Here is a 72,089-nt window from a genome sequence, read left to right on the forward strand (position 1 = left end):
AAAGGAACCCATATATATATATATATATATATATAGAGAGAGAGATATATATATATATATATATATATATATATATATATATATATTTTTTTTTTGAGCTGGTCCCTGTGATCTGAGTATTAGACTCATGGTAAATAGGTGTGGCTATATTGTTTGTCTCTAAATCATAAATTTAGTTTTATACATGCAAAGAATAGCCACTTTCCTTTGTTCCCACCATTTTTACTGGGGTATCCCTTTTAGCAGCACTTATATCAGGACATCTCTCCCCTGCATCCCAAGTTTGAAGATCAGCATACTTTTTGAATTTGTACCTCTGAATTCAAACCACAACATCCTTTATATCTTTCATATATGTAGAAACACACACAGACACACAAACACACACATTGACACATTCCATAATCTGAGCAGTTGTGGTGCATAGAAAACATTTCTGACTCAGTTCAGCATTTATAGATTAAAAATCAGTTGGAAACACACACACAAAAAGAATACATATACTCATAACATTTGTGCTTTCCTTAGGAATTTCGTAAGTGAAAATCCTTAGAAGAACATATTATAATCAAATTTCATAAGAACTCACCGCAGCTGTACTCTGTAAGTTCATGTTGTATCTGCTGTACTTTGAACACTGGTACATGCATTTCGTCTACAGTATATTTATAAACTTTTAATGTTATCTCTTTGCACTTACATGGAGCACACCATGCAGAACAGATGTATATTTTTTTCTGGATTGTCACAGTGCTCTGATGAGTGTCAAAATAAATATGAGCTTTCTTAAATTTTTTTTGCAGCAGGTCTTGGTTTTATTAAATAAAGTAGCTCCTATAGGGTAAGCAGGTCCTTTTATATAATTGATAGAGACATAATTTATGGTAAGATATCTGTAAAGTAGTTTCAAAATTCAAGAACCTGGATGTAATCACACCTTTGTTGGCTTGTTTTAGGATATATGAATATTTATTTAGAGCATTTTGGCTTGATTACAAATTTTATGCAGTACATACATTATATATATATATATATATATATATATATATATATATATATATATATATATATATATATATATATATATATCTATATATATATATATATATATATATATATATATATATATATATATATACACGTGTGTGTGTGTGTGTGTGTGTGTGTGTGTGTGTGTGTGTGTGTGTGTGTGTGTGTGTGTGTATTTATATACATGGATCTACTTAAGTCTGTAGAATGATCACATAATTGAAACTAAAAGTAATGGGATGAGAAGATTGTAATTGCACAGGAATGAACATTTACAATGCTGAAAGTCATAACAATGAAAAAACAGCTACTCCATTTAAACACATAACTTCAACACAAAAATGTACTTTTTTAAGTTTTTGCAGGGGAGCAAGCCCCCCCTGCACCCCCAAACTCCCTGCAAATTATGCATATCAACTCTGAGATCACACCTACAGCGGAGAAAAGGGTGAATTTCCTGATGCTCACGTTGCCGTGATGTCCATTCAGAAGGTCGCCATGGTGCATGACATCCGCAGCTCATTTTTCATTATTATCACTTTTGGCGTTGTAAACGTTCATTCTTGTGTGATTACAATCATCTTGCTCCCTTCTTTTTAGCTTAGGTTTTGTGATCATTCGATAGACTGAAGTAGTAGTATATGAATTTGGTAGCAAAGTTAAACCAGCACATTCCTTGCCTTTAGAATAAACTTGGTCTGCACATACACCAGCTAGTCTTGATCATTAAATCTGAGGCTGTAAATTCATATAAGCAATATGTACAAAAAACATCTTCCTAATATACTCTGACATGCTCTCAGTACTAAAGGATGTAATTACTAAGCTTCTCAATGAACTTTGATGTCAGCATAGTCTGGATGTATGACACTATGACATCCTTCACTAACTGAACTTCTGAATCTATGATTCCTTGCATCAACTGCTTCTACAAGTGATGTCTTATAAAAGCTTGCAGTTCTTCCACTTTCCAGTGGTAAGATACAATATGTAAAAGGGTCCTTGGATGAAATTATATTTACATGTCATACTACTGCTCTGCCAATGACATTCTCTTCAATCAACTAAGTACTTTTTATAAACACTCCACTTTAAATACCCATAGGCATGGCGTGTATGTCAAATTCCACTTTATTGCTTTTCCTAATATGTAGTTATGGAACTTTTGGCATCCAATGATTATTGGTAGCATCGCTTCTTCAGTTGTTCATATTGTGTCTCTATATCAGTCAGTGCCTTTGATAAATAAGCAATGTATAACTTGTTATAACAAAACTACTTTTAAAATATGTTGGGTTGTGTATAACATCGTGTCATGGTACTTTAAATTGGGTCTATATCAGATAGTCGACGTCTTATAACTTTGAACACGTAATGTTTGAACCATTATGTTTGAAGTTACAAAACTTCGACTATGTATAAAAAAAACAAAACAATGGAAAGCAAAATAAACTGTTTTAAGCAGAGGGGCAAGACCCCCTGCACCCCCCCTACTTAAATCTACCCCATTGAACAAAATGGAAACCTCCTCTTATAGAGATTTACATTCAAATGCTCGAACTTTTACAAATTCAAACTTATGGTCTCGACCATATGAGGTTCGAACTTGTAAAAGTTTGACTACGTGATAGGAACCCTTTAAATTTGGTGCTATGGGAACTGAACCATTTAGCAATTCCAAACTTTTTTCTTGATATGCTGACCAGTGCCATACTTCATCTCTTTCAGCAGCTTTCACAATGACATTAACTGTCTGACAAGTATGGAAACTTTGACTGGTATGGTGCCATTCCATGAATTACACAGATGTGATTTGTCAGTAAGCCTTTGTATAGTAACAATTACATGACGCTTGTCAGCATCTGATCTGACTATAGGCCCTTCACAGTGAATATTTGATCGATCTAATTCAGAGAAGTGACAAACATTTTGAATTTGCCTTTGTTTAGTTTAAAACTCTTGTGACCTCATCCTATCCAGTAACATCATTAGGCACTTATCATTCTCATGCTTCAGACGTTTAGACAATAAATGGCATGAATAATAATAACTACCCATGCTATCCCCTCACTCATATTTGATAATGCTTCTTGACACATCTCTGGGACTAATGAAGTCCCAAAAGGCAGACCTGAAAATATGTATCAAACTAAGGGTACACTGATATATAAAATCTTGAACTCATTTATATAACAATGTGATCTGTGAAGATCCCTACATTACATAAAGAACTGAAAATACTCTGATATTAAACATAGCTGCAACCGCTTTTTCAATAGTTTAAAATGGGTAATATTCCCACTTGATACATTTATTAATATCTTGTGGACAAATGCAAGTTTTGATTTTGTCCTGCTTGACATTATCCTATACTAGCAACCCATTCTGTTGGTTCAGTCTGTTTGACTGTTACTCTTAGTGACTTCATATGCTTTTACTCTTCTAGTCTCAAGGGCAATATATACTCCAGGAGGAGCCTAAATCAAAGGAACTGCCAAGGAAACATTATATTCAACCTGCAAAAAACAAGCCTTTGAAGAGATCAACAGATCTTCTCAGACTATCATCTGTATTCTGCAGTTGTATTTTCTGACATGCATCGTAGCATCTGTATTTATAATGAAGTTTTAAACACAAGCACATTTTACTGTGTCTCTTTACTACAGTGAGCTATTTACCAGTAGAACTATGAATGTGTACTCTTTTGATGAGTTCTGTACTCTACAGACAGCATTTGACTGCTGGATTTCTGAATTAACTTCAGCATTTGCAGAGGTCATCAGTGCAAAAGCTCTGCAAGTCTGTGCAAGTGTTTTCTTCAAATGCATTTATGGAATTTTTGGAACTGCCACTCAGCTTGCCTGCACATGTCTTCAGTATCATAAGACAGTACAGTCTCTCTGGATATTACATTTTTATCATTCAGTCAAGCCAAAATCTGGATTGCACGAATGCTCTTTTTTCATGCCAGAGGTCAATTAGGCATTGCTTCCTAAATTATTTGGTTATTTACTGAAATTTGCAAAGTGATTGGCTGAGACCACAGCTTGTAAAATTAATTTTTGTACACACAGTTCAAACAGACCTGCTCATTACCTTTGCCTTTGTCTTCAGATTTTGACAAGAATATGGTAGTAACTTGAATGGTGACTTATATAACTTGTACATTAAATGCAATATTTTATAACCAGATTCAGCCACTGCATTACATTTTGCACTACTGGCAAGTTTAGATAAACTGCTTCACCTTTAATTCACGTTTTCAGATGAAAATCTGTGGTTGTGCCTGTCTCTGTACTATCAACCCTTCTGTGTTTCCCATCACTCCCATAATACTTTAGTGTCATTACAGCACATGTTAAGCTCAGGATGTCTAGTATATTCCCCCACCCTGAGCCCTGTGATGATGCTGGTGCCATTATGCTACTTTAAAGAGTTATCACTGGTGGTCTAGTGATTCCCCCCAGCCTCCCATTGCCCTTATGGATGTGTGGGCTGTTATGGCATTTCCCTTCATCCCTGATGGTCTAGTGGTTGCCCACATTATCCACTCCCCATAATAACTTCAGTGTCATCATGGGACATAAAGCATTCCCCAGTTGGTACTTCCTCCCAACCCCTGATCCATGTAGTAATCCACCATGGTGCTTAAAACATTTCCTGGTGTCAAGTAGTTCCCCTTTCCCCATTTCCTGTAGTAACATTAGTGTCATCATGGCATTTAAACTTTCTCTGGCCAGTGCATCCTGTTGATGAATTTCTTGAGGTAGTTCTGGGGAAAGACCACATGGCTAACATGCATATGCCGCTCTTCTGGAATGCGTAATTAACATTCCGCATGACAGTGGAGCAATCTCTTTATGGTGCTGTTTGTCTTCATGTTGGAGGACCATGCAGCACCATGTAAGTCTACTTCCTGAACTGAAGAAAGATACTGGGATGTATATAACTCCATGTACAAGTTGCCTTTCCTACATAAATTTAAATTCCAAGAAGCATGACAAATGGTTCTGGACATCAAACTGGATTTCAAGCACCTGTCTCAGATGCAAAAGAAAATTTGGTAATGTTACACATGTTGGGACACCATGAGGACAATCTGTTTTGGAAGTGGAAATGTTATTTCATTTCACTGATGCCTTTAAGGATTGGGCCTGACCCCCTACAGCTGGTGGAACCTATGGACAGGGATCAGGGGAGACAGGAATTAGGTATGTCACCTGTAAAATGACACATCTTGAAAGAAGCCCTTTGACCTGTGGCACAGACAGCAGGGGTTTTATTATGAAATGCAACAGTCTTTCTATAAATTGTTATGTATGCTTTAAGCTTGCTTCACTAATGTGACATCTTTTTGAGTGTGTAAAATATTACTACATTCTGAATTGTGCATGCTTCTTTTCTATTTGATCCTGCAGAGCTATGCCCAGGTAAAAAATAAATGTTGCTATTGTGCATATGTTTCGTATCTAGGCATGTTTTTACCTTCATTTTATTGTCAATAATACATAACTCTGGGTTTTGTGCTTGCATGCATAGGCAAAGACTGTTACTGCTAGATGTTGTTTGACAGTTGTTTAGACATGTTACGTGTAAATCTATAATGTGTAGCTGCAGAAACATGGTTTCAGTGCAATAGCAGCACTACTTCTTTTATGGGTTTAGCACTAATGGTACCATCTGACTCTTGATTTGCTAGGGAGGAGTATCAGTGTTCATCAACAATAACATCACTTCACATCAAATAACTCACAGTTCAAACCTGGAGCTCATGAAGATCCAAATCACACATAAAAAGTGCATCTAATATTTTATTGCTAGTTACACATCCCCATCAATGTTACCAGAGATAGTGGAAATTATCACCACTGGGGTTAAATATCAAACCAAACACCTTCTTGCTAGGGGAACATCAATTACGCGTATATTGACTGGCACACAGATCTCTAAACATGGATATGCTCAGCGTTTTCTAGACTTTCTTAATTCCAATACACTGAAGCACATTTTAAATTACCCACTTGAGGCTTGTAGAAGACCAGTGGAGGATTCCTAACAATCTCCCACGAATATACCCAACTGATAGGGCTATCAGCTTTTACTCACACCTAAACTGTTGCATAAAACATTCAACGCCTGTCTTCCCTACATACAATTCAGGAATAAACCTCCCTGTTGGAACTCCCACACTAATAAATGACATGACAAAAGAATGAAAGCAATGAAAAGTTGTAAGAAATCCCAGTCGCCTACCCCAGGATCACACTGAAACATGCCCGGAAAGAAGAGTAACAGCGCCATCAAGAATCATAAAGCAGAGTGCAAGCAGATTTTTCTTTACTTATGTTAGGGAATAAAAAAAATAACATGCAGCATTGGACTGAGTTCATCCACAGTAATATCACTCATACCAAGGGGATAGCCAATATATTACTAGACAGATTTAGTGCTAACTGTAACCCACCTTCCATCATTGCCTTACTATCCCTGAAAATTTAACATCCTCTGAAATCAGATTAAAACAAGTCTTGCAATCTTTGGCAACTATTACAAATATGTCTGTGGAACCAGACAGCATATCAGACTGTTTTCTCATTAATGCAAAACATACACTGTCTGTGTCGTAGAGGTGGGGAGGGTGGATGAGTTTAAGTACTTGGGATCAATAGTTCAGAGTAATGGTGAGTGTGGAAGAGAGGTAAAGAAGAGAGTACAGGCAGGATGGAGTGGGTGGAGAAGAGTGTCAGAAGTGATTTGTGACAGACGAGTACCAGTAAGTGTGAAAGGGAAGGTCTACAAGTGGGTAGTGAGACCAGCTATGTTATATGGGTTGGAGACAGTGGCATTGACAAAAAGGCAGGAGTCCGAGCTTGACGTGGCAGAGTTGAAGATGTTAAGATTTGCACTGGGTGTGACGAGGATGGACAGGATTAGGAATAAGTATATTAGAGGATCAAACCAGGTTGGAAGGTTTGGAGACAAAGCCAGACAGGCAAGATTACGTTGGTTTGGACATGTGCTGAGGAGGGATGCAGAGTATATTGGGAAAAAGATGCTAAGGATGAAGCTGCCAGGTAACAGGAAAAGAGGGAGGCCTAAGATAAGGTTAATGGATGTGGTGAGAGAGGACATGCAGGTGGTTGGTGTGACAGAGCAAGATGCAGATTACAGGAAGAAATGGAAACAGTTGATCTGTTGTGGTGACCCCTAACAGGAGCAGCCAAAAGAAGAAGAAGACACTGTCTGAGCCTCTGCTTAAGTTGTTCAATCTCAACCTATCCTCTGCATTTTGGCCTGAGGCTTGTGAATAGCCCATCTTTAGTCCCATTAATTTTAGGTTCATCTGCCTTATATGCAAAGCCATAGAATGTATCATATCAGAACTTATTCATCAAGGCACAGTCAATTTAATTGATCTAGACCTGAATCAGTCTGGTTTTATGAATGGAAGGTTCTGTATTCTGAAACTAGTAAATGTCTTTGAAAATGTTACAGAGGCTTTGGACAGTGTTATATCTGTCCAGACTGCTTATCTTGTTCTGACCAAGGTTTTGGATACTATAGTTTGATGGTATTATTGAAAAAATAGACAAGTGTAATCCAACCCCATTCATTGCATGCTGGATTGCAAACTGGGCAATAAATAGGTCCAAAGTTGTTAAAGATGCTGTCAGCCTACCTGAGTACAAAATTATAACCAGTGGGTGTTGCCCAGTGATATATCCTATTTGGCATTTCATTTTTAGACATCCAAGGCAAAAGCCCAGATGTGTACTTGAGCAAATTTGCTGATGACTGCAAGCTGAACAGTGCTATCCACCCATCTATTGATACTAAACAGCTCCAGCAAGGGCTGAAATATTCACAAACTCAGTGTACTGAAAAAAGTATGTTGTAGTAGTATTTGGCAAAAAAAAAAAAAAACTAAAAAAAGTTGCTCCGTTCTCATAGAGCAGTACTTTTCTTCACACCAATATACTAACAAGATACCTAGGTAATCATTTAAACAAATCTCTCCCTCATTCATTATACAATTATTATTTTTCTAAGTTAGCCAGGAAATCATCTTATCTGGCCAGTTAATTGCCAAATAAATAACTTCAAAAAAAAAAAAGAAATAATCTAACCACTGTGCTCTTCCCTTATCAGGCAGCTCACATCCAAGCATATCATTCAACTGGAAAGGCTCCAAAGATTTCCAGTCAAGAAAATAAAAAGGTGTTAAATCCTTCAATTTTTTTGATAGAATAGCATGACTCTCCTTATTTGCAGTGGCCTAACAGCTTCTCTGAGGTGACCCGTGTTTCACTTTTGAGCCATGAAGGATACCATATTATTTGACCTATTTCTTCATACTAAAAAGCTCACTTAGACTCTACCCTACACTGCTGTGAAGGAAAGGTTAGTTTGTTTTTACTTTCTTGTAATTTATATTGCTTCATTGCCTTCTTCTGTTTTGTATATTGTGGTATATTTTCTTTGCACTGTGTTTTAATTGTATTCTGTTTTCAATTGCATAAGCTACGAAAATGACCAGAGCTATGCCTCTTGTGAGTCACACAGAAATTAAATTTCCCCATCCTCCCACCCTAGTGTTGTTGTGATTTTAAACATACCTGCTCACCCCTTATGTTAATTTGACCACATATTTCCTTTCCTGTCCTCTTTCTTGGTTATTGTCAGTAAGGACAATTTTGTCAAATCACTTCCCTTCAGTTATATAAATTTATTGACCATCCCACTGTATTCTACAGAGCCAGAATACTATGTGTCCTCCCCTTTCCAACCTATCTTGTTCTTTTAGATTAGAGGGTGTCCCCTTAGATTGTAAAGCTTAAATTACCCCTATTTCATATCTAATTCTTAGGGTACTAGCTCATTTTGTGCATGTTACTTTTAAAATCTGCAACACCTATTGGTGAGACATCTTTCAACAGAGAAAAAAAGAGTTCTGGGTAAGAGTGTGAAGTTTAGAGATACTATCAAAAATAGGAGATGAGAGTAGAATCATCAACTTACTAAATAAGAGAAGAATGGCAGCAGGAGGTATGGAGGTCATTGGTGAACATTCTGAATATAAGAGGTCCAATGATTGAGCCCTGGGCAACACCTGTGTGGATGAGTAGGAAGGAGGAAGAGGAGGAATACCATCTGACAGACTGCATTCTTTTTGAGAGATAGCTAGAAAACCAATTATGGGAGGAGCTTGAGAGATTAAGGTTGGCTAGCTTGGATAAGAGTACAGAATGGGATACTATGTCGAATGCTTTAGATAGGTCTAAGAATAGGCATGAGACAAGTTGTTAATTATCAAGGGCTTCAGCAACTATATGACTGAAAGATAAAAGAGCAGTAGTGGTAGTATGGTTTGGATGAAACCATGTTGGGTGGGTGTCAATTGATTGCTTAGGATAAGAAAATCAAGAAGCTGATTATGCATGCATTTTCTAAGATTTTTGAGAGGGGGGAAGAGTATGGGTCTAAAGTTAGATGAATGAGTGGATTTGCCTCCTTTGTGTAGGGGTGTTACATATGAACATTTCCAAATGTCAGGAACAGTGGCTTCATAAACTGATCAATTGATGAGTATGAAAAATGGGTAGGCTATAGAGCTGGTTGCAAGTTTGAGAAAGAGGAGGACAATTTGTCAACAGAGGGCAAACATGGTTTAAGTTTAAGGAGGAAATATTTAATGTATGTGGTGGGTATAGATTTGGGAAAAAAGATGGTTTGATTGGAGGTTGTTTGTGGATAGAGTCAATAAGGTAATGGTTGAGGAGGGAGGCAGTGTTTTGTGGCGAATAGTTGGGGTAAAGATTACTTATTTGAGGGGCTCCAGGGTGGAGGATAGCTTTGATAGTTCTCCAGAAGATTTTGGGATTAGAGTGGTGGCTGGTTTGGGCATTATGGCAGAACTTTTTATTGTCATTGAGGATATGTTTTTTGTTTGGTTTCTAAGTTTCTTAAATAATTGATGGTGAGTAGGGGATTTGGATTTTTGCAGGTGTTCTGGTCAGAATCTCTCTGATGCATAAGGGAACAAGTGTCTTTAATGAGCCAGTTAGCATAATTAGATTGAATTCTGATTTTCCGAAGAGATGTTAACATGTTTAGAATGTCTAAGAAGATGCTGTTGAATTTAAGCGCAACATCATTAAGGGGAAGACTATGTAGGCAGGACCAGCTTATTGAGGAGAGTATTTTGTTAAATGTAGTGGGGTTGAGGCTAGAGAGTTTATGAAAATCTTTGTAAAGATGAGGTCTGTGAAGATTGTCTTAGAGTGTAGGTAGGTAGGTGGTCATTCAGGATGTCAGAAAATGTAGTGTGTTTGTGACAGAGATGTGGGTTGTTAGTCAGTATCCAGGTGAGGGTAGTGCCAGAGTTGGTGTGCTTGTTTAGGTAGGTTGGGGTTGTGATGAGCTGGGTGAATCCAAAGAGATTAATACTTTCGGAAGGGGAGTTTGAAGTTAATGGTATCCAGTCAATATTTATATCACCTAGTAATACAGTTTCATAAGGTATGTTTTGTGACATCCATGACAGAATGTTTTCAAGAATAGGAATGTTTTTGGTAGGTGGAATATAGATGGAAGCAATAGCTATTTGTTGTGGGTGTTGATATGGCAATCTAGGATTATAATTTCAGCAGGGTGAAAATCAGATGGTGGATTGGATAAGGGGGAGAGGTTAAGTCTTTCTGAGTACAGTATGGCTACACCACAGAGTCTGTAATTTTGGCAGATATTGTAACCTGGAGGTAGAATTTCATTCTTTGACATGTGGGTTTTTAGCCAGGTTTCAGACAAGGTTCATAATTCATTTTATTTCAGCTTTTTCAATTACCGTATCTGATTCCAAACCACTGTGATTAGTGACTGATAACACATGGAATGATTTAAGTCACTTCACCATCTTTGGCTATTCACCTGAATTTATTACTTTGACTATCATGTAAAAGAATGACTCATGCTACTCCTAAGATAGCCTATTCTTCTACATTGCAGTATAGATTGTCATTTTATTGTCCGGGTTGGGGTTAGTGAAAGGGTTTGGAAGTTGGGTTTGGCATAACGGTTAAGGTGTTTGCCTCACAAGCAAAAAGTACAGGGTTTGATTCTCAAGAAGGAAACTGGCTAGTCTTAAAATGGTCCACTGGGGCAGCTAGCCTAGAACTAACCTATGAGCCTAACCTGTTACTGTAATATATTTATTATAATGTACAATTGTGTCCCTTGGGACTACTTCTTTAAGGGCTGCTTAGTTGAGCTCATCATTTAACAAATCATAAAAAAAATGACCAGTCATTAAAACAATTAGGAGGAAAGACATATCTAAAATAGCAGTGAGTTGAAGAGAAAAGCACTAGGTCTGGGGAAGTCAGATTGCTACTGAGCATACATAATGGAGTGAAAACATCAGGTAGCTATTGAACATATATAATGGAGTGAAAACGTCAGGTAGCTATTGAACATATATAATAGAGTGAAAATGTCAGGTAGCTATTGAACATATATAATAGAGTGAAAATGTCAGGTAGCTATTGAACATATATAATGGCATCAAAATGTTAGGTAGCTATTGAACATATATAATAGAGTGAAAATGTCAGGTAACTATTGAACATATATAATAGAGTGAAAATGTCAGGTAGCTATTGAACATATATAATGGAGTGAAAACGTCAGGTAGCTATTGAACATATATAATGGCATCAAAACGTTAGGTAGCTATTGAACATATATAATAGAGTGAAAATGTCAGGTAACTATTGAACATATATAATAGAGTGAAAATGTCAGGTAGCTATTGAACATATATAATGGCATCAAAACGTTAGGTAGCTATTGAACATATATAACAGAGTGAAAATGTCAGGTAACTATTGAACATATATAATAGAGTGAAAACGTCAGGTAGCTATTGAACATATATAGTGGAGTGAAAAGGAAAGGGATGAACAGGAAATATTCCACAAATGGACAATGGAAAGGAGATTAGAGTAGGATGAGTATAGGCTGTATATTTATATTATCTTGTCTAATTCCCTTCTCAAACTGGCATAGTAATTTTCTGCTTTAAACTGTCTGTCTATCTATCTATCTATCTATCTATCTATCTATCTATCTATCTATCTATCTATCTATCTATCTACCTATCAATGCATCTATGTGTATATGCGTATAGAAACAGTTGACTAAGATTTTAATTAACAAAATTTGTCACTTTTAACCACAAGTGATGTTTGTTAAGATTCAGACATTTTGAAGTGAGGAAGACTGACTGCTGCAGTTGAGTGAGAGCTTTGATTGTATTAATACAAGTGAGGCTTTGTTTTAATGCCGATGCTGTAGGAGTGCATGTGTGAGGTGTTTATGCATACAGTTAGAGTTAGGGTTTGGGAAGGGAATAGATTTAATATTTTATGTGATTTTTTTTTGTTATAAGATGTTAGTGTGTGTGCATGAGTGTTTCTAGATTAAAGTTGGAATAAGGGCTAGGTTAAGTGATAACTTTACAGTTTTGGATGCATGTGAAGTTAGTAAGCGAGTTTCTTGTACATCATTACTTTTAGGGAAAGTGTTTTTTGGTTAAACAGTGTATAAGGTTGGGATTAAGGCAGTGGCAGGTTTATGGTTGGTAGAAGTGCAGTGAAGCTGGGCTGAAGTGGACAGCTGCATTGTGAGCAAGGTGCTAGTGGTTGTTATAAAAAATGCAGTTTTTACATTTTTTTTATATTAGCAATTTTGCAAACCAGTCCAGGAAGGTAACTTCAGTTCTGCACTTCAGCAGTTCATGTGTGTTAAGCTGTAGCAAGCTGTTTGCTAGAAATGTAGCAATTGACTTAGTACAGTTTCTAAAAAATGTAGGCATTATTTTTATCTTTATTATTATTTTTCCCTCTTCGGATGAGGTACAGCTCACCACATCATGGACTACGATCAGGTACTAGATAAGTCAGCTGCAGCTTTGAAGTTTAGGATTATCACACTTGAGTAAGGTAGTACTGACGATGGGGGGATAAGGCATAGCAAATAATATCTGGTCCCAACACATTTCTGCCCAAGTGCAGATGCACTGAATCTCCCTCAGCTGATTGCATGGGCTAAACCAGTAGATGAAGCTGAAGCTTTTATCTGTTTCCATATAGGTAGGTATTATCTTTGGTCCAGAGAAGATTTCACTATTTTCAAAGGATTTACTAGCTTGGGTGATGGCATCCACAAGCTTATCAATATCTTTCTGCATCACTGGAAGAGATATAGAAGGGTTCAGGGTTATTTATTACATCCTGCACAATTGCAGAGTCAAATAATTATGAGAACCTTTGATATATATCTCTACATAAGGAAAAAAGACTCAGAGATGTATGCTGTATCCTACTTAAATCAATGTTAGTGGATTATTACAACAGCATTAATTATATAAATTGTTTTTGCAGGTCCGTTTTGTTCCGAAGGAAACTGATATTTACTTGATAATTGGGTTAATATGGCTAACATACATTCAGCAAAAGTAGAGGTTTTCACAATGATGACCTTGTCTCACATCCTGTACACAGGTAGACATGCCAGTCTAAAACCAGGAAAGGATAAAAAAATGAAGGAACTCCGTGAGAGAGTTGAGTGAAGTGTAAGGGAAGTGGGATCAGCAGGGCTAGGTTAACGGCCGAGAAAAAAGGAGGGGGGGGGGGACTGGACTTAGATACAATGTCGAAGTTAATCTAGCCATGCTGCCATATTCACTGACAAGGAGAGTTAATCTCTAACCAATGAGATCCAATTTTAATTTATGGCTGGGGAGCTTATAGAAAGTAGCTAAATAGAGAGAGGAGTGGACACTGATTATCAGTGCCAGATATGGCGTATATGAACCAATATGTAACCTTTTTAATCTAAGCCACTCCTTTGGTTACATTCCTGAAGCCTGGAAAACAGCCACTATAGTGCCATTACACATGTGTGGCCCAACCATGGACCCTAGTAACTGTAGACCTATTAGTTCTACTAGCCTCACATGTAAAGCTATGGAGCATATTATCTCAGACCAAATTGATTTGGACATTAAAAATCTTTTAAGCCTGGAACCTCATCAATTCTGCTTTGTCAATGCAAGGTCCTGCTTCTTTAACTTCATTAATTTCTTTGAAAAAACTAACCAAGGAAATGGACAGCAGTTATAAAATACATACAGCTTATCTGGACCTGGCCAAGGCAAGTGACTTATGCCCCATGCAGACACTATTGAAAGATTTGTATATCTGAATATAAATCCTTATATTATGCAGTAAATAGCTAACTGGTTGTCTGGCAGAACCCATGTGGTTAGATTCACAGAGGGCCCTCTCCTATGTTGTATACCACAGGGTTCAATGTTGGGCTGCACTTGACCTTCACCAGTGATCATGGCTCAATACACAAGGAAAATGATTGAAGTCAATAATTGGCTTAGCATGTGGGGTCATTGTAAGGGGAGCCACTGCATGCTGTTCTTTGTGCAGCGTTGATCATATCAATGGCATGGTGTCAACCTGCTCATATGTCCTGCTCTGCTGACTGATAGCATTCACATCACTGACCAGGTCAGTCCACAATGCTGCCCACTCTTCCCTATTTTTCCTCCACCCTGGACAGCAGGTGTTGATGGTGTTGACGCAACATCTCCAGGATGATTTCCTTTTCAACATCTGTAAAAGGGTCCTAGCATCAGGGATACACATTTTCTGAAAGACAAGAAATGGGAACACATGTCAGGATCACATACATGGGAGTACAGTATGTAGAGATACATCAATAAAGGATGGCTAGAAGTATTAGAAGTATTCACTGCTTGATTACATGTCATATTCAACAGTGTGCAAACATACAAGGGTGTGGATGCAATTAGGATAGTAGCAATAGTAAGCTATTCCTGTTTGTGTCATGATGGATATTGATGTATGATCACACAGCCAACACAGGAGTCCATTGTAGTGTGGCCCCTATGGCTAACCCTCCTTATAATATAAGAAAACAACCATGCCAAATAAATAGCAGTGTAGTATTACAACTGTTATCAAGGGAAATCTCCAGAAGACTGGTGAACCTAATTAACACAAAGCATTCTACCCTTACTGTACTGTAGTTCTGTAGGTGAAACACATGTGGAGATCAATGACATGTCATCAGTATAGTTTTAAGAAAGGCTTAATGATGTAATCCCCATCCCCCTAAGTATATTCAAACATATACATTATGTTGGAGACAAAATGGTTACATATTTGACAGAATACAATACTCCTCTGTTGAAAAGTACAGATATATAAATGTTGTGCCAATGAGTTCACCATGCAAAGTAACTCTCATACACATTGCTTCCCCTAGCTTGATGTTTGCCTTTTTAACATGGTTCTCATTAGTAAGTGATTGCCTCTGAACCAGTCTGTGCTTCTGGAAGGCTAATTGCCGCCTACACAGCTGACGTGCAGTATAATCAGCCAGTTGCATGCAACCACTGGACAAGATATAAAGCCTCAATGTAGATTACAACCCCTTTTTCATATGTTGGGGTGGAAATTACTGAAATAAATATACCACATCATTGCAGAGAGAATGTCTGTAGCAGCTATTATTTACATGCAGATGTGTGTGCTACAGGGTGAAGCTGAAGTTGGTGCTGCAGGCAATAGGCATAGGCAGAGAGGATGAACACTTTGCAGGACAACAAACTTTAACAGTATGTGTGAGGCCTGTGGCAGCCTTGTTGTGCAGTCAGGGCCAGATGGAGGGAATCCATCCCACTGGAAATTAGGTTATGTGTTCAAGGTAAGTATGCTAGCCAAGATGATCAGTAATAGCATACAAATTAAAATGTTTGGTGTGTCCTAATAAATGTAGGGTTTACATTACACAAAGGTGAAGTAGGGGGTTATATTAACTATTATGTCATGCAGTTGGGTAACTGCCACGTCATGTGTTATGTCATGGTAGTCCCCTGTTACGTGTGTGCTTGCAACACTTATGTCTAGCACAACCTCCATATGTATGTGTTACTTATGCAGTTGTGGCCTTCTGTAATATCAGCAGCAAGTCATTGGGGGCTGCAGTCTGATAATACTGGGCCAGAATTTCAGTACACACTGTGAAATGCTCTGGGAATTCAAGATAATGCATGATCTGACATTCTCTGCAGTTTCTAGTGTTGTAATATGAGTAGTTAAGAGTGTCCTATCTGTAGGCCTTTGACTTATATTACTTAGAAGCAGACATTCCATCTCTACTACTTTGTGTGAATAAAAAGGTGATGTTACACACATACATATCACAATTTATAATGCTGATGTCCATATAAATGTATTTTCAAAGCTAGACACAGCTGTAGTTGAACCCAGGACTATGTGTACCAAAATCTAATGTTAACAATGCATTGCCCATACTAAGCTACAGAGTCACTGTTACAGCAGGTACATTTTTGCATGTTGTAGATATCATTCCACAGTTATCTGCTGTTACATACCTCACTTACATCTATTATTATGTATATGGCTTTAGAGTGCTGTATTTGTCTACCAGAGTCCCAGTTAAAATCTTATTTTTCCATTAACATTTTAGCAAGTGTATTTTTACATGTTGTACATATAATTGCAGGGTTACCTGCTATTAGATACCTCACTTACATCTATTATTATTATGCATATGGCTTTATACTGATGTATTTCTGTCCTAGAGTCCCAGTTACAGTACTATTTTTCTATTACACTTTTGGCTGATTTGCACAGCATTGCTTAAATATGCTTAGTGACGGGAACTTGAGCATCAGTATGTTTTGAATAAAACACTTGTGTTAATTAGCAGCTGTGTGGTGTCATGGCTTGATCCATTGTTCTGCAGGTGCAATGATCCTGGGTTTGAAATAGGACCAGGTGTACTTCTTGCACGTGATTAATGTTTTTTTCAACACATATATCAATTTAGTGCTATTTAGCATAGCTAAGTGACACGGCATGCCATGTTGCACAAAAAATCTTTAAAGAAAAAAAAAATAGGAAGATAGGACAGTGGTGAGAAGGGGTGTAAGCAGGGGAAAACCGTAGTGAAAAGCAGGTAAGAATGTGCAGGAAGGGTGTAGGACAGAACTGTATCTATTCATTTCTTGCACAACAACAACTGTGCACTTTAACAGATTTTTTAGCTGAATTTGGACTGCCACCCCCAGAGTAAGGGGTGAGGACAACAGAAGTGTATTGCCATGCCAATTGGACTAAATGAAGTGTGTCAGGTGGACATGTGTGCGAAATGGAGAGCTATGTATGAGTCAATATTTTGGGGGAAGGAGACAGGTGCCTATTTTTTTTTTTTTTTTTTTTTTAAGGTGAGAGTGGAATGTTGGGGAAGGGGCAAAGTTATGTCTGGGGGAGGTAAGATGGAAGGGGAGGAAGCTTTTGCAGACAGACAAGACAGCAGACAGGGTTGGTGTGTGACACAAGATGGGGCTAAACACCTTGGTTAGGGCTGGTGTTGTGGAGTCCCAATCCCATGGATGTCAGACACAGTAGCAGTGTGACTCAAGTCCTCACCCAACGGGACTGTCAACACTGCTCTTTCACTGCTTCTGTGGAGGCAGTGGTCGATGCCGGCCATGGCCAGGGAAACCAAGGTAGGTGGATCACCAAGAACTGGGCTACCTTGTTGCGCTGTAGAAAATAAATGTAAACATAAGGTGAGAATAAACATAACCAAACAGATGTTAGCATTAACATCACAGAACATATTAATGATTAATCAAATGAAAAATGATGGATTATAATACGAAAAGCAACAATAAGTAATTGTAACATTATTTTAACAGCAAACCAATATGAAATTATACATAAGGCCAACTTAAGAGGTTGTTACAGAAATATATCTTAATATGAAATCATAATAAGAAATAACATTAATAAATTAAAGAAGAGAAGGGCTGGGGTGAGAGACAGAAAAATACCATTAATAGCTTTGTAGGTAATTTTACTTCACAGACTACTACTACATACTTCTACATATGTACAGTTTCAGTTGTGAGTACAGTGAATGAACTAATGTATAGATGATGCTGCATGTTACATAGCTCTCAAACTGTTACCATGGGACAGTAAGGACCAAGCTCTAACACATGGTGTTACAGAGGCATAACTACAGGGAACAGGTGTACATGATGTCCTCATGCATTAATATCAATGTGTTCTGATAAGAGATTTGCCAATAACTAGTAAATTATATTCCAAGTAATGCCATTTATGTGCTAATCAAGGACCACACATATAGGACATTACTTATTACATTCCATAAAATCATGACAGTTGAGAGGTATATTGATATACACTAAGTAGACTAGACAGCCGGTGATTTCATAGTTGGCTGCTATGGGATTAGAACCCACAAACTGTGACTATATAGAAAATGTGCACTTAATTTAACAGTTGACTGGTGTCAGATTCAAGCACACATGCAGTGAATACATGAATAATGCAAACTTATTTGAAACGATTACTTATGAAAGCACAATCTTGCTTTAAACTTTATTGATAATGGTCCTTAAAATCTGGCATTTATACACATTGATATCTGCCCCAGAACATCAGCTACCTTACCCGTATACCTTGTTCCTCGACAGGGTGGAAGATACAGCATTCTTTCAGACAAAGTAGCCAAAACATAGGCTTGAACCTTGCTGTGGGTATTGCACTACATTTATTTCAGACAGTTTTTTTTCTGCAGTCTTTATTCATTTACTTTTTACAGTGAACTGGTGTCAGATTTGAACATGCATGCAGTGAATGCAAGAATAGTGTAAACGTATTATTTGAAAACATTACATATAACACCATCCTTTAAAATCTATTGATTACTGTTGATTCAAGTCTGGCATGTACAGCATGGTTAGCTTGTAAGACTTCTAAGAAATAATCCATATACCCTTGCCAGTAATTGAATGCAGCCTGCAGCATATTTCACACAATGAGCAGACCAGGAACATTGACTGTTAATCTGGGTAGACCCCAACATCAACTGATGTTTGGAAGCTATACTGCACAGTAATGCATGTTTACTACCATTTAACTTGCTTTACCATTCTAGGTAGACAGTGACATATTACTAAACATACCTGACCGTAAGACTGTGAACTCCATAAATAATTTATTATAAAAGTATGTTATGCATTAGGTTATTAATTTGATGTTTCCCTACTTACCATACTTATGCCTCATCCTGGCCATGTGCTCTGCATGGGATTGAACATTGTGAGCCCTCTCTTCTGCAGCTGTTGTGAGAGAAGAAAACTATTATGCATAGTAGTTTTGAACAGATTCAGCTTGTACATTTCAAAACTACTGCCAAAGATACTTACATATCTATGGGGTCTGTCCAGCCTGAGCTTCTTGGACACAGATGTCCAGGTTATTCTTTTTTCTATACCTTAGGTTGTCATAATGGTGACAACACTACTCACCTGTGCAGGGATACCAGTAGCACTTGTAAGTTCCCTGGCCAACCAATTCCAGGCTTCAGACTTACATTCTGAGCCCTGGTAAATGCTGTGCAGCAGCTGGGGTTCAAAGTTCTTCACCAGGAGTCCAATAAACACTTTGTATTCCTGCACACTCTACCTCTGTGCCCAAAAGCATGCTCCCTTCAACACCACCAGGCATTTTGACAGCAAAGTGAAGACTCCAATGAATGGTGTGAAATTCTTGACTATTGACCTTTATATAGGCTGCATTCCTGCCCTTACACATCATGCTGTAACTTTCAAAAAAGCACAGCATTGCTTAGCATTGTGTAAACGTGCACAATCATGTTTAAGCAGAGTTTAGCAACACAGAAACAGGAACAGACTATTGACCATGTTTAAGCAGTGCTCAGCAATGTACAAACAAGAATAGACCATTGACCATGTTTAAGCGCTGCTTAGCAATGCACAAACAGAAATAGACCATTGACCTTGTTTAAGCGGTGCTTAGCAATGCAAAAACAGGAATAGACCATTGACCATGTTTAAGCAGTGCTTCGTATCGCACAGCTTTTCTAAATGTAACAATTTTTTATTTTAGATTAAACTGACTTTTCAGTCACATGACACATTTTCACAGCAATAAATATAAAAGATATGGCTGCTCAGGACTGAGACCAGTTACACTGTAGGTTGTCACACAACCTATCTTGCCACTTGGATAGTAGAGGAAACCACTATATCTTCACATATAATACTGTTAGCATTGCTAAGCACCTTGCCAGGCTGTACAAACAAGCAGAAAATAAATACAATTGATTACATCCAATTTCTATTTTTAGATATATAGCAGATGTCTGCTGTGTATGTGTAAGTGCATGGCATCACTAAGCAACATGCCATGCTGTGCAAACAAGCAGAATAAAAAAAATACAACTGATTACATCTGTTTTCTATTTTTAGATATATAGCAAATGTCTGCTGTGTATGTGTAAGTATGGCTCATCATTGCTAAGCACCATGCTGTGCCAAGCAAGCAAGCATAATTAAAAAAAAATAATACAATTGACTACATCCCATTTCTAGTCTTAGATATATAGCAGATTAAAAAAATATTTTATTGTCCTGTGCTTACCATCTGTCCAGAATTATTCTGGACAGACCACACGTACAGGATAGCCTCTACACTATTGCTTGCATAGATTCAATATCTGCGATACTGTGAACTCCCTCTGCATCATGATTAATATGCTTGGCATGCTGCTGGAGGGGAACCATGGCCATGTACATGGGTATTCTAGGTAGGCTGTACACAGAGCCTTCACAGATTTTATTGAATCCTGGGGATTGTCTATTTTTATACTATATGAGACCAAACTAAATTATGTTTGTTTTTGATCAGGTTAGTGATTAGGTTGCTGATAAACAACACCTATCCTTTCAGCAGCCATATCTTCAAAAATCTACTTTTTCCAACTTCAGTATTCTTTTTTTTCACTAAATATTTTTTTTATTATTTCAAATAAGATGTCTTAAACATTACATGAAATAAAGATAAATAACATATTTATAATTCTAAAACATTACTAACTTCAAGCCATTATATAACTATTTACATTGGTGTCTATGCAAATAACATTGAAATTCTATATTATATAAAGTTAGAAACATAAGATGATATATCTTCTTTGATATTTTCAAGTATTTCCAGTACTTTCATCCAAGAGTAATAGTAAGAAGTAGATCTTTTAGTTCTGTTCTTCACTGTTAATATTTCCATGTGAGCAACTGTTGTTGTTAAAGTCTCAAATTCCTTGAGCGTAGGAAGCCTCATTTTTCCAGTGTATAGTTATGATTTTACGTGAAATTGCCAATAGTGACCATAGGATTTTAGTGTCTTTTTGGTACACAGTTTGGAATAGGAGAGTTGAATAAAATTAAAGACTTTGTTAATTGAAAATTATCATTATAAACAGTCTGAAAAAATAATTAATGGATTTCCAGTACATATTGAGACATATACATTCATAAAAACATGCTGCCAATCTGCTTTTATCTTGGTATGGCATCTCCAACATTGATCTTCAATAGAATACATTTTGGCTAACCTATGTGGTGTATAGAAACTTCTGTGTAGATATCTCCAAGTGAATAATTGCCAGTATTTTGATAATGTAGAAAATTTGGAAGATTTTAGAATATTACTTTTTCTTCTTCAACTGGAGGATGGTTGTTTATTAAAGTATAATAATCCCAGTATGATTTTTCATGATAGTTTTTGTTTTTTTAACAATTTTATAGATATTAGACAAATAACCTGTACCCTGATAAGGCTATTTTGTGATAAGAATAAGGTATTCAATGAGTTTTGGAGTTTCATGTCTAACTGAAGGTTGCATTTGTTCTATTTTATTTATAAGAAAATGCCTTAGATTTTGTAAAACAGCCAATTGTCTTTATTTATATTATAATTATAAATTATCTGTTCCTTTGTTAGAATTTTCCCTTTCTCTATAAGTTGATGCCAAAAGAGTAATGTTTCTTCTTTAAGTATATTTATTTTAGATATTTGGAATGTATCTAGAATATTTGGTGTAAAAGCTATAGGGAAAATAAGAAAAATCCAAGAATTAATATTTGGTATTTTGTTTATATATGTTCTGAACACTGAAAGTGTAGAACTTACATAGTTTGATGGCAATTTATTAATATTATTCCTTTTCCTAAAAATAATCTTTTAACATCCATATAAGGGGTGATGGTATTACTGTTAAGTTGTCTTGTATGTGATTATAATTGATTTCTATGTAAATCTGCTCATGGGCTTGTTTCCATATAGGTGTGTATGAATTATTTAACCATAGTGTTATGTTTTTAATAACAGATGAGGTAATATATAAATCAATATCCGTAAATTAATTCCACCATCTTCCCAATCTGGCAAATGTTTATTTAAGGCTATATGGGGTTTATTTGGAAACCATAGAAAATTTAAAATTAGTTTATTGTATCTTTAAATAATATATTTGGGAGGTGGCAATGAAAAATTTTGTATTAAGTATAATATTTTGGGAAATATGATTATTTTAATAAGATATAATCTGTCTGCTGTTGAAAAGATATATTTATTCCAGTAACCAATTGTTTGTTCTATTTTGTCTAGTATTTTATTATAGTTAAATATTAGAGAATCTGTTAATTCATTGAGTAGATTTATTCCCAGATATAATAATTTACTTTCTGTTACTATATATTTGGAAAATCTTTTGTTTATATTATTTTTTTTTACAATTACAGGGCATAATTTTAGTTTTGTTTTCATTAAATTTTAAGCCTGAAATATTTTGAAATTTATTCATGGAGTTAAATAGAGCATTCAAAGACTCATTTGCATCTGAGAGAGTTAATAGTATGTCATCAGCAAAGAGTTGGATTTTAAGGTTTAACATTTTATTAATACAAATGCCCTTTATGTTATTGTTTGATCTGATTTGATTTGCAAAGGGTTCTATGAGTAATGCAAATAACAATGGTGATAAAGGGCAACCTTGTTTAGTTCCCTTTTTATTGTTATAGGGCCTGATCTATATGATCCCAGTTTAACATATGCAGTAGATTTTTCATATAGTATTTGGATAAGATTATTAAAATTAGAAGGAAAGTTATATTCTTTAAAACTAGTGAAAGAAAGTTCCAGTTAACCGAATCAAAAGCTTTATTAATATCTAATGAGATTACATTTAAATTTAGGACTTTATGTTTGCTATAATCTATTAATGTTAGTATTCTTTTAATATTATCTGAAGTATTTCTTCCTTTAATAAAACCTGTTTGATCTTTGTGAATTAAGAAAAGAAGAAAGTGTTTGATCCTATCTGCGTATATAGCCATAAACATCTTGTAGTCTATATTGAGTAATGATATTGGCCTATATGAGGAACACTGTTTCTCATCTTTATCTGGTTTGATAATTGGGGATATCAATGAATATTTCCAAGAGGGTGGTATATTCAAATCTTTATTGGCTATATCATATACTTTTAATAATAAAGATATGGCTTGATTGGGTATTAATTTATACATTTCTGGTAGCATATTGTCTGGGCCAGGTGCTTTATTTGTCTTGAGCTTTTTAATTTGTGATTTTAATTCTGTCATATTGATTGGTTTGTTTATAATGTCTATTTGTTCTTGTGTTAATTTAATATGAATATTGTTTTCTAAGTATTTTTTATATCCTTAGTAGGTGTATCTTGAGTATTTATGGAATTATCAATGTTAAATTGGAGTCTGAATGCTTCTAAAATATCATTTAGTTCCGTAACTCTTTTGTTAGTATTGGGAATAAATATTTCTTTTATTTGCTTAGATTTAATTATTTTTTTGTTCTGTTAGTTAAGTATCTCAGGTGTGCTGAATTAGTAGAGTATGAGTTTATTTTTATCTTTTCTAAGTTAATCATAATCTTATGGTGTAGCAATTCTGTATACTTCTTATTGATTTGTGTAAGTTCTTGAACTTGAGTAGCATTACCCTTTTGTATTTCCAGTTTCAATTTATCTGCTTTGTTTTGTAAGTCTAGCATATCTTTATTCCATAACTTCCTTTTATTTATGTACCAGGATAATATCTTCCCATACGTAACTGCTTTTAATGAATCCCAGACATATATTTCTGAAATATCTTCTGTGTAATTTATTTCTAGAAAGTTTTTGATTGTTTCTTCATAAAATTCTTTGAAATCTCTCAATTTTGTGATGTAGGAAGGTATCCTAGTAATGGGATTTGAATAAAATGGTGTAAGCTCTATCTCAAAGACTATGGCATTATGATCAGATAAAGGACAATTTATGATTTTGACTTTGTCAATTTTGTTATTAGGTCATTGGCAACATATATTCTATCAATTCTAGAGTTAGTTTTATATCTATGAGAATAAAATGTGAAGATTAGTGAGTCTGGTTCTGCAAATTCATTTATATCTTTTTAAATACAATGTATCTATAAATTTTGATAGTGCTTTAGAGATGGGTTGTTTTCTTCTTTTGGATTTAGAATCTGTATCTTTTCATTCATTATACAGTTGAAGTCTCCTGCCAATATCAGGCTACCCTTAGTTAAATGAATTATCTCTTCAAAATGCTGTTTAACTGTTTTAATCCTAGTCCTGGGATCCAATATAGATTTACTAACGTATAGATTCTCTTATTTAACTCTATTGAAACTAGACAAAACATACCTGATGTATCTTGATGAGTAGTAATTATTTTAGGTGTTATAGTTGAGTTGCAGTAGTATAGCTACTCCTCTTTTTTGTTTTGTATTGAGAGTTTATTAGTACTGTGTAATTATTAATATTTAAGTTGTTTATATCTCTATCTAATAAGTGTGTTTCTTGTAAAAGACTATTTGTGGTTTATGTAAGTTTATGTACTTGAATAGGCTTCTCCTTTTATTACTATTATTTAGACCATTAACATTTATGGATAAACATTTCATTTCCTAGTTTTGAGTTTGTTTTATGTGTGAGTTTATGTAAATATTGTTTATTCTTAGTTCCATCTTGGATACAGAATTCAAAAAGTTTTTCTTGTATGATTTTTGCATGTTTCTGAGTGACACCAAAGCGATAGAATAAAAAAAACAAAGAACTTCCAAACTTGTAATTCTTAACCTTAAAAACATTCCCTATTGCTATGAGGTAATATACCTCTTCGTTTGGTTAGTGAATCTAACCAAACAAACTTTCTACCCTCACAAATAATATTTGGATCAGTTTCTCTTATCCTCTTAGTTTTAAATAAAGATAATTGAATAATATATTAAGATAATCTAATCAGCTAAAATATATACATATATTCTTTACTCATCTTATTGTAATTCAATAATACTTACTTCTAAGCAGGTTTCAAAAGGTACAAATATTTAGATTAAGGTAGTATCATTTCAAAATAATTTAGGGTATTAATAAACATCATGTTAAAATCTATAACTGTATATTTCATACATCTGTTGAAAACTATTTACTGACATTACTGTATAATACAGTACCATTGTTGTGCAATTGTTTTAGACTACTCAAGTCGAAACCAGTGTTTAAATTAATATTTGCAAAGTCATATTGGAATAAAAACATGAATAGTTCTGAAACCACATCATATTTCATGTTTAACATAAACTGAAATGCGATACAATGTATAAGTATATTAATATTTCTTTAGTAGACATTAAATATGTTCCTCTGATTGCATTTTCAGCTTTTCAATGACAATTCCCATGGCTGGAGACAACAAGATCACAATTTAGACAGCTCCCTTATCCAAGAGACCACTCATAATGTTGTTACCTGATTGAGTGTCTTGTTGCCAACACTTCCATCAACCCTCAGAGGGACCCTGCACAATGAAAACTGACACAGTACAGAGGTAAAACTGCAGCGCACTTGACCACACCCTCAAAGCAAACATCTATGTATATCACACATCAACTCCCACAGCTTAGACTGACACCCAACCAGTGAGTCTATCTGCTGACAACAAGTGCTGGAGATACAATCCTGACCTACTCAACACCAGTAATTCAATCCTATGACTGAACAAAAGTATACTGGAGAACACATCAAAACAATGGAAGCTGCCAAGATTCAAACCACCATGTACGAAAATATTACAGGCCAAAATTCCCAACCCATTTTGCAGCAAAGAGACAAAACGTATTCAAACCATGGGGTAACACCTTTACCACATCAAAAGGTGTCCAAGAAGCTTGTTTTCCTCCAACATCGGAGGACAGCCACGATGATCCATGCACTGCAAGAGTACCATTTTATCCTGGCAATTGCTTCACGACTGTATATAGAAACATTTAATCCAAATCATTAACTGGCACCACAACAATATTTCTCAGAAAAGCTGTTTTACAGCCAATGACCAGACAGAATGCATCATTGAGAGGATACATTTATCAAATGTCAAGTGCCCCAGCCATAATACAAGTGTCTCCTCAAATCAATCCCCAACGAATCTACTGCCCACCAAACTTGCAGACCAATACTGGCATCCTTTCATGCAGTCACATTGAAACACAAAAATACAGGTCCGCTGATCAGGAACAACCAGGCTCTCAACTGCCAGACAACACACCCGTCTGCAGAAAGGTCCAAGAATCATAGTTGCATTGTCAAGCATCCATGTCCACACTAACAGTAACATGATATACCCGCATACACTAGTATTGTGTCATTCTTGATAATGTAAAAGCCAGGCAATATTATAAGAAGGGTGAAGCCACAGCCAGGCAACATAACAAGAAGAGCACAGCCGCAGTCACCATTCAGATGAGCAAACGGAACAGCATGAGCCATCTAAGGATGGATAGCCCGTTGAGTACCTGCCACAATGCATGCCCATAATGCATGGCAACCCAGTAACAAATTAGGGTGTGGGCTAAGCCTCTCCCCCTTCCACTCAAATCAGATCCAACACAATATGTGTAGAACACAGATGCTTCGACAAAGCCCAAAGCCACATGGGATATAAACATTGTATAATTGACACACCGGGTCAAATCCACTGTTGTTATGTTACTCATTATAGTTGCCTATACAATCATTGCTTCCACTTTCTCCATCTAGTATACCATACCGCCATCTAAATGTTTGATTTGCCAAATGCACATCCAACCTTCTTGTTGCATCCCACCTGCCCACCCGAGGGCATACCTTGGCAGCAAGACATCAGTAATATTCTGCAGGAGCACCAGCGTGGGAAATGGCAACCCTCCCCAAAACAAACCTGTCAGTTGCTTGACATTTACTAGTTTCTTTAGAGAATTTGTAAAACAGCAGTGATTTTATTTGCTGATGATTAATTTCTGCTTTTAAACTCTGCTGTATAAAACATAGTAAGGGATAGCTAAAATGTCTGGAAATCTAAACTGATAGAAAGACAAGCAGATATATGTCCTTATCTATCAAGGTGCTAGAAGACATCAGTAGCCATAAACTGAAAGTGCTTCAAAAATAAATATCTGTGTATATTTATATGAACCTTTTATATTATTTATGTTTCCTTAGAAGGAATTTAGGTTTCTGTATCTTTAAATGTGAACCTAGCTTTTTTCTGACTAGGCGTCAATTAGAAAGAGTCAGGGATGGCGTACACAAGTAAATGCGACAAGCAATAAGTAACTCAAGTTTCTAGTGATGTTTGTGGCTGTTAAATTGTCTCGAGAACCAAGCAGGAAAAGGTATGTGTTTTTTCTATTTGCTTGTCTCAGGTCTTATTTGGTGAGAAACTGATGTAGTGTGCATAAGCACTCTAGTTTACGGAGTAGTGTTCACAACTGTCAAACTTTGCATTTTAAACATACTATGCCTTATTTCTCTACAAAAGAAAAGACAACAGGATATCTAAGCTAGTCACAAGCATCTTTCAACTCCGGATGTCTGGAGCCACAACACACATGACTTATAGCCTCAAAATATCACTTAAAACATATTTTTTCACTGGACTATATCAGTATGTGCATATGGGTCAAAGGCATAACATCTTTTAAGATTATTTAAAGTAGTCTTATGATACATCCTAACTGAAATACTTCATTTCAAAAGCAACACATTTCTGCCCAGCATTAGCGTTTATCCAAACAGGGACACTTTTAACTTATAAAAAGTAATACTATCAGGGATTTAACTGATAATAAGTTATATATCAGCCGTTACTATACCTATTAAGCAATATAACCATATACTGATTAAAATATTATAAGTTAATGAAGATTTTATAAAAAGAAGAGAACAAATAAAAACAACAAAACACAAAGAGAGAAAAATAAATAAATAAATAAATAAATAAACTATTTGGGAACATTATTATGCATTGATTACTCTGATTAAGAATATGAAAATAATAGATGGATAATAATGAAAAATAGAGTAATGTTTAAATTATGCTTAGTATATTGATGTGATTTGAGATAAATGTATTTACATTTATGCTAATTTTGACATTTAAAATATAATTGAAAACAGTACCTGTTTTGGTGTAACTTGAAGACAGTAAGAACTTTTCTTTTGTTGTTAGTATTATTATTTAGATTTTTACAGAATATAACATATGTAAGATTATTTGTCCTTTAGTTTTTTTCTTTTGCTCAACAGTTTTCCAATTATTTACTTCAGCATTTCTCTTCGATGTACTTATTGTCCAGTCCATAGATTCTTCATGTGTTAGGATGTTGTTGTTGGTAAGGTATTTTATTGCTGAATCTACTGTTTCAAAGATTTTTATTCCATTTGGTAGAAAAACTTTCAGTCTTGCTGGAAATAAAAGATGGACTTTCAGTTGCTTTTTCTTCAAGGTTTTTTTTATTGGTAGAAATTCTTTTCTTTTTGAAACCACCTTTGTAGAATAATCATTGTCAAATCTTATTAATGAATCATTGTATTTGATGGGAGAATTTGCCCAAGCATTTCTTAATATAAGATCTTTATCTTGTGTAGAAAAAGTCTCACAATTATAGATCTCGGCTTGTTCTTACCGGAGAAGAAGCATTTCCAGAAGCTGCTAGTGATCTATCGCCCGTTCTATACCATATGAAAGAGCCTCAGGTATTTTTGTTTCATCTGGTATCCAGGTGGTAAGAAAATTTATCATATTGTCCCTTCAGATTTTTCTGGTAGACCATATATTCTAATATTATTTCTTCTTGTTCGGTTTTCCATATCATCAAGCTTTTCTAGTAAATATGTATTCTGTTGAAGTAAGAATTCAGTTTGTTGTTCTTCTATTTGGACTCTAGTGTCAATGTCACTTAATGACTGTTCAATAAGTGATATCTGTCCTTTCTGCTGTGTAAACATTTCTTGAAGCTGTTCCAGTTGTTGTGAGCACTTTTCTTTAAAAGTATCTATTTTATTGTCCATCTTGTCGATTTTTATTGTAAGTTCCTGTATATTTGTAATGAGAGACTGCAGGTCTTTTTGAGAGAAGAGTCTTGTGCTGTATTCCTTAGATGACTCATGCTGTAAAGCTGATATTGGTGCTGATTTTCCAGTAATTAATTTGACAGGAATTATTCAAGTTCTGACAATAAAATTTTTCTTATAGATGCTCAGAGTTATTAGAAATAAGTTAGTAATAAAAATTTCTTCAAATTAAATATTATTTTGTAAAATTCCTGTCAGGAATTGTATTGAGGTAAGAGAGCTGAAATGAAGTGCAGCTATCAGTTCAGCATCCTAGCCACACCCCCCCCAACTTCAGTATTCTTGATATGCTGTAGCTAGGATTGAAACTAACAACCATAAACATTAAGTAATGGAAGAACAATAAAAAAGAAAAGAAAATGCACAAAATAAATATTAAGTAATGTAAGGACATTAAAAAGAAGGAAAACAAACACATGAATGAAATCAAATAAAGTCAGAAGATGAAAAAATCATACTGAAATGGAAATGCATCAAAATAGTAAGTAGTAAACTAAAGTGATATAACTGGAAAAGTTAATAGCTACAATGTGAGATACATTGCATAAAAATGAAATAAGTTACTGCTATAGATAAACTTTAAAATACAGTTATTTAAAACAAACACAGCTAATGAAAGGAAAATCAGCAGCAGTGGTTTAATAAAGTATAGAAACAATCCAGTGCGTAAGTCATATTTTTCTGCTGTCATACAGTGAATTTTCCAAATGAGACTGTTAAAAAGAGAGCGCCATCATCAAAATGCCTTAAAATGTCCATGCCCTAAGGCAGGCAAAATGTCAAAAGGTGAAAAAAAAGGAAGAAAGACATCTCTTCCACATCTGTATAGCCACAAACCAGAGGAAGACTTTCATAAAAGGGAAATAAAATGTCAAAATAACCAGTTGTTAGCTATCATGACCACACAATCCAATGTATCAGAATAAATCCAACTGAGAGCAAATACAAGCAGACAAAGCCAGTCAAAGTCAAAGAAAAGGACTGCAAAATAGCTAAACTGTCTAGCAAATAACACATTTGATTCTTTGAAAATAAATAAATAAATAAATAAATAAATAAATAAATAATCCTCAAAACTTTAAAATTTGCCAAAACCAAAAAAAATTTGCTTGGCCGGTGAACAGACGAACAGATAAACTTTTAAACCCCCATAACTAAATATGCCATCTCTGAGGTCACTGTACATTGGAGAAAAGGGCAAATTCCCGATAACAGGCAAACAAATTTTTTCCCTGTGAAAAAATTTGTGGAAGTGGCCATTCACGGTTTCAGCTTTCGATGTTTACGGGTCGACCATTAGATATTCAAATAGCTGACACTTCGAGGTTTTAATATAGATCCTGTTGTTCTATATGATGTATTTATACTTCAACACTGCTATTAATTTTTACTATCTGATGCAATTAAAAATTTGCTACTTCCAAAATATTGAGCAAAGTAATAGTGCTCCTAAGTCAGAATTTTGGGAATCAGTATAGATTAGTTCTGCTATATACAAATTATAGCCTGTGTATTCATTCAGTCATCTATAACCTGAGTATAGGTTATAATGATTCTGTGTTTCATACTTATTGCAATGTAGTTTAATAAATGTATATTTATCCATTTCTGTATAAATCATTGTTTTCAGATGTAATTTGCTTGTTTACATAGTCATCATCTTCTTTCGGCTGTTCCCGTTAGGGGTTGCCACAGCGGATCACCTGTTTCCATTTCTTCCTGTCCTCTGCATCTTGCTCTGTTACACCAACCACCTGCATGTACTCTCTCACCATATCCATAAACCTTATCTTAGGCCTTCCTCTTTTCCTGTTACCCGGTAGCTTCATCCTTAGCATCTTTTTCCCAATATAGTCAGCATCCCTCCTCAGCACATGTCCAAACCAACATAATCTTGCCTCTCTGACTTTGTCTCCAAACCTTCCAACCTGGGCTGACCCTCTAATATACTTATTCTTAATACTGTCCACCCTCGTCACACCCAGTGCAAATCTTAACATCTTTAACTCTGCCACATCCAGCTCAAACTCCTGCCTTTTTGTCAATGCCACTGTCTCCAACCCATATAACATAGCTGGTCTCACTACCCTCTTGTAGACCTTCCCTTACACTCTTACAGGTACTCGTTTGTCACAAATCACTCCCGACACTCTTCTCCACCCACTCCATCCTGCCTGTACTCTCTTCTTCACCTCTCTTCTACACTCACCGTTACTCTGAACTATTGACCCCAAGTATTTAAACTCATCCACCTTCGCCACCTCTACTTCTTGCATCCTCACCATTCCTCTATCCTCCCTCTCATTCACACACATATATTCTGTCTTAGTCCTTCTGACCTTCATTCCTCTTCTCTCTAGAGCATATCTCCATCTCTCCAGGGTGTCCTCCACCTGTTCCCTACTCTCACTACAGATCACAATGTCATCTGCAAACATCATAGTCCATGGGGACTGCTGTCTGATCTCGTCTGTCAACCTGTCCATCACCATTGCAAATAAGAAAGAGCTCAGAGCTGATCCTTGATGTAACCACACCTCCACCTTAAACGCATCCATCACTCCCACTGCAGACCTCACCGCTGTCACACTACCCTCTGCTGTTTACATAGTGATAGTATTATATTGTATTGTCAGAATACTGGAATCTGATGTCCAGTACTTCATTGAAAATGCATACCTACCAACTAGACTTTCCTAATAAACAATTAAAAAAAAAATAGACAAGCTATATTGAACTTCTATTTACCACCATCTACACCGTTGAAAAACCTAACAAGTAACTAATGTTTAAGAAAGTACTTGTAACCACAGAAAAGACGTTGATAACATGTAACCAAAATATCAGCGTACTCACATCAGACAGAGATTGCTCCTAAACATTAGGCATATGTTTAAGTAGATAAGATAGAAAAAACAGTGTTTTCAAAATTTCCTCTCAGTTGTTGTAAAGTTCTTCCTAACTGTAATATGACTGAAGTGAAAGCAAGAAAAATTGAGATGTAGAAACACACACTTGTTTCTTTCTGCTACTACAGTCATCCAAGTTCAAAACACTTCAGTTTTATTCTCAGAAATATTTTACAGTACAGAATGATTTCTTTAAACTTTAAGACTTACTTTAAAGTCTAAATAGCATGTTTGGGACATAATCATATGCCCCAAATGATTTGCATCAGTTCAGCATGTCTCTATATCTATATCTATATTTATATCTATATCTATAGCTATATCTATATCTGTGTGTCTCTCTCTCTATCTATCTATCTATCTATCTATCTATCTATCTATCTATCTATCTATCTATCTATCTATCCTCCCATAAATGCTTAACAGTGGGTTAAGATACAGTAGTAGCAGATTATGTTTTTGGGTATTCCTAACTTTTGCTCTTAAACATTTCCTTTTAGTTTCTAGGATAACTTTACTGAAGGCTCAAAAACAAATTGTTACACTTCGGTCACTCCATTTCATGCTTCACAGTACCATGAAATATTAACTGGCTGGACAATATGCATCTACTTTAGACAGTTCCATATTTGATTGCTATTTTAGTAATGTTTGGTCCTCTGTTAGAAAAATACATGAGCTCAGGTGCACAACTAACCATCACTAATTGGATTTCCAGCTTCATTACCAGACAATAAAGAGTTCTCATCAGTAAGGCAGTCTGCCCTCAGTCAGGTCTCTACCTTGCCTTTTTCATTATCCTAATTTGAAGAGTTTTCACTAATTGGAGTACATTAAGTGACTTCAGTAATAAATAAGAACAAAATGTCCCTGTCATACAGATTTGCTATTTCAAGAAATTCTTTCTCAAATGCATTGTTTTTTGAACAATAGATCTACAGCGAGACAGTGCAGAAAATTCATCCTACAGGCATTTTGAACAACAGAACTGAACAGCAATAATTTTGCAGCTCCATTGAAAAATTAACCTTTGAAAAGAAACAATGTTAAAAAATCTATGTTTTAGTGAAATCAGTGTCTGCCATACTAAATAGATCAGCAGGTATACCAACATGTATTTATCAGTGATACTAACAAATCAGCAGGTATACCAGCATATGTACATTAGTATTACCAGCTACATGGACATATACTTAGAATGAATTTCAAATACAAATATAAAGTAGTTATAAAAAATGCATGCTGCTGAAAATTAAACTGGGTAGATGAGTGTAAATAAGAAAAAAATTCAGATTTCCTTCACATTTTGTATATAGCCTACAGTCTGTTCCTCAACATAAACCAGCTCATAGTACAGTTACCTGAATATAATAGTCAAAGTGGCATTTGATCATTTGCTGTTGATCTCTCTGTATAAGAATAATATGTTGATCCTCACAGTTTATTAAAACCTCCCAAAAAAGAGTAAGGCAGTTTTTTTTCCTGCAATAGCTATCATCCTCTTAATAATGTACACTTACTTCAGAGTGAGACGTAAATTAACTGGACTGTGTCACCTTCTACATAGAATGGTACTTGAAGAACCTATCAGTATTTCTACTGTGGTATATATGATGACTTACTGTGTAGCTACAAATAAATATTATTTGTGGATCCGTGTGCTCAAGTTTTCACACTGAAACAGTTTTTGCCTACCAATTACATTTCAGTGCCTGCAGTCTTGCGGAACAGAAGTGGATCCTGTTGTATATTTGTAATATAGTCTGCATATTCTATAGGCTATTTCATCCATCCATGCATCCATCCATCCATCCATGCATCCATCCATCCATCCATCCATCAATACATCCATCCATCCATCCATCCATGCATCCATCCATGCATCCATCCATCCATCCATGCATCCATCCATCCATCCATCCATGCATCCATCCATCCATCCATTCGTCCATCCATCCACAACCCCTTTTTCTCATTTTTGCACATTGGGTTATAAAATGACTTACCTCAGAAGAAGGAGTTGGATCCACCTATGGCCCATAACATTATCTAAATAATAAGTAGAGAAGTCAATTTACACATCAGCAATGAAGTCAGCAGTGATTCTACTAGTGAAATGGAAATTAGGACTCTTACTGATTGAACCGACAGCAGTGAGCACCACTGCTTTCATAGGATCAGTTTATCCCTTTCTCTATTTGCACTGAGCATAGCAGTGTGGTGTTATCAGTGTCATTGTGCTCCTTATTTGAGATGGGAATTGTTAACATTTAACTAGGAAAATTGTACTTCAACAAAGTCTAGGGAAATGTTAGTTAAGCACTGTGTCATTCTCTGTAGTAGTAAGATTACCTGAGTCGACACAATAAATTTATGTTTTAAGACATTATATAATTTTCATCAGGCAGCATATTAATTCCCAATGCCACCCCTGTCAATACACAGAGAGCATCTGCCTGGGTAAATAAAAACATGTATACTTACTGTAATATGTTCATTTCACAACTTCCTCTTTTTTACTATGTCATTGCAGTTCTTTAATAGATTTCACCATTCTAGTAATAATATACCATCAGAAATGGCGTGCTATCCTGGTAATCAACTTTCTAGCTGTCTGAATGTATACTAATTAAAATATGACTCTGGAAGCTCCTAACCTTCCTTATTCTGATTATTTACCTTACATACAAAATATAAATATACTTTACCACATTGTTTTTGTCAGCTCTGTTGAATATATTTCAAATGCTTATTTTTAAACAGTTTACATAAAAATCATTGTATTCCTTAAAATGTGTAATGATGAATTAGAAGTCATTCTGTGAACTTACTACAAAAATCCATTACTTGCCACAAGTGTCCATGAGATCCTTCCTGGGGTAGCCATATTTTTAGTAGTTACCTCAGTGTAAACTGTCTGCTTAGTCCCATTATGAGATCCATTTTATTCTAATCAAAAGAGAAGATAAGGTGCATCCAAGAAGGACATTTTTAACTAGAAAATGTCAGGATCATTCTTCTGATAGCAATCGTTTTCCTTTGAAACAAATGTAGTAGCAGAAACTGGGGAAGAACAGTTACTGTACAAATAAAACAGCTATCTCTTTAGACTACAGCAATATCTAAATTTTCTTCGAGCTATAAAATAATTCCTGATAATCACACAATTGACATATTAAACCTGTACCTGCCCCAAATGAATGGCAGAGCTATAGGTATATGAATTCTAAATCATATGACATTTTACTTTGAATGGAGTCTTCATAGCTGCAGTTAAAGTTAATTCTGTAACATTGTATTAGATCCCTCAGCAGATCTGTCATTTAGACGTTAAGAGAGTGAACAATACTTAAATTTGCTGTTTGCTTATTTTAGTAGATACAGGCTTTGCCTCTCCTTTCCTAATGTTCCAGTGCAGATTATTGACCAGTTCCAAACAGCATTGCCATAGGCAAATACTTTTTTCTTGTTGTTGCTGCTTAACTAAAATTATCCATTCCCTTCATTATATAGTATTCATTTGTACACTCCATGTATCCATCTGCAGTATGCTCATACATCTACTCCCAAGTTTGAATTGATACTCACATTCTGCAACAGCTCCAAAACATATGCACTAATCCTGCCTCAGCTTCCCCACAGCTCCGAGATTTGTCCTTTCTTCCCTCTATCCCTTGTCTATCTAAAATGCTTTCTCAGAACTCCATACCCTTCCCAATCTTCTTCACAATCCCCTGCATAAAAAAAATCCTTTTGGAGCTTTTTCTTTTCTTTTTGGAGAAATTTGGAGCTTTTCTCCCCGGGCATCTGCTGAAAAAGGACCTGCATCCAGTCGGAATTTCTCGGTAAACAAATGTAAATAAAAAAATAAAATAAATAATCATTCCTTCATTTTTCTTTTCTCCATTAATTCATTTCTTCCAAGTTCCTCAATTTATTCTTAAACAAGTCTATTATTATTAGACTCACATACACTTAAAATGTTTTCTTGCTTCTGTCAGGATGCTGTTCATGTATATCATTCATGCCTCCCCTTTTCTTGCTTCAAACTTCTATCCACCATTCTGTTAATATTAGACATTTATTTATAATTTCTGACTTGGAACAAAGACAATTTTCAGCAGAGGAATAGGGAGAAATGCTCCAGATGTATGTCTTTGTAATGTGGGAGGCAACTGGAGCACTCAGAAGAAACCCACACAAAGGCAGGGAGAATATGCAGACTCCACACAGAAGGCACCCCAGCTGAGAATTGAACTGGAGAACCTCTTGCTGTGAGGTGACAATGCTACCGCTGCACCACTGTGCCATCCATCTGTATTTCCACCATTTCTTTTAGCTACATGGAAACAGCCCTTAATTTCTTCAAATTTCTTGAAAAATCCTAATTTCCTTTCCTTCTTACAAATAACAAAGAAAACACAGAAAAGACTTAGAGACATAATCTATCAGCATATGTATAATGTAAAAAATAAGAACAAATTAAATGCTTTATCTTATTCATATAATGGAGTTCCCTTCACATAATTTTAAGTTTAGAGTCTTACAAAATGTTAATAATGACAAGAGAGGGAGTAACCTAAACAACTTAATTGAAAGAATTAAATTAAAGTGGATATTAAAGCTGCATGTTCATGTATACCCTGGACTGAGCAACTATGTCTGTATTAAACCTGAGCTGGAAGCTGTTCACTTAAATAAGATGTAATACTAGCCAAAGACTTAATTTGTATATTTTAAGGGTTGGATTTATTTTTTAATGATGTATTTAATTTGTTAATTGGTTGTGCTTTGGATATAAAATATACATGATTTTTTACTGTTTTACTGAAGACTTGAGAAAGCATGGCTTGTTCTATGTGAAAGCACTTGTCTAAATAAACATGTTTTAAGCCGTGGTGGTCATCTGGATTTTTTTGCTACATTGACTTTTCATTTTTGGATGATCTTTGGACTATTGCTGATAATTAGAGCCACATGGCTGACAATACATCCAAATGCAATCTAAATGGGAGAATATTTTAACCAGAGCTTGTGAAAATGAAATTTATAATATTTTCTATACTAATAATAGAGGCTCTTTTCATAACCTTACACAAGATGAGAGACATGCCTCACACTCTCTGCAGAACAATCAAGCCCTGAGTATAAGACCTGCAGATAAAGGAGGGGCTGTTGATGTTTTGAATAGGGGTGAATATGCTTGTTCTATGAAGGAAATGTTGAGTGTTATAGATACATATGCCCCAATAACACATGTTCAGTATCTGAAAATTGTTAAAAATATCAATGAATGTTTGTATGATTTGTCAATGTGCAAATAAATAGATGAGCAGCTATATAGGTTCTTCACAGTTGATCACCATAGGATACCTTACATCAAAGAGTTGCCTGATATACATAAATGTTTGGACAAACCAACATTAAGACCAATTGTAGATGGAGGGAGTTGAGCTACAGAGCCCCTATCATTATATGTGGAGAGTCAATTAGGACCTATAGTAAGGCAGATTCCCACTATTTTGCAAGATACGTCCCATTTTTGGAGAGACCTGAGGGGATTCAATGAAACATCAGGGCTAAATAGTTGCTATATGGTCACCCTTGATGTACAAAGTCTGTTTACTTGCATAGCCAATGAGTATGGGGTTCAGGCAATAAGAAGTGAACTGAAAGAAATGGGGATAAGCGATACGAATGAAATCATGTTGATCTGCACATTATTAAATGTAATATTATCTAATAATATATTCGTATATGATAGTAATATATATTTACAAAAAATGGGGGGTTGCCATGGGCACCCCCCTGTGCAAATTCATATGCAAACATGGTAGATTATTATTGGGAGAAACAGTATTTATTCAACAGTGTGTACAGTAAACATATTAAGATGTATAGACATTTTGTCGATGACACTTTTATGTTGTGGGAAGGGGAGCCATCATTACTGTTTGATTTCATCAAGTACTTGGAGTCTACAATGGACTTCTTGAGATTTACTATATTTTTATCACTTATAGAAATAGACTTCTTAGAAGTCTCTGTGTATAGAAACAGTTTGGATAAAATCAATACTAGGCTCTTTAGAAAAGACTGTTGGAAAAATAGCCTTTTAGTTCATAACAGCATGCATCATAAGCACATTTTCCCAAATATTATCAAAGGGCAATTGATTAGAGTTAGCAATATACGCAATGTGCAAACTGATAAAGAGAAAGAAATTAATTACTTGGAGCAACTATTTCTGGAGAGGGGGTATGACAAAACTGTGTTTCAAACTGTAAAGAATGAAACTGCTGACAGCAGTAAAGGAATTCATTCTATTAGTGTAAAGCCAGCAATGAATGTAACTTTAAAAAGGAATTTTAAGCACAATGAAAAAGTATTTTTTGTTACTAAGTATGCTAGTGATACTAGCAAGGTTTGTAATATAATTAAGAATAACTGGCACTTCCTGACAACTGATAAAGAAACAGAAAATGTTATAGGTAGAGTGCCCAGTTTTGCATGTAAGAACAAGAGCAACTTAAAACAGTTACTTGTAATGATCGGCTAAAGAATACTGTGTCCCCACTGAAGCTTGGAACATATCCTTGCAATAAGTGTAAAATGTGTCAATATGTTTCTTCTGTACAAGTATTTAAACACCCTGTTTTGTCCTTCATAATTCATCCTAGATGCTATGCTACCTGTAGAACAACTAGCTTAATATATATGGCAGAGTGCACTGCATGTGCATGTTTCTATATAGGGGAAAACACAGAAAAGACCTAGAGACAGAATCTATCAGCATATGTATGATGTAAAAAATAAGAAGAGATTAAATGCTTTAGCTAAGCATATAATGGAGTTCCCTTCACATAATTTGAAGTTAAGAGTCCTACAAAATGTTTATAATGATAAGGGGGGGGGGTAACTTAAACAACTTAATTGAAATAATTGAATTAAAGTGGATATTAAAGCTGCAAGCTCATGTATACCCTGGACTGAACAACTATGTCTGCATTAAACCTGAGCTGGAATCTCGCTCACTTAAATAAGATGTAATACTAGCTGAAAACTTAATTGGTGTATTTTAAGGGTTGGATTTATTTTTTAATGATGTATTTAATTAGTTAATTGATAGTGCTTTTGATATAAAATATGCATGAATTGTTACTGTTTTACTGAAGACTTGAGAAAGCGTGGCTTGTTCTACGTGAAAGTTCTTGTCTAAATAAACTCATTTTAAGCCGTGGTGGTCATCTGGATTTTTTTTATACATTTCTTACAAATAAATGATAAATCACATACTCTTTCTTTATATATATTTTTAATCCTATGAAGGGTTTTTGCTCCCCTTTACCTCTTCTTGACTACCTTCCTTTCTCTCCATTCCAAAGTTGTCATCTCTATCTTTGCCCTACTGGAAATCCTCAAGCCACTTATGGCTTACTGCTTGGTATTTGATATCCCTTAACTTTCAGTACTACCCTTACCATTTCCTCCTAAATTGCATTTAATTCTTATAGCCAACTGTTATGCTGGCAAATGTATGAAGGCATAGAAGAGTGCCTGGGTACCATCATTTTATGGCTTTCACATTTCCCTTTGAAGGAAATTTATTTCTTTTTGCCCAAACAGACCATATGTTAAGCTTTTTGAATTTCCTTGCTGCCTTCTGCCATTCCTGTGACTAGCATCAAAAACAGGTTGTATACTTGGCTCCTACTTTTTTTCTGATTTCCCCAGTATCTCTCTTTTTCATCTGTTTTTTTTTTTAAACCAAAGTAGCATTGTCTTGTGTTTATACTTGTATTTTTGTACCTATTCCAGATTTGTAAAGAACTATATAGAGATACCCGCAAAAGAGTTCCTCTAAGTATTCTCTCACTGATTTGGAATCATCAGCACACAGCTTAAATCAGGACTTTGTATCTCATACATTTCATTTCTTTCCATAAACTACTGAACTTTTCATGAAAATGTCTCAATTACTATGCTAAACAGGGAATGAAAAAAGGCATCCTGTCTTTTCCCTTTCTCTGTGTTTGCAGGCTGTGAAAGCCATTGTATTAAGATTTTATCTCTGAAGTCTTTGTAATAGCTGATATATATTTCTTGAATCTGTCACATCATCCTATGTTTCAACACTTCCCCCATAAATGCTCAATTTGTTGACACAGTGGCATGTTTTACATTGAATAACAACACTGACACACTACCATCTACCTATCACACCTGATTCCATATCATGCCCAGCTAATGTCTGCACTATATGCATTTCATAAACCCATTTTCTCTCTTAATTAAATTAAGCATGGTTTCATCTATTCTTTCTGCCAGTACCTTAGCCATAATCTTAAAATCAGTCTTGGTTATGGAGATAGATCTGTAATTTCCTGGATCTCTTATGTCCCCATTATCTCTGAGGCACTACATCCCTAAGCTTTTTCATTGTTGGAAAAAGTCTTACACTGTTCCTTCAGCACTGTATTTCACCATTAACAGTCTTGCCTAATTATCTTGTTATCTATAAAATTCCACAGATATACATCTACCCTATCTCCATCCACTCTATCTTTTTTGTTTACAGTTGAATGATTCATTGCTTTATAATTTTCAAAATAGTTTACTCTCTATTTCATCCTCTCCAATTTTCTCCATCAAAGGGGGGGGGGGGCTTATTTTACATACATTGACAGCATATTTCGTAGCTAAAATTTGATCCAATAGAGATGTCTAGCTCACCAATTGGTTTTGTTAATATTTTAATGTAGAGTTGGGCCCTTAAGTCCTTAGAACAGGTGTTAGTGGTATTATAAGTTTTTACATATAATATTTCAAGCAGAACAGAGTCCTTTATTTTCTTTAAGACCAATCAGAGTTCCTGACACAGGGGTCAATATGAGATGAAGCAGAGAGAAATGGCTTTAAAACATTCTCTTTAACATAATTAGGGTACACCTGAGATTTTCTATGCTAGGAATCAATGTTTTTCTTTTCAAGTAGGGCACTATGTCTGAATAAGTACATTCGTAAGGGGATATGATATTCTAAAAAAGGTGTGAATTCAGGAGCAGAAAAGGACAATAACTTTCTCAGATCACCATTATTTTCTCCTTTCTTTTTTCCTTCTAACACATCTATTTCCGTATTTCTGATTATCATGAAAATATATGCCTCTAATTAGCCATTGCGGATGTACCTGCACATTAACTGGTATCATGACCTTAAAAAATAAATAAATAAGTAAAATACAGCTTGTTATATCATGACTTACACATTGAAAGACACAGAAGGCTGATTATAAGATTCCCCATATTTCAATAACCCACTTACTAGGGTTAACCATAACAGCACAATTTATTTCTGCAGGAAATAATCAAGCTTTCCAATTGTGTAAAACATTGTTGACTGACATTTCAAACTCTGTTCACCTACACAGGACAATCCTTGAGAATCTAATAACAATTTACTACAAATGTCAGTGCTGCCTTGGTTAATCTTGCTAGGCCACAGTCTGAGCAGGACTCATATGTGCATTCCGTTTCCATCAACCTACTCAGCGTGATGGCAGAAATAATATTTCAAGGAGCAAATGGTGCAGCACAGCAATGCCATCAACCACAAGGTTCTCTCATGCATCTTTCTTTGCTCTGCTGGTCAGGACAGATGAGCTAACAAAATATTTTCTCCTTCATAAAGGTATAATCCCTATATGTTTTGTAAACTTTCCTGTTCAGCAATAAATTTAAATTCGTAGCTTAACAAGATATGTTTTCAGTGATCAAGTATAAAGAATAATATAAACAATAATATCTTACATGAAACCCTAAGGTCATAGTCATTAATTCAAAGCACCATGAAGTTGATTAGAGCACCTCCAGGTTTCCATATTTCATTTGTTACTAATGTTGCTTTCATTATTTGGCCATTTAGTCAATTCTGACTCTTCATAACTTCAAGAACTTTAGCATGCCAGGCCTTTCTTCTAGCAACTGTTACTTTAACCACATCATGAAGTAGAGTTTGGCTAGAAAGCACATCACAGGCATGTCAGACTATGAATGTTGACATACTGCAACCTTTTGAACAAATCAACATAAACATATCCATCCTTCTGGCTAACCAACATCAAAACCTTTAACCTTACAGAATTTTAACTGTAGAACAAGCATTCTAGAGCATGAATCTGTTCTTTTTGACCAAATGCCAAAATGTCACTATATATTTTGTATTCTCCTGTTGTTCCTGTCAGATTGTAGCCTAGTAAGGTTAATCAATGCCAAACAACATTCTACAGAATCTTTCCTTTCAACCCTAGCCTCACTGCTCGAACCTGCATAAACATCTTGCTGTTGTAACATATAAATCTTACAGACAGAGTCTCATAAAAGGGCATCCTTTTCCTAACACAAAAGAACATGCGCTAAAAAGAAAAGGCTTTAAGGAATTATGCACCAAACATTTCCCATTGAAATGTTCAAGAAATTCCCCAGTTCAGTATACAAGAAATGAAGTTTTCAAGTGTCCCACATTATCACAGTGATAATAACTTTAAGGTAATACTATGTTTAATGTCATCTTTATCAGCTCCAACATTCAAGAAAGATATAATAAAAACTTGACAAAATATCCACCCTGAAGATGGAAGTATAAATCCACCTGACAACTAAAAGAATAGCATCACCACAAATCATACTAAATTGCCCCAGGGACTCCTCCAAGTGCCCTAGGGACTCCTCCAAGACAGCTTGTCTTATCCAAGTATTCAGAGGAAGCCTCCTACAGTGAACAAAAAACAATCAAACTTCCTGAGACTTATTAAAAAAGAAGAAAAGTTTTTCAAAAGAATGATGGAAATACATTCAGCAACTCTGAGAAAATATTGAAGGAAAGCAGAGCAGAATGCTAGAAATGCTCACTACAAAATACATACATACACAGAAATACATTTTATCTATGTATGTGTGTATGTATATATGTATGTATGTACAAATACACAAACACATGCACATTTCCTGACACCTCCCCAAAGTGCGGGGCTGCACCCTCATACCTCCTACTACTGATAGTCAAACAATGGAGGAAAGGGAGGACTCCATTAATCCCAGTGCCTGCAAATCTCAACCTAAATCCCTACCACAATGTCTTTCATGTGATGAATTGTGAATCAAGTCACAATATGACAAAAAAAAAAAACGTTGACCTATGTCAAGGAAACAGTTCTATGAATATAATGTAATAGAAAAATCAAAACTTTTAGATAGATTTTAAAACACTCTCTTCTTTTTAATAATTGAATATTCCTGCATGTACTGTTATGGATGAGGTACCTCTCCTATGGTATCTGTTAGAAATTGTTATAAAAACAATAACAAAAAATGGAAAAGCCTGTTTTATTTACATTTTTTTTGTGATTATTGCTCTAACAAATATATAGTACATGCCAGAATTCAAAGCTATACATGAAAGCAAACAACTCCATAATAAACTTTAAATTTTGACAGAAATAGGGTCAGATTTTAGTGAAATATTGCAGGTTTTTATAATCTAACATCCTTAGATTCCCCTGAGCAGTAAATGTTTCATAGTTTCTTCAGAAATTACGTTTCTCTTTTTCTTTGCCTCTTTTTCTGTAAACACACACACACACACACACACACACACACACACACATATATATATATATATATATATATATATATATATATATCTGTATATATATATATATATATATATATATATATATATATATATATATGGGTCCACTTTGTAATTTCAAAATACTGAAATCTCGAAATTCAGTATTTCTAAACCACAAAGCCGAAAACCCAACCACAACTCACAAACTCAAAATCACACAACCGTGAAATTCAAAATTCCGTAATTACGCTACACATACAGTACACACATAAACATACACACAACTCCCCCCCACAATCAAACAAACACATCCAACCTACATATAAGCAGGGGGGCAAGCCGCCCTGCACCCCCTCATTCCCCTACTTATATATTCTAACTTTGAGATTGCACAAACAGAAACACAAATGAAACTCACACACACACACACACACACACACACACACACACACACACACACACACACACATCTTACAGTCCCCCAAACACACACATAACAGTCATAACACACACTTGCACACATTAAACCCCTAAGCAACACACTTACACACACAAACTTACCAAAATTTAACCCAAACATCCACAAACTGTACCAAAATATCCATGCTTCAGTATTTTGAATTTCGCGCTTCTGCCGGCTTTGAAAATGTGAGTCTGCGGCTTTGTAAGTTCGAAATACTGCAATTAGAGATTTCAGTATTCCAAATTTACAAAGTGGGCCCATATATATATATATATATATATATATATATATATATATATATATATATATATATATATATATATATATATATATACATATATAGGGTCTATATTGAATTAGCGAATGCTTAGAATAGCGAACTCTAATTCACTGACCCCTTTTAAGCGAAAGCTTACAATCCCGAACACCCGGAACAGCGATTTTTTTTCACAGGGCAAAATATCGCTGGGCCAGTTTTGGGAGTTCACCATTTCCTCCACTGTGGTGTGATCTCAGAGTTGGTATATTTAAGTTAGGGGTGGGGGGTGAAGCTACCCACATTATATAATGTTTTAAGTTATATACATATATACTTCTAATACTTGAATGGCCATATCATCAAATTCGAAATACCCAAATGGCAAATTTTTCCCAGGGCAAATAAACACTTCCCAAAACTTCAACAAAACACTCACCAGAGTAAATAAAACCTGCCTAGGTTTGTAGGTTGGGGCATAAGTTTCCCACACCCTCCAATGTGGGGGTCTTCACCTCTCCATACCCTCCCTAACTATATATAACAACAACAGGATTGCACTACATGTAGAAAAGGGCATGATGGGCAAGTGTATACTTGCCCTGGAAAAAAATTTGCCATTTGGGTATTCCATTTTCATGATTTTCATCTCGCGAAAATTAAACTCGATGTTATGGCCATTCAAGTATTAGAAGGGGAGTCACACACACACACACACACACACACACACACACACACACACACACACACACACACACACACATATATATATATATATATATATATATATATATATATATATATATATATATATATATATACAAAAAAATCATCATAAAACCAGCTTTTCCTATTTTTTTCACAGAGTCGTGGTTGTTACATAAATTTTCACTACCTCACTTAATTTAGTGTCATTTTCTTAGCTTCTTTGAAGTCATGCCTGAAAGTTGCAGGTCTTCACTCACACAATGATCCACCTCTTTGTTGCTGAGTGTCCTCATTTTTCTTGCTTTTTTTAACCCCTTCCAGATATCCTTCATCAAATTATCTTCTACTTTCCTGCAAAAGTGTGCAAAGCACCGTAATATACCCTTTTTAACATTCTCTGCAATTATAGCTACTTTGGCTTCTGCTCTAATGTCATCATTCCTTCATCTGCTCTAGAGAGTGCATCCTACCTCTCATCTCAGGCATTTAATCTGTATCACCTCTACTTTCCACATCTGCTCTGTCTTCATTGTCCCAATTTCTGTACCATACAGAAGTAATGGTTGCACGACTGTTTCTTTGGCATTCTTCTGTCACACTATACTCCTGACACTCCATGCCAATTGGCTGCAGCCTGTCTAACTCTAACTTTGACCTCCTCATTCAGACTTCTCATCTCCTCCAACCACTCCTCCGAGATACCTGAAGCTGCTAACCTTCAACACATGTTGCCTGTCACTTTCACTGTTGTATCTCTCCTCTAACTCCTAACAAGTCATTACTCTAAAGGATGTACATATTGTACATAGTGGCTTCTGCTGAACTACCTTCTTAAGTCATTTATTTTTCTATTGTATATTAACTGTTACTTTGTTTTTATCATTCTCTTTAATTGTATAAATTATTTGACTTTTTCCACTTGATGTGTTTTCACATTCTGGACTAAAATTAAAATTGGTCAAATGAGATTAGGGTTCTTCCGCAGTTTACAGATTTTATAAGTAAATAAATAAAACCTCTTCCATTATTTTTCATTTATTTTCAGTTTTATGTTTCTTCTGATTTTCCGGTTTGCTACCATGACTGAAGTCTTGTCTGTCTTGATTGTAACCCATGTGCCTTCATTTTTGCATTCCTTTCCCCTATCATTAGCTGAGATTCCTGTTTAGGTTACAACAAATTTGTTGTTCTGTTTCCTCCAACCAATTTGGTAAAGTTTTCCATCAATGATTGGGTTGTTTATGTTACATTCTGACTTGAATCAAAGCTGCTCAGCTCCCATTTTAGTTCCAACTATTCTGTGTATTCATTTATCAATCACTCTCTCTCCAGCACTTTCATGCAATGTGACAAGAGTTTGATATCTCTGTATTGCCCACAGTTATGAATACCTCCTTGGTTCTTGTAAACTGGCAGTAGAATACCTATTCTAGATTCATCTGGGATATGTCTTTCTCTCCATACCTCAATGAGTACGCTCAGGAGCCATTAAATAAGACATGCTTTGTAAATAATGCATACAGTTAGTTTAGGTAATGCTACAGCTAGATATGTTACATTATTAGTTGAAGCCAATATATAAAATATAAGTTTAATTTTAAAGACCAAAATTTGTTGCACTAAATTAATATATTCAAAATTGCAATTTCCATATATTTGCTACAATTGTATTTTCATATAAGCATTTGCTTGGCCTTAACAGAAAGTACAATTTAAAATTTCCAAACAAGTACAAAGTATTAATACTATGTTTTGCCCTGATATCCCTATAAGGACATCTCAAACTACCCCTATATGAATAATTAATTTTCACTGACCCCTTTAAGTCTAAAAAGAAAGCTGAGTGGACCAAACTGGCCCCTAATACTAGCCATGGGATTCAGAGAATTTGTGCCAATACACAATAACTGCATGATGCAGGTTGGTCAACTAGCATGACAGAAAAAATTCCATTTCAGAGACATGGTATAACTTCAATGTGAAACACTGCATTACTGGCTCATTACCAAGTCTCTGAATGTAACACATTTCTTTCAGACCCAGCCAATGCACATTATTAGCAAAGGCACCCCCCTTATGTGTTCAGACACCTACACCCACCCACTCACCTACCCACCCCACACATTCACACAAACTCTGCATCCTTTACCTTATGCACTGACAATATAGGCATACATAGACACACACACACACACACACACACACACACACACACACACACACACACACACACACACACGCACATATCAATTCAGCTGTATTCATTTCCCTTCATTGTACCACACACAGTTGGCCACAAACATATAAACACACTGATACACTCCTACCCCTACAGCTTTGTTGGCTTTTCATATATTAGAAGTGTTCCTATAGGAGTGAATAGGTAAGTACACATTTACACCTAAAGTTAACTTTTTCTCAGCTGATCAATTCTCTGAATCATTTGGCTTAGAAAAGTGGCCTCCACATACATTTCCAGAGGAGACTACATGGCTAAGTAGCATTAACCATTTCTTCAGAATAAGAACAGTTTCTGTGCTAAGGTACCCTCACAGAGTAGATGTATTAAGGAGACAAAAACAATATTGACACAAGGTAAAATCCACCATGAGGAGATGATAGAAGATGGCATTATTGATGATGATGATGATGAGACATGTGACAATAGACTGTAAAATTTCAACATTCACAAAAGCAAAGAATGTTTAGGTTAGACCATAACTGGAGAAACATAGTAATGATATGAAGAAGCTTCTGTGAAATTTTCCATGAGGAAAGCAATGATTTTATAAAAGACTCCCATCGTTTCAATGAAATATCTTCTGTTATAGTCCAGTATATAAATAATTCCCATGAAGAGACCAAGAGACATCATTTTAACTTCTGTATTAATGTTGTTTATGGGGATACATAGCAAAAACCTATACCCTTTCACTTGCAATAATTTGTTTTAGATTAAGAGAAAAGACCCAAATTGATAGAATGGTTTTGTATGACCAAAATATGAATATCATGAGCAGTGGACTCATGACGTGTGTAACTACTTGGTGAGTCAGTTTTTCTGTGGCAACTCATTTGTAGTGAGTGAGGTAGCCATTATGTAGTAATATAACTTGATGAAAAAGGGTGGAATTTATTAGCATTACAATGAAGTGTTTCCCAATCCAGATACATTTTTGTCTTGTCTTTTTATAAAGACAGATGATAGCTTTATCATTTATAATTAGAACTTATTGAAGCTACAGTGGCTCAGTTTCTATTGTAATGTTAAGATTATCTTCAAGAGATTGGAGCAAAATAAATTTCAAGATTTTTTTCATAAAATTTTTGACATCTGATGCTAATGATTTAATAAATATTTTTAATAAACAAAGGGAGTTAGCAAGCTAATTGAAACTTTCTCTATAAAGTGTAAAGATTTGGAAGAGATACCAAACTTATTACTGGTTAACCTAATTATTCTAGGAACTCCATAAACCTACTCAATTATTATCCCTCAAGCAGTTTGAAATTAGTTTATTAACTGATTTAATGAGCTTGTTCAGAATGCATAAAAATACAGTTGTTGCAAATAAAATATTCAAGAAAATCTTAAGCCAAGTTATGATTTGCATTTAAGTGTGGGTGCATCATAGTTACCCCAAGTTGCTTTAGCTTATTATATGAATATTTAACATTAACAGCTAGAGTCACATTCAATATCTTGTTTGTAGAAAAATGGCTAATTTGTAATGATTTATTTTACAGAACAAAGCTTTAATACCAACAACAATAACCAGGTGAGATTGGTTTGAATACATTGTGAAAATATAGAATGTCACTGAGACAGATGCCTGGTGTCAGAGGCATGGCCTCAAGCTCAGTGCCAAAATGTGCATTGTCATCCCCTTTGGTAAAAGCTCTGTACCCATGAACTACCACATAAATGGCAATCTACTTAATGCCAAATGTGTGATAAGAGACCTTTGGACCCAGGTGGGCAATAATCTCTCCTTTGATAATCACATCGCCGCAGTAGTCAGGAAATGCTTCTGTGTGGCACAACTTATCACAAAAGGGTTCTCATCCAGGAAAAAGGAGGTCTTTGTTCCCCTCTACTCAACACTCATTGGACCCATTATAGAGTACAATGCTTCTTTTGGAATGTACCTCACAAGACATCTGCAGCAGCTTGAAAGGCCACAGAAGTATCTCACAAGGAGGATTACTGGCCTCAAACAGATGCCCTACACTGGCCATCTCAAAAACTCCAGCTTTACTCTGTAGCCTACTCCAAGGAGATCTCTGTCTAACATATAAAGCTATGTTAAACCCAGAGCTGTTGGACATGCTACACCTAAATAAATCCCAATCCCTCCGAGCTACATGCTCTAGGGACCTAAACCTTGTCATCACAATAAACAGGACATGCTGGAGGGATAGATTCCTGTCCCAGAGACTTCCTATACTCTGGAACAAGCTACCCATCTATGTCAAGCAAAGTTCCTCATTAGCACTCTTCAAGAAAAATCTTGATGAGTGGATTGGAAATAGGAAATACACCCTGGGGATTACTTCTGTGGCTCTGCTTGACAGGAGCACAGGAAATTAACTTTCTTGGGTGGCATAAGCCAGGGGACTTTGTTGGCTAGGTTTACTTAGGCCCATGGGCCGATAGCCTAGTACCTACTTATGAACCTATGAACCTATGAATAAGAGATTAATGTTTATATCTAAGTTAAATAATTGTATCCCAATGATTAAAGCATTCAACAAAATTACAGAAAATAAGTATTTGAGAATAAGAATAATATAGACAGTACCCCTGCTAGATGGTTTGAATACTCATCATTAATTTTCTTTCAGTGTATTTCAATGCTGATTTAATTCCACCTTAGTAGTATCACCAACCTATTTAAAATCCATACGTTCTGACTGAACTTTTTGAAACAATCTGATTTATGACAAAATTAAACAAATTAACCAGTATTAACCAGTATTATTGAGTAGACTTTGAGGGCTAGCTTAATTAGGGATATAAGATGTCAATCATTTACTGAGATGGGGATCTGTGTTTGATTCGATAATAAAAGAATATCTGACTGATGTTTATGTTTATCTTACATGCTGTTGTGCTTACTATAATTATACAGTGTCACTAAGATTTGGGCTATATGCTTGTTGATCTTTTTAAGTAAAAACTGGCCTCAAAACTGTCAGGTTCTATAGTGCTACATGTTATGAGGTACAAAATATATTTTAGATCTTATTCAAGTGTAAATCAGAGTTTTGCTTTATGAATTGATATTTCAGAACTGTATTCAGAGAAAATGTATTGAGCAAACTATCAAACTCATTGAGACTTAACGTGTGAGCCAGAAAAATTATAGATTTCATTGTATTTGCAATAGAATATATTTTATGCATATATTCATACTGTGTGTAGGGAAATTTAACACTTGGCATGGATGAAATATCATTTGAACCAGGATTTAATTTAATAAGCTTTCCAGAAGCCTTGATTGAAAACTGAAGCCTATTCTATTCATGAGGCATGAGATTTAGATTTGAGCAATGACAGATTTGAAGCACATATCAATAAGAATTTGTAGTGAGCACACCTGCAAAATACAAATGTATATGAATCATATTTTGAGATCAAAGCTTTTTTATTTAATTATAAAAATAATTCTTCTATGATGGACATTTGTTTATATATATATATATATATATATATATATATATATATATATATATATATATATATATATATTATGTGTGAAGATCCACTTATATAAAAAATAATGTTTTTATTGTAGATATAAGGGATTCACATACAACAGCAAACAAAATTGTATTTTGCTATTGTGATACAAAGAAATACTTAATGAAACAGCTTATACCAACTTATTCCTTCTGCAGCACACACACAGATTCTGACTCCAGATAAATCCATAGACAAGGCCTGAATGCAATGCTTTGTTTAATTGTCTTAATGAATAATCTGAGAAGGACTTCAATATATTTTAAACAATACCTCTTGGAGAATTCTATGTATAAAAATAACTCAATTCCTAATCACATTCTATGGGAAGAGGAAAAAAAGAAAATCATTACTTTCAGGATAAATAGCACAGTGAAGATAGTTTAGTATTTTTAGCTTGCTATTTTGGCCAGTCACAGTTCAACTTTTTCTTGTCAAAAAGTGAACTAAGACTTATTATTTCAACCCCCTTCCATTATAATATCATGGTTTTTAAAGCTAGATACAACTTGAAGCAGTTGGCCAAAAAATAATTCTATCTTGATGACATGCATAAGGCAAAGTTATAACTGGAGGCCAATGACAAAGTGTTGGCACATTCCACAGAAATTAATTTCACTTAAGTAGCACTTTTTCCTTATTTAAAGAAAAGCACTTCTTAACTGAAATTGTCAATCCACATCTGTTTGTAAAGATTCCAGATTTAAACAAATAGGTACGTATTTATTTTCACATGAATCAATTACAGTTGTGTGTAAGATATGCATTCTTCTTCATATTGCAAAAAAGTGCCAAAATAGTTTTCTCTTACAAGCAACCAAGATGCTATGCAAGTTCCAAGAAATAAAATGCATTTTTGTAATCTCTATGTATTCAGTTAAAGTCTTGATGTCAAATGTTTCTCACATGGGTGAAAACTATGTAGGACAGAATAACAGTAAGCTATATTCATTTCTGGTAACAACAGAGATAATAAGTGGAAACTCCTGATTCTTAACAAATTGCAAACAAATCAAGCAATGCTATCAATACATGAAAAAAACAAATAACTGTCCATGTATAATTGGATACTGTAAACAATTAACTTGGCTAGCTGGAGAAATGCAGTCAAGAACCTCCACCTAATCCTTACCAGTCTAAACAAGCTAACTAAAGTACTTACAGTGCTATAAACAAGACCACTGACCATTCATTAATTAAACACTGCTCGCCTCTGTACAAAAAGAGTAACAATAACTTGAGTGTCTGTGTGAGAAGAAAGACTACATTTGAATGTACAAATTGTACTACCAAGTTGAAATGTGGCCTTTTAAAACTGTTGCACAAGAAGGTGATATTTATAACAAAAGACTGCAGCTGTATTTTTCACTAACAATAAGAATATGATGCAGTTCAGATAACACAACAGACCTGGCACGAAATGTGCTATACTAGCAAATTGTAATATGTAATGTAATGCTTGTATAATCCTCAAATAAAGTGGTAATATTTTGTATAGATACATTTCTCTGTCATGTGAGTCCTAGTGTGACAGACAATAATTAGTAAAGTAGTGCAACAACAAGATAGTGTTTGCATTAAGGTAATGATGATAAAAGCAGAAAAAAAATCATCCTAACCCTACATGTAGCAAAAACTAAAGGGAAGGTAATCTAATAAAAAATATATAAATGATTAACTAACAAACACTATGTGAATGAAATAGTACAATGATTTTCCAATTTTTGTATCTATGTGCATATCTACAGTGCAGTGGAAAAATATTTCCCCTTTCTGATTTCTTATTTTTTTGCATGTTTGTCACACTAATATTTCAGATCATCAAACAAATATAACTTTTAGACAAAGATAAACCAAGTAAACACAAAATGCAGTTTTTAGGTGATGACTTTATTTATTAAGGAAAAAACTATCCAAAACTACATGAAAAAGTAATTGCCCCTAAACCTAATTACTGGTTGTGCCACCCTTAGCAGCAACAACTGCAATCAAGCATTTGGATAACTGGCAATTAGTCTTTCACATGGCTGTTGAGGAATTTTGGCCCACTCTTCTTTGCAGAATTCTTTTAATTCACCCATATTGGAGGGTTTCAGAGCATGAACCGCCTTTTTAAGGTCATGCCACAGCATCTCAATTGGATTCAAGTCCAAACTTTAACTAGGCCACTCCAAAACCATAATTTTGTTTTTTTAAGCCATTCAGAGGTGGACTTGCTGGTATGTTTTGGATTATTGTCCTGCTGCAGAACCCAAACGCACTTCAACTTGAGGTCACAAACTGATGGCCAGACATTCTCCTTCATGATTTCTTGGTAGAGAGCAGAATTCATGGTTCCATCAATCACAGCAAGTCATCCAGGTCCAAAAGCATCAAAGCAGCCCCAGACGATCACACTACCACCATCATGTTTGACTGTTGGCATGACGTTCTTTTTTCTGAAATGCTGTGTTACTTTTATGCCAGATGTAACGGGACGCACACCTCCAAAAAAGTTCAACTTTTGCTTCATCAGTCCACAGAATATTTTCCCAAAAGTCTTGGGGATCATCAAGATGTTTTTTGGCAAAAGTGAGATGATCCTTTGTGTTCTTTTTTGTTTAGCAGTAGTTTTCACCTTGGAACTCTGCCATGCATGCCATTTTTGCCCAGACTCTCTCTTATGGTTGAGTCATGAACACTGACCTTAACAGTGGCAAGTGAGGCCTGCAGTTGTCTAGATGTTGTTCTGGGTTCTTTTGTGACCTCTTGGATGAGTCATCGCTGGGCTCTTGGGGTAATTTTTGCAGGCCGGCCACTCCTGTGAAGGTTAACCACTGTTCCATGTTTTCTCCATTTGTGGATAATGGATCTCTCCATGGTTCACTGGAGTCCCAAAGCTTTAGAAATGGCTTTTTAACCTTTTCCAGACTGATAGATATCAACTACTTTGTTTCTCATCTGTTCCAGAATTTCTTTAGATCTCGGCATGATGTCTTCCTTTTGGGGATCATTTGGCCTACCTCACTTTGTCTGACAGGTTCTATTACAGTAATCTCTGGATTCATCAGGTCTGGCAGTAATCAGGCCTGGGTGTGGTTAGTGAAACTGAACTCAGCTTTTCCAAAAATGTGATTAACCACAGTTACTTAATGATTTAACAAGGGGTGCAATTACGTTTTCACACAGGACCATGTAGGTTTGGATAGTTTTTTTTTTCCTTACTAATTGAAATCATCACTTAAAAGCTACATTTTGTGTTTACTTGGGTTATCTTTGTCTAATATTTAAATTTGTTTGATGATCTGAAACATTTAAGTGTGACAAACATGCAAAGAAATAAGAAATCAGGAAGGGACAATACTTTTTGACTCCACTGTATGTATGCATCTATCTATATCTATCTATATATTTATATATATATATATATATATATACATATATATATATATATGTGTGTGTGTATACAGATATGACATCTTGGACCGCGTGGTCCCAAGTTACAAAGGAAGTGACTGAATTACCCTTGACTACAGCAATAATCATTTGAATATAAAATCAAGGAGGCTAAAGTAAGGTACAATAGTAATATATGACTAATCAAGTCAATCAAGTGAGGAAAACATAGTTGGGGATGTGTGCCACAAACAACATAGACAGCATTAATGTAAGAGTAACCAATCCATTTTTATTAAAAAGATATTGATGACTATCCCCTTTCATTGTAGAGAGATTGTCAGCCATGTTATTAATAGTTTTGTATGTGTACTAACATCTGCAGCAATCAGAACTGATAAGCCAGTCAATCTTATGAAAATCTCAAGGCCATTAGAATAGAAATGTGTTTGCTGTGTTTCACATTTTCTTCCAAATTGATGATATAAACTGTATCCCAAAACTAATATAATATTGTAAACAAAAAAAACTTATGGAAAATATGGTATAGATAATCATTTTGGCATCTCACCTCCTAAATTTCATAATATATAAGAGCAAAAATGAAGGGACATAAGCAGGCAGACAAATATTTGCTATGGTTAAGCACTAAAGATGAGATGTAAATGGCTCACCAAAAGTGCAGCATTAAGGAGCAGTTCGACCTGCTTTTGATTATAACCAGTGCTTACATAGGCATCAAATTATCTAGACAAAAATGAAAATAGAAATCTGGTCAGCAACCACCAGGTAGGATGATATCAGAAAAAGAAAATGTTCGATTATAGGAACTCATGCCAAGCACAGTATAAGTGTTATGTAAAATATTGATTACCCATAAGCAAGTAAATATTTGTAAATTTGTGATATTTGTGAGCAGAAAGCCTATGCTGTTTTTAATATAATGATACACCAAACCATCTTTTGAATTTAATACACCATATTAGTTCTGTTAGCCTTAACCTCTTTCGGTAAGTCAGCCAAAATTTTTATATTGCATCCATGTCATCTAAAGAAATTCTGTTTTATCTTCTAAAAGAACATAGAAGAATCTTCTACAAGCACTCAAATCCCAAGTGCTCAAAGACAACTGTCTGAAAGCCAGGGACTAAAGTGTCTTGAAGCTCATGTCGATGCCTCTCACACTAAACTCAGTTATAAGTTTGGTTAAGCAGCTGTGGAGGGAGTGAGAGGAGGTGAGAGTGACGATTGGGCAGTGGGGTTAGGAGTTGGGAATGGGAGGGAAATATAGTTAGGACGTGATGGGTTTACATTTAGGAAGAGGTGTGGAATTTTAGGGTAAAGGAGCGAAGATTCAGATTAAGAACTCAGTGGAATTCTTAGGGTTATAGTTAGGACTGTGGAAGGGCAATACAGTTTTACAGGACTGAGAATTTAACAAAATAAGTAGTTCCAGGAGATCAGACCAGTGGGAATTCAAATACTTGTTTTTTTGAACAACTGCCACTGAGAAAATATGTCAATATCAACTGGCATCTAAGTGCTTGTAGACATCCCAAACTAAGGAGCTTCTGCTGCATTTAGTAGTTTTACATAAAAAAAGTCTTGGCAGATGGGCTTGGGGTGGGAGTATTTCTAACCTCTGTCTACAACATAAGGTGAATGAGCCTCAGAAGGACCAGTTAGGTGAATGAAAAACTCATGAACAATCTTGTCCGGTTTATCATTAGGATACTCTTTACCTTGTCTACTATTGATAATCTTCTTTTGTTCTAAATTTGTCTTCTATTGAAATAAAGGCCTTTTTCAAAGAGGTAGGAAATGTCTCTAAGTGTTTGAGCTAATGAAGCATTTTGTTTTTGCAGTCTTCTAAATCTGAGACCCTTTTTTCATACTTAGATAAAGGTGAATTTTAATGTTAACAAAACCTGTTTGCAGGCTGCAAACTGAAGCACACAAAGGTACAACTTCTGGGGGGCGGAGCTTAGATGGCAAACAGATAAGCAGCATTTTTAGAGCTCCACAAAACAGTACTAGAAAACAGGGAAAAGTTATTTTCATTAACCAGAAATAGAAAAAAAAATATTAAGAAACATAATAATTACAACTTTACCAAATTTCAAGAAATATTATTGAGTTTTTCCTGTCAAAATATTCTGGAGAACAACACAGCTGTTTGGTAATGGCCAGTTTAAAGAATTCTCACTCAGTAACCACTCTGAAGAAGGAGATACAACTGATGCCTTCCACATTACATGAACTGTCGTTGAAAATGGATAGATTCACTGATAATTTGTAAAGTCTCAAGGAAAACTGCCAAAAGCAAACAGATGTACTAAAAGAAATACTGCAGCAACAACAAAGTAAATTACTTGATATGGAGACATCACTAAATGACATAGATGGAAGACTCAAAGAAGAGGAAAATCAGACAGAATTCTTACTTCACCAAAATAACTGGCTACTTAATAAAGTAGATGATTTAGAGAATAGGGAGAGGAGAACTAATATAAGAATATGTGGCCTTTCAGAAAAAAAACTGAGGGAGAAGACATCATCACCTTTTTGAATTCCTGGCTTCTTGAAGTGCTTGACTTAAAAGAGGGATTATCAAATGGAATAGAAAGAGCTCACAGAGCCATAGGAAAATCTATACCCTCTTCACCTAATGCACCACCAAGATCAATTGTGGTAAAGTTCCTGTACTTCTTGGATAAAGACCTCATTTTAAAAACAGCCTGGAGAAAAAGTCCCATAACATATAAACAGAGTCAGGTCAGATTTGACAATGATTATTCTGCAAAAGTGTTAAAAACAAGGAAAAAAACTTGGCCATTAGTGAAACTTCTCAAACAAAATAAAATAAAAGCACAGATGGTATATCCTGCTAGAATCAGAATTTTCTATTCAAATGACTTGAGAACTTTTAAGAACATTGAAGAAGCTTCTACCTTCATCAAGAATAATTATATTGTCACAATTCCTGAAGAAATGGACTGGGCTGTTTCCACCAACTTGAAAAGATCTTCAGAAAAAAATACTTGGTCTGATGTAAGGAAAAAGAAACAAATAACTGATTCTAAAACTACACAGTCTTCCAAATCTCTCAAAGAATTAATAAAGGTATAGACTTCTGGACTTTACCTGAAAATGTATGTATTTTATCTATTACATTGCCTATTATACTCTTGAGAAATGTATACTTTTTCTTAAACTTATACTTTATGCAACATACTCATCACACGTCTAGTGGTTGTGTCTGATAATGTTAAATGGTTTTATAACTTAGAGTGACTTCTAAAAATATAGTTACATCTCATTCATAGGCAGTGAGGAAAACCAGATTCAAATGTTATCTTTCACTTTAGTATAATTAGTTATATGTAAAGGAAGAACAGAGACAACATATACACAATTTTTTTTTCTCATCTCCCTTTTTATTAATAGTATATTTAGTTCATCTCATTGTTGCATAATAGGAATTGAAAATTTTTAATCATAGTTTCTGTGGCTTACTGACTTCACTACACTTCAAATTCCCATTTTAAAAGTAACATAGATGTCCATATTTTTAAATGTGGAAAAAACAGTTAGAGTCACTATAAACAGAGTTCTGTTACTGGGTTCTGACAATGCTGTTATTTGAAACATTCTTTTTTTTTTTTTGCTCAAATATTTTTTATTAATTTTCAAATAATTCCATTGTATAATAATCTTAATACATTTTCTGAAAAGTGGAGCAATATTATTAACTATATACAATATTTACAAATGGCCTGAAATTTAATTATTATATTGATCAGTCTATTCAAAGTAACATTGTATTAACATGAGATCATTTGTTCCTTTTTCTTTCGTCTTCATTAAGAGTTTCCGTTCACGTTTAGTGTCTCGATGAGTGATAGTATTTTATTCCATGGATTCTTGTTCCAACGTCTTGGTGCTATTCTTAGTTCTTTAACTCTGGTTTCCGACAATGCAGTTTCCTTCAGTATTGACAGAAATTCTTTAAATGATGGTTCCAGATTTGACTTCCATTTTCTAGTAATACATTTTCTAGCATTTGTTAGAATGTTCCAAAGTAAGTAGAGATTGCTGTTATTTAATTCTAGATGTTCATTAACATTTAACAAATATAGAAATTTACTTACTATAAATGTATCTGAAAATATGGTTCGTATAAAGTTGCTGTCATCTTCCCAAAATTGTTTTAACTTTAATGCAGTCATGGAATACATGTATCCAATCTGATTTACAATTTTGCAAACATCTCCAGCATATAACATTATTAGAGGTGTTACATTTTTTTAATCTATTTGGAGTAAAAAAAGATCTATGTATGAATTTCCATGTGTAAATTCTCCAGAATTGCATGTTGGATGTCAATTTAACATAATTTAGTATTTTGGTTTTATTTTCCAAGGATACATTTATTGAATGACCTTTTGTTATTGATTCCAAAATTTTTGATTGATTTTAACTCTATAATTTATTAAAATTTTATATAATTTTGATGTCAAATTTTCCCAAATTTGATTATTATATACTATTTCATATAAATGAGTTATAATTGTAGGTCTATCTCTAAAAGAAGAATTGTTAATTATTCTGCATAGATCTTGTGAGTATTGTAATATACTTTGTAATAATACCCAATCTGATGTAAAGAGATTATAAGTTTTTATTATAATTTCACTATACAAAACCTTATGTTCATTAATGCATTGTTGCCAGCAAATTAATTGTTTCTTTTCCCAAGTAATGAAAACCGTCCTATGCATTTTGTTTGGAAAATTTCTTGTTACATTGAAAGGATATAAAGGTTCTAGCCATAACTTTATATCTGTATTAGAAATTACAAATATTCTAAATGAATTATACATATCATTTAAGTATTTTAGATTAGTAGGATTTGTTAGATTGTATTGAAGGCTAGTGCATAAGATATGCCATGGTTTATTAATATGATTGTCTATCATTAAATTCTTTATAATGGTATTTTCATTTGAATAAATAACAGTGTGGAGAGATTTCCAGTTAGAAGAATAGCACGGATCTATCCAATTTATAATTATTTTAAAAATGGAGGCTCTAATATAAGTTTCAAGATCTGGGAAATTGATTCCACCTAGTTTCCAAGGTCTAGTGTGTTGTGTAAGAGCTATTCTGTTTTTATTAGGATGCCAGAGAAATCTTAATAATAATGTATTTATTTCTTTTAAAAAAATATTTGTCTGGTATTACTGGAATGGTGTGTACTATATATAGTATTTTTGGGAATAATATCATTTTTATTACTTGCAATCTATCTTCAAATGTTATATATAGTTTATTCCATTTTATTATATTTGACTTTATTATGTCTATGATTTCCATATAATTTATGTTTAATATTTTTTCTAATGTACTTAATGTTATACCTAGATAGTTTAAAGTGAGAGTTTGTTTATCAATTATATGATTATCCTCTATTTGAAAATCATTTTTTTATTCAATATCATAAAATTTGATTTCATTTTGTTAAAATGTAGTCCTGAAATTGAATACAATTTTTCAACTTGTATATCTAATTCTTTTAATGAATTCTTAGAAGTTGTTGTGGTAAGAAGTACATCATCTGCAAATAACATTATATTTGAAACATTCTTGTGCACTAGTTTGAGCTTCCCTTGTCTGCTATAAAAGATTTAAGGTGGAAATAGTCAGTTAAGGAATCCTCTGCTTGTCTGTTGTTAAGGTAGCTCTTGTAGGGTAATATCAGTTGCACAAGCAGTATATTTTAAGCTCATTTAACACGGTCTTTGGATTATTAAAATCTACAAACCCTGACTTCTTTTAAATAAATATAAAGAATAAGTGTGAAATCAGTGACAGAGTAGCTGTTTTTCATGTAGGTAACACAAAAAAGAAGAATTTACAGTAACATTGAATAATATCCAATTGAAAAAGTAATAGAAGCATTACAGACTACATTGTTACACTTGAAGTAAACACAGTCCTTTCCTACTTCTGAATTATTCCTACCTAAGCTATAAGATACACTATGCTATGGTGATACAGTAAAATGACATGTCTGATAGTTTTGTAAGCATCTGTTACAGCGTTGCAAGTGTAAATAGGAAAATATGTGTGTGAGATGCACACATCAGCTGCAGTTGTGACATACTTCTGTGCACATAATAAGTACAATTAAGACAGGTTTTAGACTTCATTAAACTAGTAACAGAAATCATCTAATTTCAGAAGCCACAAATGGACTTATTACCTTGTATTTATAACTCCTGCTTATTTGAATATAATTTGCACATTGCTTTATTAGATAACATAGTAAACCCTGTACTGTGCAGTGTTGTTATTTTCCTCTGCTCACACTGCCTAGGCATGTTCAATTGAATTGATTAAGTAGTAACCAAATAAATAATGAATACAGTAGATAGCAAATTACTGATTACTCTCCTCACCCTTTAGTGCTTTCCAATCTTTGGTAAGTAGGGTTCAACTTTCAGTAAAGTGGCAAAGATGCTGGTAATTAGCCACAATTTTTACACCAACATGCAAGTAGTTGTTTAACTGCACTACTAAATTGTGTGGACATGTGTACTTATTTTCTATGATGAACAGTTGATCTATTCCCAGAAAAACGTTAAGCCATGGTTCTATAACTCATAAAATTGGCATCTCAGACAGTCTTGCGAGTGCCTGTTGATGTATTGTGGGAGTTGCCTTTATTACGGGGAAGTACTGGGAAACCTATAGTAAAATTGCACATAAATTAGCATAATAAAGTACTTTAGATGTCATTCATCCTACCAAGAATTGTTTGAATTATACACTTACAGACATAGATTCCTAAGAAATGCAAATCCTAAATGATATTCTGTATGCTACACATCTGGTTAATGCATGGACTTATAACATAAACTACCTTTAATCCTTCAGACATTAGTTGTATAACTGACTATTATGCAGCTAATATTTTTAATGAATATTGACAACTGTTTAAATAATAAGGTTATCAGTTTCTTAGTGAGATGGTTGGTAAAATGAGTTCACCTTGGAATTTCATCGTTATTTCTTTAAAGTAAAGGGCCCATGAGAAAATGTCTTCATGGTCTGCTTTAGCTACTGCTTCAAGTAGTAAAATTAGACAGATTTGTAAATTGTAATTCTTCATGAGAAATCAAAGTAGAACACTAATTAAATAGATATGAGATAGAGAGATTTCTTAAGGCACTGTTCAGCTTAATAAGTTTTGTATTTTTTAGACCGTCATTACTTTTAACAATTTAATAACAGAGAAGGGAGTCTGCCTACTCTTGTATCTTGCTGCATGACACAATCTTTGATAAACACTTTATTATAAAGGTTCTAAGGAACTGTGGCTGTGCAGAACAGCTTTAGTAATGCTCTGTCTTGACTAGTATTTTGTTCAATATTCTGTGATGATATTCTTGTAATATGAAATGATATAACTATGCATTAGTATTAAGAAGTTTATAAATTGCTCACCCACATGGCCACTTATCAGGGCAAATTGCTTCTGTTTCATCATCAATGAGCGATCACTATGGTCTAATGTTGTCTTTCTTCATTTTTTCTTTTAATTTGTCACAACTACATTCATGGGTGGACATAAAATAAACTGAATCTGGTTATGCTTTCATTTGTCTCTATTTGAAAACATGTGAGTGATGCATAGAGATTTATGACATGTATTGTTCAGTCAAACATATTTACATTATCATCTCTAGTGAACACATCTCTAAGGGTTCATTCTATGGACTACACATTTTTTGTAGTATGATTCAAGTGTTCTTAATAGACTTGTCCGTATTTATCTTCACTTATTAATGCATTTCTAAATCTACTTCACTCAGTTATAATATATTTTTAGTATGTAGGAGGGTGTTTATCTGACATAATCATTAGTATATTAGTCATATCAGAATATCGGAGACTGTTAATATGTATATATACTACTCTCAGGCTAAAGAGAACTAATGTTAAGCAACATTTACTGTGCTATAAATGAGATTTTACTTTATGAATGTTTAAGCAGTGCATTATAGGATGATTATATTCTGAAAAAGAAGTCTAATCTAATCTAAAATTAAATTGTATTACCAAATCAATACTCATTTCCATACATTATGTTCATTCATTATTAATAGTTATATAGGGAAAATAATAACTTATATTGTTAAATCACCAGGATAAGAGAAAAGGTGCACTGGAGCTCGAAAGGGGTTAGTTTTTTTTTTTTTGTCTTTCTTTTTTCATGAGGGAAGTTATGGTAGTCAATCTGTTAGATTTCTTCTCATCTAGCAGACTGAAATTGTATTTCACTTCATGTACATTAGAGAGTTTACAAAAATATTTATATACTTGTTATACAAGTGATTTTGGCATTTTTCTTTTTTTTTTATTAGAGTGAACTAAACTCTATTTTAAGTTATTTGACAAAAATTAAAATATTGACTACAATGAGAATTATTAACACAGTAGTTACACATTTTACATTTGGTATGGTATTACAAAACAAATATGATGTAAAGTTAAATACTGAGAATGGACTTGACTATTTTATCTTCAAACACTAACGGTTTAAACAATCCAAGGAAAATATCTAATTTATTAAGATATATGAAATTAAATAAAGTACAAGTAGTATTTCTTCAAGAGACTCACTTCAAAACAAATGATACCCTTAGCTGGAATCCTAATGAATATATGATCTTATCTGACTCTTCATATAAGAAAAAGACTAGGGGAACTTTAATTTTATGGAAAAAAAGTGTCACTATCCCTCAAATCATTTACAAATATGAAGATAAAGAAAGACTCCTATTCATAGTAATAGTAAAGTATAACAATAGACTCTGGACATTAGTAAATATATATTGGTTTCCAGGTATTGGGGTTGGGACAATAAGAAAACACATGGATCTAATAACTAGAGTATATAAAGGAAAGCTGATTTTGGGAGGTGAGACCACAAGCATAATAATTTACGTTTAAGTTCTATAGGGAAGCTACTTAAGAAATGGGAAGAAAGTGTAAATCTAATTGAGACATTTAGTTATAAGGAGAACAATTCATTATTATTTTCACACCGAGACCACAGATTTGGGATACATACAAGAACTGATAAAATCTTCAAATCTCAAGAGCTAAATTCAAAAATAATAACATTTTCCATAATCCCTTGTCCCTTATCAGACCATAATTCATTAATTCTCAAAATACATACAGATTCTAAGAAATTAATGTTTATGTCAAGAATTCCAGCTTACATTACAAAATTAAAACAATTTAATCCTTGGTTAGATTTAGAAGTACAATCATTTTTGGATTTAAACTACACTACTGAAATAAATGTAATTAATCTTTGGGATACCTTGAAAGCCTATCTAAATGGAAAAATTATTTCATTGTATAAAAACAAGCTAAAAGAGTTAGAATCAGAATTATGTAACATCCAAAAACAAATTACAGATCTCACTATTAATTCATCTACTTACACACAAAATAATCATAAAAAGCATTGGAAGACTTAAACAAAAGATATAATGAAATCCTAACTCACAAAACTAATATAGCTGTAGAAAGGTTAAAACTTAGTTCCTATGCAGTATCACCTAAACATATGCATAATTTAGCAATAAGATTAAAAAACATCTGATTGAAAATAATATTACAAGTATTATACATGAAGGAAGGAAATAAAACAAAAAGGTTTCGGATATAAATGATATACTAGATGCATTTAAACATTATTTCTCTGACCATTATAATGATACTTCACATATAACTAATATATCAAACTTAGACCTGAAATTAGTAAAGTTAAAGATAATACCAGAAAAGTTAAAGTTAGACATTCAAAAACAAATATCTCTAAAAGAAATTACTCAAAAAATCAAGAAAAGTAAAACTAATAAAACACTGGGAATTGATGGAATAATTAATGAATTATATAAGATATTTCCATCTTCGGTAATATCATTGTTTCACAAAACTTTGAATGAAATTCTAACATAAAACACAACTCCAATTTCATGGAGATACTCCTTAATTACACCCATTATAAAAGAAAACAAAGACCCTTTACAGTGTAAATCTTATAGGCCAATATCTTTACTTAACAATGATTATAAAATCTTCATGTCAATATTAGCTAGTAGAATTAAAAAATCATTGACACACATAATAAATGAGGCTCAAACAGGATTAATTTATAAAAGACACACACATGACAATATACAAAGAATTCTAACACTCATAGATTTTCTAAACAGAAACAACCAAGAAGCTCTAACAATAGCTTTGGATATAGAAAAAGCCTTTGATTCGTTGAGCTGGGATTTTCTTTTTAAGGCTTTAGAATTGTTTGAATTTCCTACTAATTTTATTATGCTAATAAAGAATATTTATAAAAACAATTTGGCTTATGTAAAACTTGGGCCATTTACCTTGAAGGCTATTGAAATGAAAAGGTACAAAGCAGGGATGTCCGATGTCTCCAATCCTGTTTGCCTTAGGAATTGAATTATTTTCCTCATTAGTATGCCACAACTCTAATATATCAGGCACAGATGTATATGGTCAATTCAATTCAAAAATTATGTTATTTGCTGATGAGGTTTTACTCACGTTATCTGTCTCTGAGAAATCAGTACAAAAACTAAATGAAATAGTGGAAAGGTTTTTTCATATTTCTGGCCTTAGATTTAACAAGGAAACATTTAATTATGTACATTTGAATAAAAAGAGATAATTTACCTTAACTACAAATTGTGTGATAGGAAAACAAGTTCCCATAATAAAATATTTAGGAATAACACTATGTGATAATTTAGAATCTACGTTAGCCACAAATTATAGCAACATAATTAATAAAATAAAAATGTTAATAGTAAACTGGAGTAAAATGTTCCTGAGATTTGAAGACAGATTACAAATAATAAAAATGACAATACTTCCAAAAATGAATTACATTGCACAAGCTATTCCTAAAGTACCTAACAAGAAAATGTTGAAATAAATAAATAAAATTCTATTAAACTTTCTTTGGTAACCAAAAAGAAATAGAATAGCCTATACACATCATATTAGATCTTGGGAAATGGGTGGAATTAAACTTCGAGATCTAGAATCATACATAAAAGCTTCCATATTAAGAACTATCATTAAATGGATATATCCTAATTATTCTTCAACATGGAAAACATTGCACACTATTATTTTTGTAAATGAAAATAAAATAATTAAAAATTGTATATTAAGTGAACAAAATAATAGGATGTGGCACATATTGACTGTTAATATTCAACATAATATAACAAAACCAACAAACTTAAATTATATAAATAATATTTACAATTTATTCAGAAGATTTATATATACTAACATGGATATTAAGATTTGGCTAGTCTTGATAATACCCTTTAGCTCTACAAACAATTTTTTCAATAAAATTCATAATGTTATTTTAACTAGATGGGAGGAGAAAAACTTCACTTGTTGGTAACATTGTATAGAGAATCAAGTAGTATTAGACATCATACAAATTCAGACTAAATATGACATTCCATCAACAGATTGGTTGATACTACAAAGGATATTATCATATGTTAAGGATCTTAATAGTAAAATTATTAATTTTCCTTATAAAACTAGTCCAAATTTGATAAGTCTAATATCTGAAGTTATTTATGACAATTATAATTGGACGAATCTAATTTCAAAATTATACAAAATATTGATAACATATAAAACTAACCCTAATGCAAGATATTGGAATTTCATAGCAAAAGGATATTACTCTAGTCTATCAAATGAGAGTAAAACACATATTTATGTTCTGTTAACATTTAATTTACAAGTATGGAAAATATTTTCATGGAAATATATTCACAGGGCATTTATTACACCTGATAAACTAGCCAAATTCAATTCACTTGATAAATCCATTTGTTGGAGATGTTCTTTAAACTGTAAAGCTGATTGGTCTCATATATTTTTTGATTTTATTAATATAAAAAAAATCTGGGAAGAAATTACTATTTTTCTCCAAGCTATATTCACAGATACCTTTATTTTAACCAAATCTGTAGTCCTCTTAAATGTTAATGATACTATTGGAATGAATAAAAAAAGATCTATACTTACTTTGGTCCATACTAGCTGTGGCAAGGAAATGTATAACTAGAAAGTGGAAGTACTCACAAGAACCTACTCTGGAAGAATTTTTAAGATTGATGGAAGAAACAGTGATATTAGAAATCAAGGTGAAAGAATTGAGAGTTTCATCTAAAACATGGACAAACAATCCTTGGGAAAAATGTTAACTTTTATTGAGACATTAAAAATGAACCCTAAATAATTAATATGTAACTTTATACTTATTAATTGAATATTATACATCTTTGTTACTAATTTCATATATTTTACTAATTTTTTTCTCTCCTTTGTTCAGGTCAATTGTACATAGTGTATATAAAGGTTTATAATACTTGTTTATTGATGATTGTATTATTAAACATCATATTATTTGGAAAATAAAAAAATATTTAAAAAAAAATACGGTACGACTTCTCTTTTAAAGACTGTCATTATCAGCACAGCGAGTTCCTTCAAGGTTATTAGAGAATCTGCTGTAGTAATAATGTTATCCTGAGCCATACTAGAGGCCTGAAGTTCATCTATCATTAAATTACCACCACCATTAGTACTTTAGTCTCATAAACAGTCAGATGTCATTTTTTTCTTATTTTCTTTGTTAGACAGAGATGAGTGAACATCTAGGACAACCTGCTTGTTTGTTTATTTGAATTTGGTTACTGGAAAAGCCCATCTGGGTATTGGAATCTCTTTTCAATGAAGGCTTGGGGAGGAAAATGCTTTACCACCAGCTTGTAATATAAGCAAACAAACAGATGTAATTAAGCAAAAGATATAACTATTCACTAGTACTTAGAGTATAATGCAATAGTTTGTTACTTTGATATAGCTCAACAAATTATAATATGTACAAAACAATAATTTTAGAATACATTATTTCAGGTACTAAAATAAAATAAAAAGGGTGAAACAGTAGAGTAGTAGAAATTCAGATATGTACAACTTGAAATGTATGTAGATACAATGAATAATGGACAGTTACGGTAAAATAAAAATAACTGCGAAAATAAGTTAGTTGAAGAAGATGGGATACAGGAGTTCAATACATTTAAAATACGGATATTGACCAATATAGCTATTCAGTAGTAATGTAATGCTATCCTAGAGACAGAGGATGACAAAAATAATTATGCATAGAACATATAAAGGAGTTATAATCTGTCAGGGAATCAATGTGCTTAAAACGGGTTTGAGTTTCTATGAAGGTTAGTGATATGATAAGCAGCTTGAGTGTATAAATGGTTACTCTGGAGATGAGCAGGATCAGACCCATAAATCTTTCAAGAACTACTTTGCTTATATGAAGAACTACTTTGCTTATATGAAGGTTACTTTAAGTCTTATTATTTTGTACTTCTGTAATCACAGTACTTTCTTTTTCTGAGCCATGATCTAAAGTGCTCACTTGAGATGTTATCCCAATAAAATAATAATAAAAAAAATACATTTAAAAAAGAAGTTAACACCCATGAAGGTATATACCATGCTAAAAGTACTGTCTTTGAAACTTTTTGTAAACATACTTTGAACGGAGTCATCTCTTAAGAATGCCAGTTATTAGCTCCACAGCCCACTTACATACATTCAAAGTGCTAAATAATGTTACAGAAAATATTTAAGCTGTGCAGTCTTTTCTCTGTACAAAACAGCAGTTTTAATATCATCATGAGTCAGTGAGACTCAAAATCTGCAGTTATTTGACATTGTGATTTCTAACTTCATCACAGAGTGCATTGTCGAGTTTAGCAATGTGCGAAGATGACCACACACTAGAACATATTCTTGCTGTCTCCTCTTCTTCTTCATTAAACTTTAAGCATTTTCAACCAAGTATATGACATGTGTAACTAAACTGATGTGGCTTACCATTTACTCTGATAGAGTTGTCCTGCCCTGGCATGGGGAAGAAGTACAACTCCTTTTGTCATATTTTTTTTATTTGGTTGTGCTTCTTAATCAGAGATAATTGTTCTACATATTTATTAAATGCTATTTAATTTTGGTATCTGAGTTAATCCTGTTAATCCAAACATACATTTACTAGGGAGACCTCTGAGTTCAACTCAAGAGTATAAACTTATACACAGATTTAGAGATAATCAGTTATCCAAAGTACCGTGTCTTTGGGTGGAAGCCAGGGGGCAAACAATATAAAGAAATGACAAGCTGAACACTAGGAACTGTCATATAGTTTTAGAAACAGACAATCAGCCCAAGTACCATGTTTTTGGGTGAGAACCAGAAGTTAAAATCCATAAAGAAGTAACAATTTTAGATTAGAAACACATGCAGCTCCCCTTTAGAATATACGTGGAGGACAGAACTGAACTTGGACCTGAAAGGTTGCATCATTATGCACAGTTCCACAAAGCCACCCATTAATACAGACTCCTTCACTAATACTGATTTAAAGAAACAGAAGCACTCAGTAATACTGTTTTAGCTTTACCACAAAGTCACTCAGGAGTATTACTTCAGCAAGCTTCTTTTGTGTGTCATATCAGATATTAGAAGACCTAGTAACAGTCTTATCCACTAAGCTACGGATTTCCCTGTAGGTGGATTGGACACTCTAAATTAGCGCCAGGCATGAGTGTGTGCATGTGTGTGCCTTCTGTGGAAGGTTGGGTGCCGGGCTGGCAACTCGACACTGTAAAACTCCACTGCCAATCATGAGCGGACAGGTGATCCGCTGTGGCGACCATATTATGTCAAATACAAAGCAGAGGTTTTTGAAGTGTCCCTTATTGCACTGGGTCAACATGTTCATGTAATGCATCTTTTGTAACTCTGTTTTAATTTATTTGGTTTAGCTTCCCAGTATCTTTTCATAAAGTAGAATGGAAAGCCTGTCAGTTTCACGTCATATTTTCTTTTGGCATAATTCTTGCATCTTCTGTTCTCATTTCTGAAATTCTTTTTTATACTTCTGTCCCTGAGCTATTTAATTCTGCACACATCTCTCCTTCATTATTAAATGATACTCCTGGTTTTAGATGTGTTTGCTTATCACAGTGCAGCCTGTTCATTGATCAAGTTTTTCTTGGTCAGTACATGTTGGTTTCCTTGTCCCAGTCTCTCTTTCTGTCTCTGTCTCTCAGGGATGACATCATTACTCTGATCATCTTCCAGGCAATAATTACAGGAATTAAATAGTACAGACAACAGCTTCAGGCTTGTACTCAAGTGAGAGAAGGGGCAGTTAGTTCTGTTCAGACTACAAATGCAGATTTTGAGTAAATGCTGCAATTTACCTTCTTTGGAAATTCATATTATGGCAAGTACTCAGCACAGATAATAAAGTTGTGTTATAATTGCCATTCATGGAAATGAGTAATAATTATTTTCCTGCATTACAAGTCTTATAACAACATCAAACTTGAGAGAAACACAATATGAGTATTTCTGCTCCATTTTTGTGTAAGATATTGGCAAAATAACATGCTGCTGTTTGTATAAAAGAGAATATCGCTTAATATGTGTTACACTTCTAGATGTCTGAATTAGCTTGGCATATAAAATTTAAAGTAAAAGCTGCCCTGCATTCTATATGGTTATTAAATAAAATTCTAATGCAGAAGACACAACTACAATTAGGTTTCCTATTCAAGATATCGAACATGAGAGCTTCAAACATTAGAACATGACTGTGGCATAGCCTCATATATAGTCTCTGTTCAAAATACAAAATTGTCTTTATTATACACACCAATCTCTAACCTTCCTTAAGGAATACATTGTTGCTTTAGCCTTAAGTCCCTACAGATTATAAAAATAATTAATACGTTTTATTTTTCTTATCTTGGGAGATTTTTGCATAGACCATTCAGCCTGTAAAATGTTTTATCTGTTAAGCATTTTATGGGTTGTTATTCTTTGGTTTGAGCTTCTTCAGTCAGTACATAGCAGTGAATTAGCATTTTGAAATTATATCTTCTTTTACGATAAGTACTGTACCTTAAAGAATGAAAATGGAGCCAAAGCATCAAATATTTGTAGTTCTACATTATGTTTATTCTTCATTTTTAACTGCATGGAGAACTTTTCCTATTTCTGACAACTGGTGTGCTAGGCAATGAAAACTTTAGTTACTGTTGGTACCAACCTAAAGGAAAGGAGTTAGTATTTCTTCTCAATGTAATACAGCAAGTGTTTCTTCCAGTCTTGAAGGTTGAAATAATTCTTTTACAGTCCAAAATTAATTTAAGCCACATGATACCCAAAACTAGTGCAACAAAGCAAATGCTTAGAGCCAGGGCTGAAGGAGTTTGCTGTGTGAGTGTGTCTGTGCACGTGTATGTGTGTGTGTGAGTGTGTGTTTGCTTGTGTGCGTGTATGCGGGTGTGTGTTTGAGTGTGTCTGTGTGTGTGTGTGTGTGTGTGTGTGTGTGTGTGTGTGTGTGTGTGTGTGTGTGTGTGTGTGTGTGTGTGTGTGTGTGTGTTTAGGGAAGGGAATATCCAGCGGTCTGTGCATACAGAAAGTGAGGTAACTGAGTCAAAGAAACAGTCAGATTAAGGCCATTGCAAGATTACCTTCATTAGCTTTTTAGCAGCCATACAGGAAATGTTTCTTGGAACTGCCTATTACATAAAGATTTCTTCTTACTTTCCTGTTTTAGACTGAATTATGACCTTGGGTCTGTAATGTTGTGTATTGACATAGATAGCAAACAATTCTATGAATGACAAATGACTGATTACTGATTCTTAGAACACAGATGAGTAAAAAGGACTGAAAGAGCTGTTTCTTATTAAAACACCTGTTTCTTTTCTAGAGTTATAAAGATTCATAAAATATAACTTGCATCCCCAAATGTTACAGTTCATGCATCCAAATTAACAATGGAATATTTAAGAGTCATGCCCAGAAAATGTCCTTCCATCAACTGCAGTGTTACTTCAACTTAAAACATATTACTTCTATTTCTATGGTTATACTAGCATCTTATTCTCTCTGATTACCAGTGCAGCGTGCTCCTTGTTTTCCAAAGACTCTTCTCCCCTTTCCTTTAATTTTGCTTGCCTTTTGTCATTTATCTTTATTTTTGTGTTTAACAATGCCAACAGAATGTTAAGCTCTCAGAAATGAACTTACTGAAAATAAAGATATGCACTTATTACTTATTATAGTAATAATATAGCTGGAGGTCATGGCTAGTGACCCGCGGTGATGGTGCTGTGGTAGCGTTGTCACCTCACAGTAAGACGCTGCCCGGTTTGATTCTCAGCTAGAGCGTCTTCTGCGTGGAGACATGCGTGAATGGGCATACCTTCATTGAAGGTTGTGCATCAGGCCTGGCAAGCCAGTACATAAAAATCAACTGCCAATCATTAGCAGA

This window comes from Protopterus annectens, chromosome 14.part0 (assembly GCF_019279795.1).
Source record: "Protopterus annectens isolate FY-2018-M chromosome 14.part0, PAN1.0, whole genome shotgun sequence".
Lineage (NCBI taxonomy): Eukaryota > Metazoa > Chordata > Ceratodontiformes > Protopteridae > Protopterus > Protopterus annectens.